This window comes from Arachis ipaensis, chromosome B3 (assembly GCF_059453495.1).
Source record: "Arachis ipaensis isolate K30076 ecotype BB chromosome B3, ASM5945349v1, whole genome shotgun sequence".
Classification (NCBI taxonomy): domain Eukaryota; kingdom Viridiplantae; phylum Streptophyta; class Magnoliopsida; order Fabales; family Fabaceae; genus Arachis; species Arachis ipaensis.
Window position 1 is genome coordinate 135,967,155 of NC_142438.1, and position 58,794 is coordinate 136,025,948.

Here is a 58,794-nt window from a genome sequence, read left to right on the forward strand (position 1 = left end):
TAAATTAAACCATACATGTATTTATATCTAAATACATTAATGGCTGATTTTAGTGGCTGATTTTAATGTACAAATAGTATTTTTCATTTTTTTATTTATCAACTTTGTGGAGGTGGAAGTGGAACAACAATAATTGTACAGTTAGTAAAATTATAAGTATTTTTTATTTTAATTAAAAACTTTTTTATTAAAGTTTTAGTAATAATATACGATGAAAAACATTTTTTTTTAATTTAGATTAAACCCATATATCCCAATTCTTTTGTATATAATAGATGTCAAAATTAATAAAACATATATTTTTTTGACAAAATTAATATAACATAAACTTCTTTGAAAAGAATGGTATAGTTATACAATATATTTAGGATTAATAGCCAAATCTATTATATATCTCTAATTTTACAATTAAAATGTGTCACATGTCATTTTTTTAATGCAATTAGAATTAAATATTTCTCTCAAAAATTAAGAAATTTTCCTCTCTTCCTTACTAATTTTACAATCAAAATATACCACATGTCATCCTTTCATTATAATTGAAATTAAATTTTTCCTTCCAAAACTAAAGAATTCTTTCTTCCTCCTTACTAATTTTACAACCAAAATGTATCATATGTCACTCCCTAATTGTAATTGAAATCAAATCTTTCCCTATAAAATTAAAGAGTTTTCCCTTCCTCCATCTTCCTTTCTCTATTTCTCTCATTTCTTCAAATATTCTATCTATTTTATATATCATTATCAATATCAATGATTAATTACTAGTTTGACAATCAAAATGTGCAACATGACATTTTTTAATTGCATTAAAATTAAAATTGAAATATCAAAGTTGAAATTGAAATATATCTATATTAGTATCATATATTACTATCTAATTAATAATCAAATGTGTCGCATGACACTCTCTTATTAAAATTGAGAGAAAATATTTTTTTCTTAAATTAATAAACTCAATTCCTAAATCCTCTCATCTACCTCTCTCTATTTTTTTATTTCTCTCTACTATTTTTACTTTATATATAATTTATATTTTATATTAGTAATTTGACAAATCAAAATATATCATCCAATATTTTTTACAATTAAAATAAAAATTTTCTTCCAAAATTAATAAATTCTCACTCTCACTCTCATTCTTCATCTTCATCTTTTTCTCTTTTTTTCATTCTCTATTTTTTCTATCTTTTTGTTCTACAGAAACAAAATTAACAAAATAATATAATTCAAATAAAAATTATTATTATTATTATTATTATATAGTTTTTTAGTTTTTTATTTAGTTTTAAATTTTTACCACTTATTTTTTTAATCTATATTTTTATTTCTCTTCTTTCAAATATTTATTACATATAATTTGGAGAGAATACTAATATTATAATTAAAAGTTAGAATCAAGATTCAATTGTTTTAAAAAAATTAATTTTGCGTTAATTTTATAACTATCAGTATAATTTTTTATACTAATATCTAATTATATTTTTATATACATAGAGAGAAAAAATATTATTTTTAAATAGTAAGTATAAAAATTAATTATTTCTATTTGTGCAACAGACTTAACACCTAATTAAATATAAAATTATACACGTTAAATTATTTTAAATTTTAGATACCAAATGTTAAAATTAATTATTAATAAAAAATTAGACTTTTTCATATAAAAATAATACCTAAAAGTTTTATTATTTAATTTTTTATCTATAGATACTTTGATATTTTTAGTCAAAGACTTTTGTCAATCTACGACTTTTGTTGTAAAAGTAATTTGATTTTATAAAATCTTTTGTGCCATGAATAAAGTGGACTGTAATTTTAAAAAATTTATATTCGCATAATGTTATTACGGGTAAAAATACTAGTTAGTCTTTAAAAGATGGTTCGTTATTCAAATTTATCATTGAAAAATTTTATCAATCAAGTTAATCATTCAAAAATTATAAACTAATCATTTTTGTTTTTTAGTCACTCAATTAGTAATTTTCATTAACAATTGATGATATAAAACATTAACTCACATCATATATGACACCTAACATATTCAATTAAACGTTGAATAAATATATTTATAAAAATTTTGCCAATTTAGTGTGATTGGATTATATTAAGATTATGATTTATATAATTGTGAATTTATGTTGATAGTTAATATTTTATATTATTAATTATTAACGAAAATTATTAATTGAGTGATAGAAGAATAAATATGATTAACTTATAATTTTTAATGAACTAATTTATTTGATAAAATCTTTTAATGACGAATTTAGAAAATAATCTATTTTTTAGAGATTAATTTTTTTTATTAACTCGTTTATTTAAGAAAATATCTATATCTGGAAATAAATTACCTTAGTTGACAAACATATTGAGAATAATAAGAACAATGGACAAAAGTCACAATACAAAACATTGATGATGACAAACGTTTTTTTTTTCAGTAAATGCTTTCAAACACGGGAAAATGTAATTAACTAATTATAGTGTAAGCATGATATTTAATTTGACCACCACTTGTAGTCTGCAAATTAGATTAGACAGTGGGCACTGCAATTTTGATATTTATTAGCGAGATAAGGCCTACTGAAACGCTGTTTGCCTCTGTTGAAAATTATATGTAACAACCATCCAAAGGGAGTAATCCTTATTTTTCAACCTTTTCTTCCTCTCATCAAATGAGAGAAATGATAACTTGGTCATTGCTTTTATCTTAATTACTCTTAAAAATGATAACGTGGACCTAAAAATACTTTTGAACAACTATGCACATGTTAATTTGATGGTGAAACTCAGGTGCAGTCAACTTCACGTGAAGTTAATAGTTGATAGCTGTTAGATGAAAATTTAGTCAAATTAGTCAAATCATTTAACGACTCTCAGTTATCAACTTCACGTAAAATCGACTGCACCTGAGTTTCCACCTAATTTAAATCACATAAAATTAACTGATATACGATGAATTTTGACCCCTTCTCTTTAAACAAATTGTAATATAGTATTCTCTAATTCTATAGATCAAATACTAATCCATTTACAAATCTAAATTTTATTTAAAAAATTGCTGCTGATAAATAAATTATTGCATAAATAAAACAGAATTTAAATTCTCCGTATTTATTTAAATAGACAAAAAAAATAGACCACTCAACTAATTTAGATTGGTTAAATTATAGGTTCTTAACTGGTAATTATCTTTAAAATTTAAGTGATTATTCTTTAAGGAAAACTTCCAAACATTTGGGGCAAGAAAGTGGGGGCTTTGGGGGCCTATCGACCAGCTTGGACAACAGTGCCTCCTCCATGGCAAAAAAATTATTGTTGCTTGAGCCCACCCTCACTTGTACTATTTGGGGGAAAAGTATTTTAATTAATGATGATCATAGATCACCATCACTATCTATTTCTTTTCTCTTTCATTATCTTTTGGCAAAATAAATCTGTTACAAAGGCGATTCTTATGGATTTTCTTACTATTATATTGTTTTTTGCTCTAAAGAACTTTCCTTCTTTAATCAGCTGCAAGGGAAGGGTGGGATATATCTTATCTTAGTTATTGTATTAATAATGATGTTGTGTCGTTATTAGAATCTTAATCATACATCTGTTGATCACGTTCTCATTTGTGTAACAACTAACAACATATAAAATTTGATGTTAACATTTAATATTGATTATTGGGAGATCAATCCCTTTTTATATTGCACTTTAATTTGTGATTATGCAACGTGGTAAATTTCTTTGAAAAGTAAATTCGGGCCGGCATTCTAGACCTCTGTAACTTTGGTAGCATTTGGTATAGAGATAGAGATAAAAAGACCGAGACTGAGAGATAAAAATTAAAGGACAAAAATTGAAATAAATTTTAATATTCTGTTTGATGCAAAATGAGAGATAGAAATTGAAACAAGAATAAAATTCTAATTTAATTTGCACAAAGGATAAAATTTGAAATTAATTAATTGAAATGAGAGTATTTTAGGTATAAAATGTTACTAAAATTATCTCTAAAAATTTTAGTCCCTTGTGTCCCTACTTTTTGAAAGTACTAAAATACTAAAATTTTAAAGATAGAGACAAAAATTTTAGTACCAATTTTTGAACCAACAAATATGATAGTAAATCTCGATCTCTCAGTGTCAGTATCTCGAAACAAACTATACCTTTGTGCTTATTCTCGCTCGGTCCAATTATTTGTTAAGCAAATTAGAAGGTCGAATAATGAAAACACTATAAATAAAATAAAAAACCAAATTAAACATGCAGATTCTTAGCACTTTTTTTTCCCTCTTAACGTGCACACACTGTTCCATTGCTATCTTCGGATTTTAAAAAAAAATAATTAGTCAGACTAATTAAATGCAAATTTGACTTATAAAAATTGAACTCAATTCAAGGATCAACTCAATAATATAATCGAAATCATTTATAAAAAACTGAAATTCGATTCACAAAAAATTCCAAACTAATTCAAATGCACAAAAGCATAAACATAATTATAATTCCATATAAATAAATTACAATTTATATATATAAAAAACTATTAATTATATATTATCTATCTATTAATTATAATTCGTATCTTCAATCAAAATCATACTATAACACCAGTGGTAGAACTTGAAAAAAAATGGAAAGCAAAAAATTGTAATATAAAAATTATATAATAATATTTATATTAAAATAAAACTTATAAATATAATTATTTTTAAGTTTATTACTAATATAGTAATAAATAAATAACTATATAGACAGATATTATAAAATATTTAAAAAAATTCAGAATTAAAATTGTAAAATAAATAATTATATAGATAAAAAAATTAATCTTACTACAACTAATTCTAATATTAAAATTGTAAAACCTAGTTAATAATGAGAATAATAAATAATAATAAGAATAAAATTTTGATTTGTATTAATAAGCCAATAAAACTTTTGATTTGTAAAAGTGTATTGAAACCAAAGTTCAAGATGTTATTGTAAAATAAATAACTACATAAATAAAAAAAATTCATTTTACTATAACTAATTCTAACATTAAAATTATAAAATTTTATTGATAATGAACATAATAAATAATAATAAAAATGAGATTTTAATTTGTATATATAAATAAACTAATAAGATATTTTATTTGTAAAAGTCTATTAAAATCTAAATTTAAAATATTAATGTTTAAAATTAAAAATAATTGAATAATTAAATACAGAAAATGAGAATTAATCTTACAAATTTATTATAAAAAAATGAAACTTAAACCAATTAAACTATATGTATTCTTTTATATTAATATTACTAATTCTTTTATAAAAATTTTGGAGGTCTTGACTAAACTCTGCCGCTGATAACAACCATATACATGCTGTCGTTCATATACATATTTTTCTTATTAAATATACTGACTTTTTTGGCATTCTCCTTTATATATTTCTATATTGGTCCTTTTAAATAAATATCAATAATGGTCTATCTTAATTTTGACTATGTGGATTGTAAATATGTTAAATTAGAAAGACCATAAGTGGTCCTTTTACGAAAATGAAAAAGATCGTTACTAGACCGGCTCATTCAGCCATTCAAGTAAACATAAATTGTTTCGTATTGGTCAAGTAGTGATGTATCATTACATAAAAATCACATGAAAAAACTCTCATGTAGAAATCCTAAAGAAGGTAACTGATATTCAAGAGGCTTTATTTTAAAAGAAGGAAGAGACGAAAAACCTACCTCTCAAGTATTGGGTTACTCTCAACGCAGATGATTCATCAAATGGAAAGTGGGTACGGGGATTTTCTTTCTTTATTGCTGATAAATGGAAAGCTTGTTGAATGTAAGAATTTTAATCCATTTTTATTTAATTTTCCCTAGTTAGTGTTTGTTACATGCCTCTTTGCCACATAATAACGAGCGATCCTAAGAACCAAAAGGGTATTAGCAAAAAATCAGCCAAAATATTTTTAGGTAAGTTCAAAATCTCTACGAGTTAATATATATGGATGTTTCTTCTGCTAAGTATCAGAATGTTTCTTTTTCATACTAAATGGATGTTCTTTTATATATTTTTCAAATTTTTTATTGCAAATGTGAATGTCTCTATTTCTTTAAGAATTTTATTTTTTTTAATTTTATAGATATTTAATTATTTTTGCTAAAATAGAACTGGATATTTCTTTTGTTAAGTATTAGGATATTTTTTTTTCATATCAAATGAATATTTCTTTTATATTTCTGTTGTTCTTGCTGAGTTTGGCCGGTGTATAGCTCGTCCGTCGATGAATATCTTCAAGCTTCTCGTCGGGATGAGTTATACGTCGGCAAGGAAAGAACAAGGGGGTGGGTACCTGCAAAAGACACTCCGACGCTCAAGTCAGTAAGTGTTTAAGAGGTATATGAATAATTCTATGAATATAGAATGTAAGACATGATATGGAACTTATAGAACTTATCATGTTGCCTCTATGAATATAGAAGGTTCCTTTTATAGGCACAAAATTGATGAATAGAATTGATGTTATGACTGTTTGGTCATTAAGATAGAAATGATGGTCATTAAGTCGGTAATGAAGGTGTCAGTTACAAGCAAAAGAATGAATGATAGTTAACGCCGAGTTTATAATTCATAATGCATAATAAAGACTGAGTTATAAGGTGACGGATCATCTGTAATTGTGTAGTTTGTAGTCTCTTTAATCATCAAAACGGCACCTAATATCCCATAACACAGCTTTGCGTTGCTATAACCAACAATCATGGTGCCCCAAGACACAGAATCTCGTTCTGACATTTCGTCGAACAATTCCCGCACGTGCGTAGTCTCACTAATTTTAACGAACCCATGAACCATGGCATTATAAGAGACAACATCCCTGTGAGAACTCTCGTTGAACAGCTTGTGGGCATCGTGGACGCGGCGATGGAGGGAGTAAACGCATATGAGGGAGAAAGGATAGGCAAGAAAGCCGAATTTGAAGGCCTAGGAGTGTAAGAAGGGAGGAGGGAACATGCTTTGAACGCAAAAGGTAAGGTGTGGAAGTCAGGGGCGAGGGAAAGGCGACGGAGGGTGACGAAGTTGTATAGGGCGGAGGATGGGGAGGAGAGGAGGGTGTAGGTCGCGGTGATAGAAGAGGAGTGGGTCGGTGATAGAAGAGGAGTGGGTCGCGGTAAGGAGGCGGAAAGGGCCTGACGGTGAGAGAGAGAGAGAGGTTTGTGTGTGTGATTGTTGGAGGTGAGTAGGTTAATGTGAGAGAGAAGAGGAAGGTTGTTTTTATAAGTTTTAATTAGGTTTACTTAATTAATTTTAAATTTTTTAAATTTTGAATTTAAAAAATTTAAAATTAATTATTAATATAAATTAATGTGGTTTTGTTTAGTTTTTGGCTGATAACCTCTTGGTTTTATATTCTTTTCCACATAATAAAATAGTATGCGCTTTACTTCATAAACTTCGATATCAATATTTTGAAATATTTATTTTCAATATTATAGTGGCTAATGAGATAAAAAACGACGTCATTTAATATAAGTAAAGATTTGGAAGGGTGAACGGAAACAACCAAAAAACCGCAAGTCCAATATGAACAACGGTATGTCTACGGGTGACAATTTTTGGGTAGGGCGAATTTTTATTCTATCTAATCCTGTTTTGTTTTTGTCGCCTTTTTATTCCTTTCATTTAAAATTTATATAACTATTATTACATTAATAACATAAATTAAAATAAAAATTTAAATATAATACAATATTATTAATTATTTTATATATATTACATATATTATGTATTAAAATTATATATATATATATATATATATATATATATAGAGAGAGAGAGAGAGAAAGAGAGAGATAGGTAGGAGTGGGTATTTTTTTTTTTTTTTGAATAGAGAGCTCAACACTCACGTGAAGCGAACAAACAAGAGTAAAATAAGATAACTCCTATGTCATTTTCGATATAGCCATCAATAACATGAGCTATTTACAACACCACTCCTTAGCACATGAAAATGTTTGAGCCACACAATCTACAACTCCTATTGTCTTTCTCTGAAAGATGACATCATTCCGTCGTAACCAAATGTTCCATATAGTTGAGTAGAAACCAATTAGCCAACACTTGCGCAGCTCTTTTCTCAACGGCATGGACCTCCAACTGTCAAAGTGTTCTTTCAAGGTACAAGGTACAGTCCACGTCTGTCCAAACTCTGAAATCCAAGCACACCACACCTGCCAAGAGTACTCATAAGTAACAAATAAGTGTTGAATATTTTCTACTTCTTTGTTACACAACACGCACAAAGTATCATTTTGTTGTAGCAGTCCTAGCCTATTTAGCCTATCCTTTGTATTTACTCGGCCTACCAATACAAACCAAGTGAACAACTCCACTCGAGACGGAGCTAGGCCTTTCCAAATGTCCTTTGTGAATCTGTACCTTAGGAGCTCTTCATCCAAAGAATGTTCCTGCAATACCTGCACAAATGAGTTAGTAGAATAAACGCCTTCCTTGCCAAATTTCCACACCACTCTATCTTGCACTTCTACTATCAATTTAACAGATTGCAATACTTGAAGCATTTGGTCTAGTGTATCAGTTTCCCATTGGCGCAATTCCCTCCTCCATTGGAAGTGCCAAACTCACTCTATCCCATCCCAAAACTCGCATTCCCCAATTACTGATCCTTTTTGGTTTGAAATCAAGAAGAGTCTCGGATAGGCATCTTTTAGCTTTCCCACTTGGAGCCACGTATCCTCCCAAAATCTAGTGGATCTACCATCCCCTACTTCTATAGCAAGGCCATCAATAATCTTCTGCCTTAGATGTTGCTCCTTTATTTGCACTTGACATATGTCTCTCCATGGGGCACCTCTTTCTGGTAATTCCTGAGTCGACAATAAGTGATTTGGGTTCAAGTTATTACAGGAACATATAATCTTCTTCCATAGAGGACATTCCTCCTTTGAGAACCTCCACCACCATTTAAACAGCAGAGCAGCATTTCGGACTACCGCATCACCCACACCCAAACCTCCTAGCTTCTTTGGTGCCTGAATCATCTCCCACTTTACAAGAGCCATACCTGGTCGCCCATCATCCTTCCCCCAGAAGAATCTCCTCTGCAGTGAGATGATTTTACGTGCCACCCCTTTTGGCATCTTATAAAAGCTCAGGTAATAAATCGGCAAGCTATTAATAACCGACTTTATGAGTACCAGCTTCCCAGCCTTACTAAGGACCTTTGCTTTCCACAAGCTGAGCTTCTCTTCCACCTTGTCTATAATTGGCTTCCACATTTTTACCAATCTCGGATTTGCTCCTAGATTAATTCCAAGATACCTCACCGGTAGAGCCGCCTCCTGACAACCCAGTAGCTGACACATCCATCTAACCCACTCCTGACTGCAGTTTACGGGTATCAAGTTGGACTTCTCGAAGCTAATGCTCAACTCGGACATCATTTCAAAACACCTCAGCATCCTCTTATAGTTTCTGACTGTCTCCTCATCCGGCGGGCAGAATAATATAGTGTCATCAGCAAGTTGTAAGTGCCAAATTCTATATTATCCCGACCAACTAGAAGTGGGGAGATTCGACCATTCCTTACCACCTCCCCGATCATCCTGTTAAGCACATCTACCACCAAAACAAACAGAAACGGTGATAATGGATCGCCTTGACGAAGCCCCCTCTCCACTTTGAACGATTTTGACGGAGACCCATTAACCAGAATAGAGATAGAGGCCGTTCTGACACACTCCCTAATCCATGACCTCCATGTTCTCCCGAAGCCCATCTTCTCTAACACTGTATCAATAAAAGACCATTTAAATCTATCATAGGCTTTCTGAAAGTCCAGTTTAATAATTACTGATGCCTTCTTTTTCAATTTTAACCATTGCACAGTTTCACATGCAATTAAGGCTCCGTCGTGTATCTTCCTTCCTTCACAAAGGCACTCTGCGATTCCCCAACTAGGCCAGGCATTACACTCCTCATTCTTCGTGTTAATAGTTTAGAAATGACTTTATAGACACAACCAACCATGATTATAGGTCTGAGATCCTTTATCTCTTTAGCCCCAACGAATTTCGGAGCCAACGCTACCCATGTGACATTAGAATCCTCTGGTAAAGTTGCTGTCTCAAAGAAGGTCATCACAGCTGCAGTAAACTCCGTTCCAATTTCATTCCAACACCTTTTTATAAAGTTCATGTTGTATCCATCACTCTTTGGAGCCTTAGAAGATTCACAATCCCAGACTGCCTCATTCACTTCCTCCACTGATGGTAAAACCTCTAAGGCTTCAGCTTCCTCCCTCTCTAGCCGATTAACTAATCCATCCCTAAAGCTCACACTTGGAGAATCTTCCTGGTGGTACAGACGTTTATAAAAGTCTCGAATGGCAACCTTAATTCTTGCTTGATTCCTCACCAGCCTCCCTTGAATTACTAAAGACTCAATCCTGTTATTTCTTCTTCTTGCTGATGCTATATTATGGAAGTACCTTTTTTTCTATCCATCTCATTAGCGTGTCGGGATCTAGACATTTGCTTCCAGTAGACTTCCTGCCTTTCATACCACTTTTCACAGCACCTCATTAACGCCCTCCTCCTTGCTTCCGTTGTACCATCATAGCTTCCACTACTAACCATATCATCTACCTTCTTTATTTCTTTCTCCAACCTCTTTATCTTCTCAGTCATATCCTCAAAATGCTGCTTATGCCATCTACACAGTGGTGTTGTCAGTGATTTCATCTTCTCTAAAAAATGTACATCACCTAATTCCCCCCACTCCTCCTTCACCATTCTCAGAAAATCTTCATGCGTGAACCAAAAGTCTAAGCTGCGGACGGGTCTTGGGCCATTAAATTTTCTGCTGTCTTCCATAATCAAGAGACAGTGATCTGATAAACCTCTAGGGCCTCCCCTTAAACGCAATTTTGGGTACACATCAAGCCACTCCACAGAAACTAGACACCTGTCAATACGAATGCATAACTGTCCTCTAAACCATGTATACTTTCGATCATTTAGCACCAAATCAATCAATTCCATATCATTTATCCACGCTCTAAAATCTTCCACAGACGCTGATAATTTTGTTGCTCCTTTTCTTTCTTCCATATGTACAATTTCATTAAAGTCTCCCAAACAACATAACGGTACCTGACACAACCCTGCATTATAACTCAACTCTTCCCAGACGGATGCTTTCTCAGCTCTTTCATGCGGTCCGTATACCAAACAAACAGCACAATAAAAATTATCTTTTACCACTACCCCTTCTACACACAGCCATCTATCCCCTTTATAACAATTAGTCAATTTAAAAGCCGCCTCATCCCATATTAAAAATAATCCTCCAGAAGCCCCAATTGAGCTTACAAACTCCCAACAAGCTCTATCTCTACCCCAGAGGCGAGCTACATCAAAATTAGTCACAAGTTCCTTCTTTGTTTCTACCAAACTCAGCATATCCAGCCTAAATTTACTTTTAAAATTCTTCAGCATACCAACCTTTGCAGTACCTCCCAATCCCCTAATATTCCATGAAGTTATAATCATTTCAGAAAATTATTACACACCTGTTTTCGAGTTTTTGGCCTGCTTCTTCGAACTTTTTCTTTTTGCTTTGCTTGTCGTCGCTTCAAAGCCATCGCTTCATTCTGCTCCTGCAAAATAGCTATAATATCCTCCTCATCGCTGCACTGAGCACCTGATTTTACAGCTAGCTTCTAAACCTCTTTATTGTTAGCCATTTCCTCTTCCCAGCTCGGCCTTTGTTCTTCACTGTGATTGTCAGTATCACCCTCTAATTCAGTCCCCAGCTCCATACCTGGTTGTGTACAGTGATCATGCTCTTTTTCTTGTGCGCTGCTGTTTACCTGAGCCAAGGCTGCCATCACGATTTCCCCCTCCTCCAATCCCACGCCAGTATTGCCACCTATTTGCTGCTCATCCTCTGATGCATATTGGCTTGTAACCCTGCCGTTGATATTGCCATGGCTCTCATCTCCAAGAAGCCGCAGTCTTCCTTCCAAGTTACAGATCCCTGGTTGTTCTTGGCTCGGTTCTGTGTTTATTCCCCTTCTCTTCCTGCATCGCCGTTGTTCTCCCACGTCGTTCCTGACTTCCCCATCACTAGTCTTCCTTCCCGCAAGCATCTCCGCCGCCTCCTCTCGTGCGGCCTCCATCGGCGCGAGCTTCTACCCACAGCCCTCCTCCATATCGAGTATTGATCCTACCCCTGAGTCCCTCACCCGATCATGACCTAGCTGCTGTCTCTCATTCCGGGTCGTGATGGATGCCAGGTCAGCGCCTACCCGGTTTGGCCCGATTCTTCCTTTTCACTCCGTTTCCTTTACTCTCCATAATGGGCTTGGCAGCTGCCAGCCCAAATCCATATCTTGTGCCATCACAATCTTGATTTCCATTACATCCGTAATAATTATGAGATATTGTTTCTTCAGAATCCATCTCATCATTAATATGAGATGATCCCTGAGAATCTTCCCCCTCCTTTAAAGTCGCGTAACTGCCGTTTCCAGAGTAAAGATTTGAATTCTGATGATTCCATTCATTCAAATTTACACATGAATTTACCAATCTATCCTTTTCTTGTTCAGCCATTCTATTGTTTATCGTCACCAGAACTGCCGCCTGGTCCCAAGCAACCTCCGGCCGTTCGTCGCACTATTCAATATGCCACCATGTTCTTCGCACTGCAACTCGCCTCCATCTACTCTATTCCTATCCACTGTCCCTTGCTTTCTCTCTCGAAAGCATTCTTCTTGATATACCTCTCCCCCCACTTCGCGTACAAGGACGTCAAATCCGCTTGCACCTATTGTAACGTGTATCCGTTCGTTAATCATATCGAAGACACACGTATCAATCAGTACCCGACCCACACTAAACGAATTGCATGATTCAGTTAGCTTATCACATACCACGACCTCTTCCCATTGCTCTCCAATTTTAAGAAAAGTGTCGCTAGACCATGCGTGTAATAGAACTCCATAACAATCCAACCAAACTCTTCTAGACTCACTCCTCTCCGTCTCGTCCCATCTCCATACCATATAAAACGTCTTTAATAAGTCGTTTATTCTAAAGGTGTAAGCTTCCTCAACACTAAACACAGATTCGAACGTTATCAAAGCTTTATATGCTCTCAGCTCCCTTACGTGCGTTACACCTGGCCATTTGTTATGAACCTTTTGCTTCAAGGCAGTAAAATCGATCGCCTGCTTCGTCCCCCCGACGATACTTCTCTGTAGCCAGGAAACATTCTCATTGACTATCGGTACTTCTACCTTCTTTGTCCATCCATTATTATTCGGATCTTTGGTGGGAGTACAAGACGGCTGTCTCACCCTTATCTCTTCTGTTCCTTTCACACTCCTTGGCTGTGAGTTGTTTCCTCTGGCATTCTCTCTGGTGATGACCTTCACTTCTTTGTCCGTTGTATTCCGAATCACCGCTCTCCTTCTATACTTCGCTTCTTCTGACAAACAGTCTTTTTCCTCTCAACATCATATTATTCATATTTGCAACAGCTTTCAGAGCTCCTCCTTTTGTAGTGTATCGCACAAATGCAAACAGATAGATATGTCCATTTTTGTTCTTTCTCGACAGATATATGTCGATGATTCTACCTGTCCATTTGAACATATGAAACAATTCTCTTTTCGATATATCCTCTGGCAAATTGTCGATGAAGATGGAAAAATAATCACGCTCCAATCGTTGATACGCTTCTTTATTCCAAACCCTAGAATCTTTATCATGTTTATTGGAATTGGTATTTCTCCCCATGTGTTTTCCCACCTCACTCGCTCTCGGTTTCTCTCTCGATCTCTCATATCTCTAGGTAGGAGTGGGTATTACTTAAACTTGATTTTATTCTGTCTCGTAAAAAATCCATTTTGATTGAGTAGAGACAGAATAGGTACTTATGAGTTCGAGTAGTATTGCCACTTTTAGATATGTCTATGTCAGCATTTTTTTAATGGTATAATGACAAATGAATTTTGTTAGAAACTAACTTGAGGTATAACCAATTATACTCAATTAGTTAAAAAATATACTAGTTACATAAAAAAAATACACATAAATATTATTTAAATATTATCTTTTATTCAATTTTAAAAAAATAAAAATAAAAAATAAATAACTTTTTTATTTTTTTGAACATTTGATATATGAAAGTGAATATTCAAATTAATTAAATAATAATAAATTCTTAAAAAAATTGACTAAAAATTAAATTTTAAAAAATAAGTAACATTTTTTTATAAAAAAATAAAATAACTTTCTGCTATTTTGATTTTTTAAATTTTAAAATTAAAAATAAAAAAGAATTAACTGAATTGACTATGTTACAGTTGATTTACTAAAATTTCTAAATTACGGAAATACACTAAAGACTAATTTAATAAACAATATTGGTGACCAAATTAAATTAATTGGAAAATTGGGAGAACAAAATATATTTATTTTATGAGTCCCGCTAGGGAGACAATGCAGTATCTATACAATATATACAATGGAATTTTAATTTGGCCTATTTTAAAATAAAAATGAAAATGAATCATTATTTACCCTAATTGAAACCCTCAATTTCAAATTATCCCTCATTTACCTATTTTGACCGTCAGTAACCCTCTCCCCTCCATCCCCCAAAATCCCACACTGTCGCTGCTCAACCTCCCCCCAACCCTCTCGCTGCCGCCTGCACCCGCAACCTGCCGCAGCTCGGACGAGAATTGCATCACCCACCCCCTTCTGCAGCGCCCAGCTTCCGCACCCGTACCCGGTCGCTGGAAGCAACCGTGGCGCACTGTTCTGGCTGAACATCCCAGCCTTGCGTCCCCTCGTGCCGTGGACCACTCATCGGCGCGACCCGAACAGCAGCTCCCGGACCTGCTTTCCGCGCGTCATCTCTGAGTCAGCCTGCTGCCACGATCCTGCCTCCTGCGTCGGAGAGTTGATGCCGTGACCATTCAACAGTCCAGGGTCTCGTTAGTGTTAAGGCCCCATCTCCGACCGTCGTCAATCATCTACGGTTAGTGGGTTAATTTCCTTTTTTCAGGATTCATCTTTCTGTTGCTTCGTGTTCTAGACACAGTTTAGCCTGCTGAGATGTTTGATTGTACATGGTGGAAAACTGAATACATGCAATTTTAGTAAGTAGGAACATGATGAATAAGATGTTTGCTGAGATTGTTGAAATTAATTTAAGCATAGCCCGGGAAAGTTCGCAAAATTTAGGTAATCTGGTTCAAATAGCAGAATATTTTTCCCTCGCCTGGTTGTCCTTTGCATACAATGTGACGTAAGCAAGCTGACCATTGTCTATTTGTAATTGACCCCTAATTGGATGGTTACTTTAGCAGGATATCGGATGGTTAGTTTTGATGATAGATCTTTTTCTTTTTCTGCATATATGCTGTCTGTTTGTGCTGTTGGTGGTTGTATTGAATTTTAATTAAGAATGTAATAATTGAATAAAAGTTCTTAATTTATTAGATGTTTATTATCAATTAAAATGGATGTTCATTTTACTATGTATACAGATGGTTCGTTTATTCGAAAAGTGGATGTTATTTTACTTATAATATTGATCTTTTGCATTGATTTGCTGAATTCTGCATGTACATGCTCCACTATTTTCTTTTGTTAAGTGGTTTGGGAGTAATGAAGAAGATTTGTATTAGACTTAGTTTATGTTTTCTTGAATTGAAGTTGGGTTTGAGTTAGGCTATTTAAACATGGTGCATGGATGAAATTTTGGTTAATTTGTTAGATGTTTAGTATCAACTAAAACGGATGTTCATTTTCTTTAGAATAAGTTAGTCGGCTGTAAAAGTGATTTGACTATCTCTTTAAGATTAAGGTACTATGTTCACTCTTAAAGTAAACAACAATTAAGTTACATAAACAGAACAAGAAATGATGTTTTTTCTCTCTCTTACAACTACAGGAAATCACAAGAGACAACAAGGTATGATGCAGCAGTAAGGTTGCTGTTGTATGACTTTGGTGGTCACAATCCAGAGTTTGTAGTCCTCTGAACAGTCTTAGCACAAGAGAAAAGGTTGCATGACACTCACCAAACCACACAATTGCACAGATGCATGCATTGAGTTGCATGCTCAGTCTTGTCAATGAATGCATGAAATTTCATGATCGATCTATTGGTTTATAATGTCTAATCATGCATTCAAATGATATAGTGATCCATTAGAAGGTTAAATGTCTTCAATAGAAAATACCATGACATATAAGATGTCTCATAATATGATATTTTGAATTAAGATAAGAACAAATTTAATTTACATATGTTTACAAGTGATACTAAGAATTTAAGATAAATCTGCCAGCATTAAAGAAGTCCTTGAGTTCTTGATGAAATATCTTGAATTGCTCCACAAATGCTTGATTATATTCTCCTGGGTTCTTTGTGATTTCAGCAAGCATAGCTTCTGTTGCAACCAAATCTTCAGGACTACCATTTCGGTGAAGCTTGTTTTGTATAGTGTGCTTAATTTGTAACTGCCAAAAAAGAGCATGAAACAGGCAATCTATCATACATTAAACTGAAATGGGATTACATACTTGAGGTACTGTGGGAAAACAACCTTGAGGTCATATGGGATGTCATTCCGGTGAGCAATATCTCTAGTTCGAGTCAGAGGAGCAGATTCTTGAAGAGCTTAGCCTTGAAGAGCTTAATACTTGTCATCATGATGCAGCATTTCTTGAAGATTCTTTTTATGTTAACACACTTTTAAATCTTGATGACTAATTGTTGACCTTTTAGTATTTCTCTAAACTATAAATTATATATCTCATGTAAATGTTATGTAATAAAAAAATTTTCTTTTAATTTCAAATTAAGATTTTATTTATTTTTCAGTTTAATATCAATGTTTACAAAAATTCTATTTTAATCTATACTTTCTAAACCATAAAACAAAAGAAACACGTGGAGCATGGGGATGCAAAAACCAGAAAATTAAGTAAAGGACAAATGGTATATCTAAAATAAACATCCACTTTAAAAAGAAAGGAACAATTCGCATAGACAGTAAAATGAACATCCACATTAGTTGATAAAAATAACTAAGAAATTGACCAACAATACCACTCGTGCATCATGTTTAAATGGCATAACTAAAACTCAGCTTAAATTCAATCAAATTAAACTAATTCTAATTCAATCCATATAATAAAAAAACTTGCAGGCCATATGCAAACAAAATAAAACGCAGGAAATCAAGTAAAAGATAAATAATATGCCCAAAATAACCTTCTACTTTTGAATGGAAAGAACCATCTGTAATTATAATAAAATGAACATCTGACTTAGTTTAAATAGCTAAAGAAAAATACAATTTAGTACTTGTTTTACAAATCTAAATGTCACATAACTCTGTTATAAGTTAATCACTTATATATATCTAACTACAACAACTCCAAGCATACTTGAATTCAGTGAATGGTACACTAAATCCAATTCTACAATATGACCAAGTTCCGTCTCATCAGTTTTTAGCTCATTCACACCCGTCACTTCCACGACCTGCAATCAAACACAAACAAAAAAAAAACAACCAAAGGAATTAAGTGACATATGGTACTATGACATAAATATTAGCAATATAAACCACCAAGAAAATGACTAATTTAAACAAGATTAAGTGTGTAAAATTTTAGTTTATAATAGGCACTATGCTCACTATTTTTTAACAAATACTTCTAATCAGGCAAAATTATATTAAATTCACTCCAAATCACGTAAACATCTAAATTAGAATGAAAATAACTATTGACCTACCTAGTAAAATGAACATCCGGCCTATATTAAAATTATTTTACACTGAGAGTACATCAAAATTAAATTCTATAATGTATATCTATGCTTCCCTTCATGAAAAGAACCATTGGAGCTCCAAGCCATAGAAAAAAAAATAATGGATATATACAAAATACTATTCTCTCTAGAATATACATTCTTTGCCGCCTATAACTTACATTTTCTGCATTTATTTATGTCAATTTAGTTAGACCATATTATAAGATCTTATCTATGAGTTAAGACTTATTTAAAGACTATAACTCAAAGAAACCATCATAAAATAAAATTCTAAATAGAAGAAACTAGAAAAGAAGCACTTGTACTACCTTTCCAAGAGTGAAAGCAAAGATTGCACAAGCAACACCAGTACCTAAAATAATGATGTCATCGTATCCTTCTGAGACTTTTGGTGGAGTTCATGTACCATTTACTGATGTCTTTATACTTTGTGCATGTGTTGTTGCACTTGGAACACTGGATTTTCTCTTGTTTGATGCAAAACCGTACAAATAAGCACAAACACCAAACCAAAAGCTATGACACTTCTAAAAATGAACATATAATCCACTGCCAAGAATAAGAACAAGGGATTGGTGAAACTGCGAGACATAGTTTGGGAAATAATGAAGAAAGATTAATGAGAACTAAGAATGGTGATACACCTTTTTTGTTCTATTGTTCCTATGACTCTTAACGTGTTACACTCTTCTTTTTTTTAATATCTAAAAAATTTGCTTCAACAATAAATGTATACCAATGCCACATAATTAAATAACAAATAGCAATAACAACAATAAATTAACCACATTAATATAAACACTCACACCGTTATGATTTAGTCCATTAATATCACAACTATGAATAGCTACAAAAAAATGTTATATATAATGATGATTGTAAAGCACAACCAGCATTATAGTAGTTGAAAACCAATTTTAATTTCTCAAAAACTTCAAAGAATGAGTAATGATGCATATGATCATTTATGTTCAAAACCAACATGAATAAACCATTTCATTCAAATCACTCAATAAAATATGGTACGCACTTCTTAAAAATATACCAAATAATTGATAACATCTGAATTTTTAACCAAATTGGTGTTTTGATAAAAAAATCACAAACAAGTGCATAACAAAATTCAAGCTCAAACATAATTAGAAATCACATAAAACTGCACAATTGTAAATTATAATGCCTCATGAGAATAGAATTTAAGTCAAATGCTGGCCATACATAATAATTAAACAAAAAGATTTCATTTAGGCATTTCATCGAACATATGGTGTGCATCATGTGTAAATAGAGCATTCAGTTCAATATAAGCAGCAATCAACCCATAAAATTCAGCCAGCAAACACATTCAATCTAGCAACAGATATTAACTAGTCCTAAGCCTAATCTATATGCAGAAACAAGAATTAAAAGCAATGAAATAAATAAAATAGAAAGAACCGGGGACAAGGAAAGGGATGGAACCTGCGTTGATGAAGGAGAGAAAGAAGAACGGGGGCAATGATGGTGTCGCAGCGGCATAGAACTTAGCCGCTGCTGGGTTGCACTGGGGTGTTGCTCGCCGGAGCTGGCAGGCGCGAACAGGGGCATGGGGGTAGCGAACACGGCAGGGAGAAATGGGGAACGAGGAAAGAAAGAGAAGAGAGAGAGGGTGGGCGCCGGTGGTGGACGGTGGACTGTGTTATTGGGCGGTGGACTGTGCGATCCGAGAGGACGGTGGAAACAGAACAACGGGATACAATGCTTGCCGGTGACCTGTGCTATGTGGTTGAAACAGATGCAGACGGCAGTTCGTTGTTAATGGAGGTCACGCCGTCTTGAAAGAGGGATTGGTAGGTTTGATTCTATAAATCGGGGTAATCCTAATTTAATTCAAATTTTAAATTAAAAAGAATTTAAAATTAAATAATGACCCATAATTTAATTTTAATTATAATTAAACCCCATTGTATGTATTGTACAATAAGACTATTGTCTCCTCATACTTTTCCTTATTTTATTGTTAATTAGGATAATTGCATGAGATTTGAGTAGTGAATAGTGATTGACAACAACTGAAATAAAACTAGTTTAAGCTTATTTAGCGGTAATCGAAATCTTGGATTTGAATTATTCCTTGTAGTTGTAGCCACGCTAAACCCAGAAGTTTGTGCATGAATGGACACCATCTTTCTACCACAAACCAAACAACATCGTAATAAGCATGGATACCACATCATCAACAGCGCCACCTTCACCCCCTCGTGTTCGTGGCATGTTAGATTCGTTGATCGAATACTGCCATATTCTAGAAGGTTCTCAAGCCTTCGCAAACGTTGGTCTCAGTGCTAACCATTTCATACACCGGCTTCTCACATTGCAATCATGCCTCCGCGACAATGATCGTGATCCGCAACAACATTGTTGTTCCAAGGTTATGGACCTGTCCTATGATCTGGAAACCTTGTTCGAGGACATTGAGCTTCAACAGCACGTGGGATCTTCTTATTCGTCTGACCCCCCTTTTTGGTCTCAATTGTTAGCTACACAACACAAACTTGTTCATCAAGGTTCTTCTTCCACTCTCTATGGTACTTCACAAAGGCTTGCTTCCATGCTCAAACTCTTAGACCAACTTGTTAATGAAATCAAACCCTTTGCTTGTTCGCTTCCACTTCCTAAAACTCAAATTCATGTTATAGTGCAAAAACCCCAAATTGGAAATAACTACCATGGTCTTAAACAACTCATTCATGAAAATCAAAGTCCTAGTAGTAGTGTTGGTTTTGATGATAATCATGGTTGTGTTTTGAGGTGTAATTATTGTACTTCCTTAAGTTTTTCTTCTTTGAGAAGGGGTTTTGGTTTTCTTCAGTGTTCTGCTCCATTCAAGGACCTAAAGCTCCCACCTTGTTGGAAGGATTTAGGGTTTCCATGGTATCTTAAACAGTGTGTTGAATTTTACAACTTTGCTTCTACAAATTTTCCTTCGAGACCCAATAAGGAAACAATTTTGTTGTTGTGGATAGCAGAGGGATTTGTTCAGCAGACACATGGAACAAGCTTGGAGGATGAAGCATCTCACTATTTTGATGGTCTTTTGCAAAGGGGTGATATAGAAAACCAGTTCAATCATCAATTCCCAATTGTACCAAAAGGGTTTTTCTGCTTTGACAATTCAAATGGTGGCACTGATAATGATAATCTCCCACAACATGAGCATCATGTGTGCATGCCATGTTTTTCTGAATCACAAATGGAAACAGTTTCTAACCTCCCAAATTCTAATGTTTTTCGATCTTTCTTTGTGTTTAGCCAAAACTATAACTATTCTTCCAACACACTTCTTGAGGATCACCACTACTGTGACAAGGTCATGTTACCCTCAATGGTTTTTCTCAAATTAACTAATTTGAGGGTGTTGATTCTGTATGGAATTGGTTTTTGTATTGTCCCTGAGTACATTTGTGGATTGTTACATCTAAGATACCTTGATCTCTCTAACAATCCTCTTAAAGAGTTGCCTGATTCGCTCACTAATCTGCTTCGCCTTCAGACATTGAAGATTCTTCAAACTTACATCACAAGCCTTCCCAAGAATTTGTACAAAATGGTAAATTTGCGCCACTTTTGTACAGACTCTGGCATGTGTTTTGAATTTGTTCCTCCATACATTGGAAGATTGGTTTCTCTCCAAACTTTCGAGGACTTCGTTGTCAATAGGCAGAACGGATGCAAGATCATTGAGTTGAAGGATCTGAACAACCTTCGTGGAAAGCTATGCATTCGACAGCTTGAAAATGTGACATCTTGTGATGAGGCTCAACAAGCAAGATTGTATCTCAAGAAACATTTAACTTGGTTGAGGCTATGTTGGTCTGAGTCAGATATCCTTGATGTTGATGTTAACTTTGATGTCATTGAGTTCCTTCAGCCTCATCACAATTTGCAACTTTTGGAGATTTATGGATACCTTAACTCCACATTCCCAAGATGGATTTCAGATCCTTCATTCAATAATCTTAGCTCAATTACTTTGGAGGAATGTGTCTGTGAACAGCTTCCAGAGTTTGGCGTATTACCTTCTCTAAGGAGCCTTAGAATCTCTGTAGTTACTGGGGTGAATGATATTTATGAAAGTTTCTATGGACATGGAAAGGTCAAAGTTGGTTTTCCATCACTTTGCACATTGTATGTTTCCTTTATGCTTGATTTGGAAACTTGGTTTGGATTTGCTAATGGTGATTTACCAAAGTTGGAGAAGCTTCACATTATTTCTTGCCCAGAGCTAAAGCACCTTCCAGAGATGAAAAACTTGAGTATGCTAAATGAGTTGGTGATTGAAGAATGCACAAAACTAAACTCATTGCCCAAAAATGGATTGCCAGGAAATGTTAAACTTTTGAGGATACATCACTGTCCTGACTTAGCAAAAAAGTGTAGAAGAGAAGTAGGTACTGACTGGAAGAAAATATCTCATATTCCATCAATAGATGTGTAAGTATTGGAAAAAAAATAGAAAAAATATTATAGCTTTTTTGGCTGTGTTAAATTTGCTGTATTGTCTTTAGCATTAATCAAACGCCTAAACTTTGATTTTAGCAGCTAGGGTGAATGTTAGAGGCTATTTTCATGTTGGGTCACATGGTCTTGAAACTCTGATGTACTTCTTTCTGAATATAATTGTAATCGCTATTTCGATAGTGATGACCAAGAGAAAATTGTCTATGTAAATTGTAATTAATTGTAGAAAATCTGATAAATTCTCTTCACAGTAGTATTCTGGAATTAGCCTATCTAACAAAGTTACACTTAAAATTTCCATGACAATATAATATTAGTGAGTTATAAGATATTTTATGTATGTAAAATCACAATTTTATATATATATATATATATATATATATATATATGATATTTGATTCCGCGCTATAGCTATTTTGGAATTTTGTATAAACATGGTTTAACTTACCGAAAAAAACCAATTTATTCACACATAACAAATTTTTAATTAATATTTTAATAATGTTTGATCATCATAATAATTTAAATTTTTCAAACTCAACAATTTTCTCTTTGATGGCAAACATTATTAAAAATAAATTGAAAAGAATTAGGAATAGGATTAGAAAACTCCCTTGATGATTTGGCCGAATTTTCCCCTTTCAATTGATCAAATTGCTCCCTCTTAAATATGTGCCTAATTATCCATCAATATTTATGGATGCATGCTCAAACAGTTCCAGAAAATTTCATATTTTCAAAACATGGAACCTAAGAAAAATAGAGCCATTCTATCAAAAAATATTTGTACTTGAGCAAGCACTTTAATCAAAATGAATCAAGGCTCAAGTTTATAAATCCACTTAACAAGCTACTCAAAATAGTAGATTCAAAACAAGAAAAATAGATCAATGCAACCAGCCACTATAATAGAGCATAGACTAATGCATCCAACAGACAAAACAGAGCATGAAATAATAATCAAACAGAGCATAAAATTTGATTAGATCAGAAACAAAGGGTTCAAAAACAGAACAAAAGAATTAGAGCAACTGGCTGTCCCAATTCTATTTTCAATTCAACCCCTTTTTAATCTTTTCCTCCCTCTTTTGTCATCAAGGAGGGAACCTGCAAACAAAATAGATGAAAAGAAAAGCAATGCAGTTCATAACATAAATATTAAAACATAAACAAAGTATCAAAGTGATTAAGTACAGTCATCCTAAAATGAAACAGTTCAAATGAAACTAAATCAAAATAAATTATGTCTAGTGGCATAAGTAGTAGAGATCAAATCTTTAGGCATCAGATAGATTGATATTAGAGTCAAGAAGATCTTTGTCTCCTTCAGAATGAGTTGTGTCCTTATCAGTAGTCTCCAAACTCTTAATAAGCAATTTTACCCTTTCACTGCATTTTGTTCAGGCTTTTTTATTCTCATAGGCTTGCTTTCGAGCCTCTTTATAGGACTTGACCATCATGTTGGACACTTGGACATATTGGAGAACTCCACGAGGACATCTTTTATGGTTTCTGAAAATCGAGACTTGTTAGAAGAATTAGGAGGAAGACTTTCATCTTCACTTTCAGAGAATACGGATGCCTTTGAACTCTTAGTCTTTTTTTCTTTTGCAGATTTGGAAACTCCTCCACCTTTAATTGTAGAGACCCTATTCTCAACTGGCTCATTACTGAGATCCACATTAAAATGCTCAAAAATACATGTCAGGAACATACCATATGGCAGATTAGATTTCTTGTCACTACGAACACAGTCCCGCATATGACGAATCATAAAGTAAGCTAAAGATATGGGAATGGAGTTCAAAATAGTATAAAGAACAAGGGTATCACAAACATCTACCCTTTGATATGATTCGCCTTTTAGGAGTAAAAGAACTGTCATTAATGTTAGGAACAAACCTTCTCTTTTAAAGCAAAATCATTAATGAAAACGGTTTTCAAAAATTAATTTGAATTTTTTAAAAACTTGAAAACTGAAAATAGAAGTCATGAGGAATGACAAAAGATTAAAACTGACATGACTTAAAATGGAGTAAAGTGATGGCATGTTAAAAAATTAATTTCAAAAATTAAAAGAGTTTTATGATTTAAAGATAATGAGCCTATATCATGTGGACAAACTTTATCTTACATAGGCCCAAAAGGTGGTTACAACATGCTAGGCAATAGGGCACCGTTCTTCATTTTTAATCCACAAATTTCCTGGGCTTTATACAAGTCTTCCTTTAAAGAGTTTATCATTTGCCCAGATTTGTCTCCCTGGTGCCTATGAGACAAAAACACACAGAGGCATAAAAATCACATTTTTTCAACAGAACTTAAATCCATCATCCCTAAACTGTTTCTTAATGAACAAAATCTGTCTTCACATAGAGGTTTAGTGAAAATATCAGCAAGTTGCTCTTCAGATTTTACAAATTGGATATCAATAGTACCATTTTGCACATGTTCCCTAATAAAGTGATATCGAACCTCAATGTGCTTGGTTTTAGAGTGCAGTACAGAATTTTTTGAAATGTTTATTACACTCATATTATCACAAAATAAAGGTATACTATTGATTTTTAATTTGTAATCTTCCAATTGAGTTTTAAACCATAAAAGTTGAGAGCAACAAGCAGCTGCAGAGATATATTCGACTTCAGCTGTGGATAAAGCAACAGTGGCTTGCTTCTTGCTAGACCACATGTTAAGTGAACTTCCAAGAAAGCAACACATTCCGGACGTGCTTCTTCTATCCACTCGGTCTCCCGCGTAATCTGCATCACAAAATCCTATTGCACCAAACTCATTATATTTAGGATACCACAAGCCAAAATCACATGTGCCCTTAATGTATCTAATGATTCTTTTGACGGCTGAAAGATGGGATTCTTTTGGGTGAGATTGAAATCTAGAACATACACCCTATACTTTGTTTCATCCGCATCTTTGACTTTTTCATCTTTGTCAATTTTAGTGTTTGGATGCATAGGAGTTCCCATTGGTTTGGAGTTTTCTAGGCTAAATTTCTTGATTAACTCTTTGGCATATTTTTTTTGGTGAATAAAAATATCACTAGGAGTTTGTTTGATTTAAAGACCAAGAAAAAAAGTTAATTCTCCCATCAAACTCATTTCAAACTCACTAGTCATTAGTTTTCCAAACTCTTCACACAAGGATTCATTGGCCGATCCAAACACAATATCATCCACATAAACTTGAACAAGCAAAATATCATCATTAGATTCTTTTATAAACAAATTAGTATCGGTGGTACCCCTTTGAAAATTATTTTCCAACAAGAAGACACTAAGCCTTTCATACCAAGCTCTTGGAGCATGCCTAATGCCATAAAGATCCTTTGAGAGTTTAAAAACATGATTTGAAAACTCTTTGCTTTCAAAACTGGGGGGTTGAGCCACAAATACTTCTCTATCTATAAAACCATTAAGAAAAGCACATTTGACATCCATTTGAAACATTTTAAAACCCTTGTGAGCAGCATAGGCAAGAAGCAACCTAATTGCTTCCATTCTTGTAACTGGAGTAAATGACTCATCAAAATCTATACCTTCCTCTTGATCGTAACCTTGGGCCACTAGTTTAACCTTGTTACGAACAACACTACCATCCTTACCCAATTTATTTTTGAAAATCCATTTTGTACCGGTTACCTTTTTACCATTTGGATTTGGTACACTGGTCCAAATCTTATTCTTTTCAAATTGTGCTAGCTCTTCTTCCATCATTTTAACCCATGAGGGGTCTTCAAGAGCTTGCTTCATATTGAGAGGTTCCATTTAGGACAGGAAGGCAACATTGCTTAGTTCTATTTGCTTCTTGCTTGAGGATCTAGTGGTTATGCCTTGTGAAAGATGACCAATGATAAATTCATGAGGGTAACCCTTCAAAAATTTTTCATTCATGTGGCCTTTGAGGAAAGGTTCTATCTTGATGAGTTTCAGTAGGCAACTCTGTTCTGGATTCTCTGACTTGTTCAGGAGACAAAACAGAAATGTCTCCTTCATTCTGAAGAGACGATTCTGGACAGACAGATTCAATAGCTGGGACAGACTTTGAATTTTCTTGACTGACTTGTTGATTCACATCAGTTTCACTACCTGCATCATCATCTAACACAACACTTGGAATAGAGTTAGAATCACAAAAAGACACATGTATGGATTTTTCTATTATTCTATGTTCTTTGAGGTAAACTCTAAAAGCTTTGTTAGTGGTGGAGCATCCGACAAACATTTCTTCATAAGATTTTGGATCAAATTTTCTAAGATTTTCTTTATTGTTAAGTACAAAATATTTGCATCCAAAAATATGAAAATACTTAAGATTAAGTAGTGGGTTCCTTTCCAAAACTCATATGGAGTTTTCTTTAAACCTTTTCTAATGATGATTCTATTTAAAATATAACAAGTTGTGTTTGCAGCTTCAACCCACAAAAACTTTGGAATATTATTTTCACAAAGCATAGCCCTAGTCATTTTTTGAAGGCTTCTATTCCTTCTTTCAACAACCCCATTTTGTTGAGGTGTTCTTGAGCATAAAAAGTTATATGCTATTCCAAATTCATCACAACGTTTTCAAAATCTTGATTTCAAACTCATTTTCATGATCACTTCTCAAGCAGGCAATTTTTAAATCTCTTTCATTTTAGATCTTTTTACAAAGAGAAGAAAAATCATAGAACGCATCATATTTGTGAGCTAAGAAAAGAACCCAACCAAATCTAGAGTAATCATCCACCATTACCAAACCATAATGTTTTCCTCCCAAACTTTGTATTCTAGTAGGACCAAATAGATTAATATGTAACATTTCCAATAGCCTTTTAGTGAAAATTCTATCTTTGGGTTTAAAAGATGATCTTACTTGTTTGCCTAGTTGACAAGCATCACAAGTAATATCTTTATCAAATTTAATGTTTGGAATTCTTCTAAATAAATTTTTTTTAACAAGCTTAGAAATTACACATAGTTGCATGTCCTAATTTCTTATGCCAAAGCCATTTTTCAGATTCAAGAGAGGTAAAACAAGTTACATTTTGATCCTTTAAATCCTCTAGAGTTAATCCATACACATTATTGCATCTTTTTGCTTCAAACAAAATATCACCAGATTTTTCACAAATAACCAAGCAATCCAATTTTATAAAAATAACCAAATATCCAAGATTACACAATTGGCTAATGCTTAGTAGATTGTGCTTTAATCCGTCAACAAGCAAAACATCATTAATGAAAAAAGAGAAGTTCTTACCCACTTTACCTATGGCCACTATCTTTTCCTTTTCATTGTCACCGAAAGTAACAAAACCTCCATCATACTCATCAAGCTTGATGAAGAATGTTGACTTTCTAGTCATATGCCTAGAGCACCCACTATCCATGTACCGCATGTTGTCTTTTCTCTTGGATGCTAGGCAAACCTACAAAAACACTTAAGTGACCTTAGGTATCCAAATCTTTTTGGATCCTTTAATGTCAAACCATCTCTTTTGTCCCAAACCATTATAATCATAAACAATCTTGTAAACTTTATCTCCAATCATCCATTCACTTATGAAGTACTGAATAGGAAAATGTCCATTTCGATTGCATAATCTACAAAATTTTTGAGTTGCTATTTTTTTAAAACTTGTTTGGTTTTGAAACCTTATGTCATCCGAAGAGGATGCCATATTGGTAAAAGAAAATTTTTTAATAAATTTTTTAGATTTGTAAAAACCCAAACCAACTTTATCATAAAGAGATTTTTGACTAGTCAAGAGTTTATTTAAATTTTTAGAACTTTGAGCAAAGCTGGCTAAATCCTCTTTAAGTATTTTTACCTCTTTATGTAGCCACTCATTTTCCTCAAAATAGTTTAGATTTGCAATCACAGAATGATGAAATTCACAGCTCTTAAGTTCAGCTTTCAACCGCTTATTTTCTTCAACAAGATCAACAGCAGTTTCGGCTTCCCTTAATTTATCTTTGAGAAAACTATTTTCTACTTTTAAAATGGTAACTTGAGATTCAAGATCATAGTTTTCATCTAAGAAGCATCTGATTTTTCCATTGAGATGATCTATCATAAGATGAAGGTCTTCAGTTGAAGATTCAGGAAATATTACCTCGTTTACTATGTCAACCATGAGACAGGTTTGGGACTTGGTTTCAGTTTTCTCTTCTTCATCCGAATCATTCTCCAAGTCTTCCCATGATGCCATGAGTCCTTTCCTCTTTTCTCTTTTCGATTTTTCCTCCTTCTTTAGTTTTGGACAATCAAACTTGAAGTGTCCAGTTTCTTTACAGTTGTAGTAGATCACCTTGCTCAGATCCCTCTTTAGTTTCCTTGAACCGCCTCCTTTGTTCCGTTCCTTCAGTTTCATCATTTTCCTGAATTTCTTAGTAAATAAAATAAAATCATCGTCAGATAAATTATCACTGGATTCATCATCCAGAGATTCAGTGATTGATTTGAGAGCAACACCTTTCTTTTTTGTATCTCTCTTTAAATAAATGTTTTCAAAAGCAAGTAAGTTTCCTCTCAGATCATCATATGTCATTTCATCAATACCACTACTCTCAGCTATTATTTTAGCCTTGGTTTCTCACTCTTTAGTGAGACATCTCAATATTCTCCTCACAAGCACAGATTCTGGATGTCTGATTCCCATAGCATCCAAGCCAGTGATGATAATGTTGAATCTTTCAAATATTTCATCGATTGTTTCTCCTTTCTTCATTGAGAATATTTCATAGTCTCTGTTCAGCATGTCTATTCTGGATCTTTTGACTTGGTTTGTGCCTTCATGAGTGACTTGAAGTTTGTCCCAGATTTTCTTTGTTGTTGTGCATCTTGATACTCGTCGGTATTCATCGAAGCTGACCGCACAGTTGAGCAAGTTGACAACTTTAGCATTGAACTCTATTTTCTTTCTGTCATCTTCATTCCAATCGGCCTCAACCTTGGGAGCAACCACTTCATTAGCTCCAGTGGTGGTTGAAAATTGTAGACCTTCCAGGATTATCTTCCAAAGCCTGTAATCTACAGACTGAATAAAGATTTCCATTCTTTCTTTCCAGTAGCTGTAGTTTTTCCCATTGAAGAATGGAGGTTTGTTACTTGACTGCCATTCTGTCAGAGTATAGGCCACCAGATTTGAGCCACTGTTAACCTCCATCAGGATCTTTTCTCCAAGCTGCAAAGCTTGATCTCTTTGAGACCAAACTCTGATACCAATTGATGGTAATCAGTGGCTAAGAGAAGGGGGGTTGAATCTTAGCCTCCCTTTTTGCTGAATATTACTTTCTGACTTTTAAAGGAACTTTAGGAGATATTTTCACTTTTTGTCTCATAACAAGTTAAGAGACATTTTTGTTTTGTCTCGTAACAAGTTGAGAGACATTTTTCATTCTGTCTCCTGCGAACCAGAAATAGAGAAGAAGTAGAGAAGAGAGAATCACACCAAGAAGTATCCTGGTTCAGCTGCTAAGTGCAATGCATCCTACATCCAGTCTCCATCACAATGATGATGGAATTTCACTATCTTTTACAAGATTACAAACACCAATTCTTTTCCTAGGATCTACCCAATCCTATTAGGGACAAACCCAGATTTTACACCAATCTGAATTTGACTAGGACTCAAAACCTAACTTTCAATCGCAAAGTACTAACCCAACTTGCAAGAGAATCCCCACATAATCATGAAACACAACAGAAAGATGTACAAAGAAACTCTGAGACATCTATGGCTTCTTCTCTAATTTTGATCACTGCATTTTTTCTCTCGCTGACTTTTTCTTACAAACCTCACCATGTTTGCCTTTTTTCACCATGAGACTCAGACAGACAAAACTAAGAAAAATAAAACAAAATGAACATCTTTGAAGGAGAAGAACTCAGGAAGCTTAGGTAGCTATGAGAACTCTGTGCTTTCACTTTTTCTCTTTGTCTCAACCCTTGGCCATTCATCCTTATTATAGAAGGAGAAGTTTCCAAGGTTGAAACCGGTTCAACCAAGCACCTTCTTCTCCAACTCAGAGTAGCAACGGCTCGGACAAAGAGAAGAGAGAGGGAAAAACAAAACAAAACTAACATGCATGTACCTCTCTTAACCCTTCTCATCAAGTTCCTTCACTCTGATCCCTTGATCTTGACTTTGGCTCCAAGAAAAAACTCTGACCCTTGATGAATCTGTGACCCAGGACAGCTTCTTGTTTTCCATTTTTGCATCTTCCTCTCAGTAGCTCCAGAGGCTATCTACCTTCTTTGATAAACAAAAATGAAAATGAACTTTTGCAATTGAGATCTTCTTCTCTAACCGAGACAGATCCTTTCTTTTCTTGGTATCAAGATCTTGAAGCCATCTTCAAAAATCTTTCCTTCAATGGCAAAGATCTTCCATGCCTTGATTCAGATCTTCCTTTTTTCATAGCTTTTCTTTATCCTAGGCTTTTCTTCTTTCATAACTTTTGATGACTTCTTCTGATAAGTTTTACTTGCTTCTTTTCAAGATTGAAGTGACCGAATGGATAAAAGATAGGAGAGAGAAGAGAGAAAGCTTTCAATGCACTATTAACTCAATTTAATTTTGAGTTTCGCTTACCTATGCATGCATTCAATTGAATTAAGATTTGAATTTCATTAACTAATGGAGTGGGTAACCGAACCATTCCTCTTCCATTCTTTCCTTCTTCAATTTCAAATCTATGATGATGTTAGGCCAGGACAATATTGACTTGGGCTTTGTATTAGTTTCTCCAGTCCAATTAGCTTTGTTGTCCTATTAAACAATTCAGCCAATTAGAATGAAATTTTCTTTATTCAAGGCTGATAGTTTTTTGGGTTTGAAATGCTTTTGGCCCAATAATCAAAATCTGCACACTAACAAATACATTAACCAAATAATTGGAAGCTAATATTGAAATAATAATTTTTTAATTAATATTTTAATAATGTTTGATCATCATAATAATTTAAGTTTTTCAAACTCAACATATACGTATTAATATAGTAATATATAATTTTATATATATTATTGCTTTTAATTTTTTAAAATTTTATGTTATTTTTTATATATAATTTTGATATAGGATATTAATAAAAAATTTATAATTGATAGATAGATAATATATAAAATTTATCTTTCTTTGAATATTTTTTAATATATATAAAATATAATTTATTGATATAGAATTATAGATTATATTTCTATTATTCGAGTTAACTCGTGAGCTCGAGTCAGCTTGTGAGTTTTTATTGAACCGAACTTGAGTTTACGAAATAGGCTCGAATGTTAATGAGTCGAATCGTGAGTCAAGTCTAAATTTTATGAGTTGAGTTCGAGTTTGGTCTAGTTCGACTCATTTCTAGCACTATAGAAGACCAATGTTTATGCTTGGTAGCAGAAAATAGCAAGCAGGCCAGCTTGGAAAATTTTGAAGAATTTGATTCATTAATTACGAAATGTTTAAACTTATTAATAATAAATATCCTATGTTTTTATAAAATGTAAGCTTTTGTGTGTGCCAAATCAATTGTGTTTGTTAAAAACAGATGAGCATAGCGGCCAAGAATATAATGATCCACAAAATTGATTTGTCTTGCAATAAATAAAACAGAGAAATTTCATATTTGGATGCCAAATGTGCTTGATACTTGATGATGTGTTCCGATGTATTTGGCTCATAGAATAAAAATGTTGGCAGAATTTCTTGTGAAAGTGAATTTTTTCTTCATTTATATTATTAACTTGCATTGATATATAACTTTTAATTAAACTTGTTTCATTGTGGTATAACTTCAAACTTTACCGTTTAGGTACATTTAGATTTTAAGGACTGAGGGATGTTCAATGTACAATGGAATCAAAGTCTGAAAATGATAAAAATAAATAAATAACAATAACAAAAAATCCTAATTCTGGATATGATATTTGTATTTGTAACAGAAGAGCCAAACTTGAATTCCACTATTTTGATAGTGATGACCAAGAGAAAATTGTTTATGTAAACTGCAATTAATTATAGGATAATATGATAAGCCCTCTTCATAGTAGTATTATGGAATTGGCCTATTTAACAAAGTTACACGTGAAATTTTTAAGATAATATAATAACTATGGTAATATATAAGTTTATTGGTAGTTATAAAGTATTCTTTAAGGAGTCGAAAATTAAAAAAGAAGAAAAAGTTGAAGACTTTGTTGGACTGAAAACTCAAACGAAAACTATAATTTTGTTTATACAAATTATAGTGAAGCACAAATAAAGGTAACACTAATTTATACAAAAACATTTAAATTGGCCCATGCAGGTCTCGAACCTGCGACCTTCGCGTTATTAGCACGACGCTCTAACCAACTGAGCTAATAGGCCAGTTGATTTACAATACTTTATAATAAGTTATTTACAGTTTAATTTAAATAAAGTTTTGAATATTGTTTTTAAATTTATTTTTAAGAAATTCCACGTAAAAGGGATCTGTTTAATTACTTGTGTGATCCAATAGCTAATTAAAAGTACGGGAAAACAGAATCACCACAAACCACGACAATAAAATGGCAAGTGGGGTTTAACTGAAAGTAATAAACAGAAATTCTTAAGAGTTTCAAGAATAAGCATTATTGTTCTAATTATCTTTTACATCAGTATGTTAATTTATTAGTATTATTATTCAATTTAAATTAAAAATTATAAAATAAAGCTAATTTTAAATTGTTCCACATTACAAAAATAAAACAAAATAAATATCACAAAACAAGAGTATTCAGAGAAAAAAAAGTAAATCATGCAAATCACATAGAGAACAATGCATCATATCCCCAACCACCGGTAAGCAGTACATAATTATTGTAAGACAAGGAACGGTGGATCAAAATGTACATGCATATATAATATAATAATATCCCTTCAAGCTTTTTTTCTTCAAAGAAAAATAGTTTGATGACATAAATTTGTACCCACACACACTATTGACTCGTCATTCTATTACCTTAGAATGAAATATAAATTCACAACAATTTCACTATACGTACATTATTTTCCCCCATCTCAAACACCATGTTGATCTAATATCTTTTTAACAATTAATAGGAATTTTTTATTTTATTAATTGGAAACAATTTAAATACCAAAGTAATGAATAAGAACTGTATTTTTAGACGTGCGTGTGCTTCAGTAACAAAACTAAAATTGATTTGTGTGAGAATAATTGTCATGAATGCGTGACATGTAGATGTAATTGTGGGCAAATATTTTTATTGGTGAAAAATTATTTATCGGAAAACCAATTCTTTTAATCAAGCTTAAGCCGTTGAATAAAAATAACTTACATCTAATCACCGTTTGCTATACGTTCCGGTTAAAAGCATTACAATTCATTAAAAGACAAAAGTAAACTATTTGGTATGTGATTATTTACGAGTTAAGAGTAATGAATTATAACAGTACTGAATTAAGATGACATAAATTATGAACATCTCAATCCTTTAAATTGATATACACAATTCATAAAAATGGGGACGAATGTGGACGTCATCACGTGTTAACCCCCAGGTTGGTTGGAGAATGTAACTCGTAGAAGCAGTAATAGGGCCATCCATTATATATTCAGCACTGGCATCCAAGATTTTGAAGACATATTAGCTTAATATACAATTTAATTTGCCTACAAAAACAGAGAAAATGGTGGTGAAGGTATATGGTCCAAGAACAGCAGCCTGCCCTCAGAGAGTGTTGGCTTGCCTCTTAGAGAAAGGGGTTGACTTTGAAATTGTCCATGTTGACCTTGATCACGGAGAGCAAAAGCAACCTCATTTTCTTCTGAAACAGGTGATAAGTCGACATATAATTGAGAGATCGTGTTACATTATACTCACATAAACATGTCATGGGAGATTGAGACATTTAATTATATATACATGATACATTTTAGAAGATAAATAGCCATAATTTTGGAGAATTTTTAGAAAAGAAATTACTCGTGCTATTGTGTTGTTATTGATTCTTCTGTATATACTAAATAAATAGTGTGGTTCTTTTTTATTTTGCAGCCTTTTGGTCAAGTGCCAGTTGTGGAAGACGGGGATTTCAGACTCTTTGGTATGTTCCTTCATTCTTTGATCTTATTTTCTCAAATCATTTCTATAGTTGGACCTTTATTTTAAGTTGACAAAGCCTTTTTACTGATTTAGGTTATTATATGAAACAAACACATCATTAATTTCCCATGTCTTAAATTAAATTCTAATTTTGGATTCAGAGTCAAGGGCAATAGTAAAGTACTACGCAGCAAAACATGCAGAGAGTGGTCCTAATCTATTAGGTACAACCTTAGAGGAGAGAGCACTGGTGGACCAGTGGCTTGAAGTAGAAGCACACAACTTCAATGATTTGTGTTTCACTCTCATGCTTCAACTTGTGATCCTACCAAAGATGGGTCAGCCAGGGGACTTGGCTTTGGCTCATAGCTCTGAGCAGAAGCTAGAGAAGGTGCTTGATGTCTACGACAAGAGGCTCTCAGAGAGCGCTTATCTCGCCGGAGACACCTTCACTTTGGCCGATCTTAGTCACCTTCCGGGGATCGATCATCTCATTGAGGATGCCAAGTTGGGCCACTTGATCACTCAGAGGACCAATGTTAATGCTTGGTGGCAGAAAATAGCAAGCAGGCCAGCTTGGAAAAAATTGAAGAATTTGATTCATTAATTACGAAATGTTTAAACTTATTAATAATAAATATCTTATGTTTTTATATAATGTAAGCTTTCGTGTGTGCCAAATCATTGTGTTTGTCCAGCAATATATAAAACAGAAATTTCATGTTTGAATGTCAAATGTGCTTGATCCTTGATGATGTGTTCCTATGTATTTGGCGCACAGAATAAAAATGTTGGCAGAATTTCTTATGAAATTAATTTATTTTTTCATTTATAATATTTTCTTACATAATTAACTTGTTAGGTACTTTTAGATTTTTCGAAGGACAGAAGATGTTCAATGAAATCAAAGACTGAAAATGATAAAAATAAATAAATAACAATAACAAAAAATCCTAATTCTGGATATGATATTGATATTACAGAAGAGCCAAACTTGAATTCTACTGATTTTAAAATCCAAGCATTAAACTTATGTTTTTATAGTATCTGGAGTATAAATTCTATGGGTATTAAGATATACCAAAATATAAAAGATTTTAGTGTCAAATACCCTTGTTTGATTCCTCCACTACATAAAATAATTAGCAATATACTGAAATCTAATATCAACAATTAAAGTGTGTAAATAATTGTTTATTTAAAAAGATGGATCAGATTAATTGGCTTGGTTTCTCTAACGAGAAAAAATCGCACAGTAATATCAGCGTCGATCATCTGGGGAAATAATCATCACTTCCATCATTTAAAAAATAGTTCCTAGCATAGAAAACAAAAATAAAAAATATAACCTAATCAAACAAAAAAAATTGAGTTGGTATGAAGATCAGAATTTTGGCTTGGAAATTCAGAAGACTGAATTTATGTATATAGCAAAGTTAGAATCAACTTCGATCATATGGGGAAAGTGTCATCATTTCAATTCCAACTCTCTCAATATTCAATACCTAGATTCAAAATCAAATTTGCAAACATAAAATTTGACAAAAGAAGAGAATTTCCCATTCTGCAATAGGAACTAAAATCAATGGGTTGACAATGCACATTAAATTGCAGGAAGGAATTGATGTGGCGTCAGCTCATACTCAGTGCCCAACTCGATTAGGGCAATGGTAATCAGTAATTGACGCGTAATTCGGCACAAACATGCCAACCCAGAACCCTAAAAGGAACACTAATAGAAAGATTGATACTTTGAGAGAGAACTGAGAAGAGTAAAGAAAAGTGAAGGATAGAAGCTTGAGCAGTGTTTTATTTTATAGAGGGAAGAGTGCGGCGGACGAAAACCCTAATTTTAAATTTCAATAAACCCTGGTTTTGAAAGGTGGATGCGGGTCGTTTAAGGGAGAATGATCTATTGGGCCATTTTTCGGCCTGCTATTGGATTTAGCCCATAACTAACAGGCCGGAGCCTGATTAATATTTGAAACAATATTCTAACCAATTCTTTTTTTATAAAAATACAAAAATTTATAAAAATTAATACTAGATGTGATCAACGGAAATCTCGAAAGAGACTCAACTACAAAAATACAAAAATATTATTTGTATATTAAAATTAACCATCAAAATTAGTTATCATATATTTATATATAAATATATATGTAATTTAATTTATTTTTAATATTTATTATATATTTTAATGTATATTAATTTTAATGGTTGATTTTAGTGTATAATTAATATGATTGATATGAAATATGGTATCCATTTGTTTGCATAAGATCAAGAAGAAAGTAAATGGCTTGGACATGAGAGTTTACTAGATTCTTTTTCTCTCATGCATGCTTACACACCCCCACAAACAAAAACATGTTTTGGCTATAGCACAACAACACAAAGAGACATAAAGAAGAAAAGAATGATACCAAATAATCCTAGAAAATATATTCACGTTTGTGTTGGAAAAATGTTCTTTCTCCAACTATTGCACCAATCAACACCTCCTCTAGTGGGGCCAATTTCACCCAAAAAAGTTATCCCTACACAAGCAAATAGCAATGTATATATAAAGTGCGACACATCTCATTAGAGCAGCAACCAAAGACATAGATACCAATTTCTAAGCCTTAGTTTACATCGTTTTATTTGTTGAAATGGCTGCTGCTTCTTCTTCAGCACCGAAGTTGAAGCGCACGAATTCCATAACGGAGAACATGCCGGATGCATTGAGGCAGAGTAGGTACCATATGAAGAGGTGCTTTGCCAATTACTTAGAGAAGGGAAGAAGGATAATGAAACTCCATCACCTGATGGAGGAAATGGAGCAAGTCATAGATGACAAGACTGAAAGGGATCATGTCTTGGAGGGCAATCTTGGCTTTATATTGAGCCATACACAGGTTAGCTTATTCCTTTTTCTTCTTGTAACTTGCTTTACAAGTCACCTTTCATTGCTTTCTGGAACTTTGAAACATGCATGCAGGAAGCTGTTGTTCATCCACCATATGTCGCGTTTGCTGTGAGGCAAAGTCCTGGAGTTTGGGAACATGTCAGAGTCAACTCTGAGGACCTTAAAGTTGAGGCTATAACCTCCACTGACTACCTCAAATTCAAGGAACGGGTCTATGATGAAAATTGGTATCAATTTTTTTTTCTTTTTTATCAATAATGTGACCAACTCTGTTGTTTCGATGGTTAACTGGGGTCTATGTCACAGGGCAAACGATGAAAACTCATTCGAAGCGGATTTTGGAGCTTATGATTTCCCCATTCCCCGTTTAATCTTACCATCTTCGATCGGAAATGGACTCCATTTTGTCTCAAAGTTCTTAACATCAAAGTTTAGTGGCAATTTGTCAAAAACACAGCCTATAGTGGACTACTTGTTATCACTGAATCATCAAGGAGAAGTAGGTGCCAGAACAACAACATAAACTTTTAAAATCCATAAAACATATACTTTTTCTTTTTTTTTGACATTTATGTATCTTCCAATTTTTCATTTACAATTGTCAGAAACTGATGCTGAATGAGAGACTGAACACTGCTGCAAAGATTCAGCTTGCACTTATTGTGGCTAATGCATATCTCTCAGCAACTCCCATGGATGCTCCCTACCAAGATTTTGAGCTAAGGTAAACAGAACAGAATAGAACAACCCCTTTATATTCTTAGATATATTATATAGGAGGAACATGATTTTTGACTCAATAATCAATACCAATGTTGAATGCAGGCTTAAGGAATGGGGATTTGAGAAAGGATGGGGAGACACTGCAGGAAGAGTGAAGGAGACAATGGGATTTTTGTCAGAAGTGCTCCAAGCTCCAGATCCAGTGAATCTTGAGAAGTTCTTCAGCAGAGTTCCCACAATATTCAATGTTGTCATCCTTTCCATCCATGGTTATTTTGGCCAAGCTGATGTTCTTGGATTGCCAGACACTGGTGGACAGGTAGCAGTTCTTGACTCTAGTTACTTAAAAGCCTTTGTTTGTAAATTTTATGATAATTTGACAAGTTCTTGAAAGGAAAAAATTTAAGCAAGTTTTGATGACTTTATCATATGTTAAAAAATACTAATTATTGACAAAAGAAGCTAAAAAAAAAAAAAAAAGTTAACAAAGTGAAAATTTTGGGATTGCTTTTATGGATAACAACTTTTGTAAACTATAACCTTTGCTCTATTGCTATTTGGAACAGGTAGTTTACATATTGGATCAAGTGAGAGCTCTGGAGGCAGAGTTGCTTATGAGAATTAAGCAACAAGGGCTAAATGTGAAGCCTCAGATTCTTGTGGTAAGGTTCTTACAAAAAAGTGATCCGTTTCTAACTTAATCTTTAAAAACACACATCCAAATATACTATTGAACTTGACAGGTCACAAGGCTCATACCAAATGCTCAAGGAACCAAATGCAACCAAGAGTTGGAACCAATCATTGATACCAAGCACTCCAACATTCTGCGCGTGCCTTTCCAAACTGATAATGGAGTCTTGCGTCAATGGGTTTCTCGCTTTGATATTTATCCTTATCTTGAGAGGTTTTCTCAGGCATGTGTAACAACATCTTTTATGAATCTTAACCTGGGAGGTTCTGTTATGATGAAATTTCCACCTAACCAGTTCTTTGGTTCATGATGATAGGATGCCACAGCCAAGGTGCTAGACTTCATGGAAGGGAAACCGGATCTTATTATTGGAAATTACACTGATGGAAATTTGGTAGCTTCTCTTATGGCTAACAAACTTGGGATAACCCAGGTCACTATCCCTTATTCTAAGTTGTCCTTGACAACTTCTCTTTAATTTCAATGATGTCCTTTATTACATTATGTAATAATTTCCTTAAGTCGTTGCTTGAATTCCAGGGAACTATAGCGCATGCTTTAGAGAAAACTAAGTATGAAGATTCAGATGTCAAGTGGAAAGAACTAGACCCCAAGTATCATTTCTCAAGTCAATTCATGGCCGATACAGTAGCAATGAATGCGGCTGATTTCATCATAACCAGCACCTATCAGGAAATTGCAGGAAGGTTAGCATCCATATTAAAAATTAAAAGAAAATTCACTTATACAGCTTAGAACTCAAAGATCAAGAAGAATATATACACATAAGTTTGTGACAAAAAGTTTTTGTTTTTTGCAGCAAAGATAGACCTGGACAATATGAAAGTCATGCAGCATTTACACTCCCAGGGCTCTGCAGGGTTGTTTCAGGTATAAATGTATTTGATCCCAAGTTCAACATAGCTGCACCTGGAGCAGACCAATCTGTCTATTTTCCTAACACAGAGAAAGACAAAAGACTCACTAAATTTAATGCTGCCATTGAGGAACTATTATATAGCAAAGTTGATAACAAAGAGCATATGTAAGTGACTACTTGCCACTTGTTATAGTTAGTGCTCAGATAATAATCACTATATTCTTCCTTAATTACAAATTTTTTATGCTGAAATTATTATGGAAACAGTGGGTATCTAGAAAACAGAAGAAAACCAATCATATTCTCAATGGCAAGGTTTGATGTTGTCAAGAACTTAACCGGCTTAGCCGAATGGTATGGGAAGAACCAGAGATTGAGAAACCTGGTGAACCTTGTCATAGTAGGAGGCTTCTTTGACCCTTCAAAATCCAAAGATAGGGAGGAAATGGCAGAAATAAGAAAGATGCATGATTTGATTGAAAAGTACCAACTCAAGGGTCAATTTAGATGGATAGCTGCACAGACGGATAGATATCGAAATGGTGAGCTCTATCGCTTCATTGCTGATACGAAAGGAGCTTTCGTGCAGCCTGCTTTGTATGAAGCATTTGGCCTTACTGTCATTGAAGCAATGAACTGTGGCTTGCCTACTTTTGCAACCAACCAAGGAGGTCCAGCTGAAATCATTGTAGATGGGATCTCTGGCTTCCATATTGATCCCCTTAATGGAGAAGAATCAAGCAACAAAATTGCTGATTTCTTTGAAAAATGCCAAGTAGATTCAACATATTGGGACAAGGTTTCTGCGGCCGGATTGCAGCGCATAGACGAATGGTAAACAAGACTCACACCAATTTAACATTTATAATACACCTACATGTAAAATAATAATCTAAAAAATTTGATGAATTTGTTTTGTAGCTATACCTGGAAGATCTATGCAAACAAGTTGCTAGATATGGGAAACATTTATGCATTTTGGAGGAGAGTGAATAATGAGCAAAAAGAGGCCAAGAAGAGATACATTCAGATGTTCTACAATCTTATGTTAAAAAATTTGGTAAGTCAATCTGCTTAGTCCTTTGAAACACATCCATAATAATTACTAATAGTTAATATAATGTTATGATCAAGAATGACTATCAATTCTGATGTCCCAAATTAAATGTCACAGGTGAAGACTATACCGGTTCCAAGTGATATACCTCCACCACCTCCTCCACCACCTCAACCAGTGCCAAAGCAGCAGAGTATGAAGAAACAAGGAACTAGGTATAACAATCAGCACCTCACACAAAGCTTCACACTGAAGTAACTGAAAAAAATTTTCCTTCACTTGAATTATTTCTGCTTTCAAGATGTGTATAATGTCTTTATGAGAAATTGATTTTTCATTTAATCCAAGCTAACATATAGTTTATTTGTTTTTGCTATAGCAGACGTTCACAGTCCAAATTGCAAAGGTAAGTTACTTAATAATAGCTATATAGTCCTTGAAAAGTTCATGATTTTCTTTTATTTATCAACTCAATAATTTATTTCTTCGTTTTAGCTTATTTGGAGCATAACAGCAAGTGGAGCAATTGCTAGGGTGCTTCATAATGCTTCTTCTTGTCACGGTGCTGGATGTTGGTGTCTGTCTTTCTTTCTAATGCTTAATTGTTGAATTAAGCTCGAAAGTTGATAAAATAAAAAAGAGACTTTAATTATTATTAAATAAGATAATAAATTTACACATTATATAAATTACAAAATTATTAATAATTAAATAATATTCTGTAATTGTTTCAATAAAAGTTGCTTCTCTGTGACAAGTAATTTGCTTTGGCCTTTGTGTGAGAAAACTCAATAGAAGAATTATTTAACTTTCGAGCCTTTGTTCTTTGTTGTTGGAAGAGAATGACATGAATGGATGGAGCAACAGAAAAACTTATCAAACTCTATTTCTATATACATCAGAAAAATTAAATTACCCTAATAATACAGTTTTTTAGTTATGTTATAGTTTTAAAACAATTAATATGCAATAATAATTAACTTAAAATTAATCAAGATGGTAAGTTCTTTAATTTCATAACCAATAGTCTTAAGTTCAATTTTTTTTTAAGAAAAAAATATCTCTTAATATATATATCATAATTTTACATCGTTAACTTCTATTCTAATTATGTACCGAAAAAAATTTATATTCTAATTATCCCATCGTTATATCAATTAAGGCTAAGCCCTATAATCTTGGTTTAACTCAATGCTATGTAATATTTTTTAGTGTTTTTTTGTCTCAGCATGTAGATAGACGATAAATTTTAGTTAAAATGGTACCAAACAAAAAAGTGGCATTATTACATTCTGTGTATAGAACTATCGATACTCATTGCTGAGTGCAAATAATAATAACTAAAAAATGTATAGATCCTATATTTTTTTTTAAAAGAAAAAAGTAATTTGAGATTTAAGATATAATCATCCACATGCTACTACTGTAGGGTCCATTGTAGTGGAAGTATTCCTATCACACATTTCAGGACCAATGTTTATAGGTGCTTCTCCCTGCAAGAAGACAGGAAATACCTTGAGAGTTAGGGAAGGAATACCAAACACCATCTTGCAAATTCTCTTTTTATTCTCAAGAATTTAATGAAATCATACCTTTGCAAGGTTCCTAAAGTAGGTCATATTGTAATTTCCGGTAGGAAATAAAACTTCAATTAGATCTGCTAATACCAATTGAGGTTGGGCCAATGCTCCATTATACCAATCTACATATACATGCACCATGGAAAGTTAGTTAGTTAGTTATCAAGTAGCTTAAATTAGTGAGGTAAATGCAACAAGTTATAACTTATAACTTCGTAGTTACCTAGTGTATAATTTTGAATCCTTTTGTCATATCTCCATAGGCTTGTGTTTGTAAGAAAGGAAAAACAAGAACGATCTTCAATGTTTAAATTTTGGATAAATGTTGATAGCATGTAGTTGGCTGGATCAGAAGTTAATGTTTCGTCGATGACTACTTCCACGGTCTACATGGGAAAAAAAAATCATAGATAAAGATAAAGAATTATGACAAACAATTATCACATAATCATAATAAACTTACACATAAGATGGCATGGAGTTCCTCTACATCATCAGGATTAGAGACATTGTAAGTGTTCTTGTTTATAGAAGCATCCAAATTCTCTCCTCCCGCATCTTCTACATACTGCTTGAATAGTTTGTGTATCAAAATTAACAAAGATCAAGTGTTAAAGGCTTGTTTATCTAACAGCAATGCTTTCATACCTTCAATTGATATGCTTCCTTTGTAAAAGACCAAACACCCTGAAAAGATAAAACACTCAATAGCTCCTTATATATAGTTTGAAGATGACAGATAAAAGGGTGTGTCCTGGAGTTTGGTGATACTGATACATACATTATCATACTTCATCCAAGCTACTGTTGGCTTGAATGATGTTCGATTCGTTGTGAGTTTAGCCATGCACAAATAGTTCTCCTTAACCTACACAAATGATAAACCATTTTGTCAGAGCAATATATCTCATAAAATTATGAAAACATTGTGCATTATCCAACTGTAGCTTTCATTTTAAATATACTAGTCTACAGGTTACTGATGATAGCAAAAATTTACAGAGAAAAAATACTCTTCATAATGATATATAAACAATTACTGATGGTGGAACAGAGGAGTGTTCTTACTGCAGCATAAACTTGATTGGCCCTGGCTTCAACATTTGCAAAAGCTCCAATATACTTGATCCACTCTGCTCTCTATCAAAGTAAACACAGTTAGTTTTCAAACATTCTAGGCAAAGAAAATCTTCATTATCATAAGTACATACATCTCTCTTCAATAGCCAGGTGTACAAGCTAACCTGGTACCCTATGTCCACTGTTCCAAGTAAAAAAAAAATATTGTTCTGTCCTTTTGGATATTGAAAATCTAGCCAGTGCATGATCTTCAGGTGCTTACCTGCAAAGGCGTATCCTCGACAAAGGGAACAAAAGTTGCAAAGTTGCAAGCTGGTTGTTGATCAGTGTCACTATAGAAGTGTGCTGAGAACTGTGCAATCTGTTGATAATCACTTTTGTTTAATATTTGAATCTGCCCTTCTTGACGCAATTTCAAGACACATGGAGAAGCCACCGAGTCTGCTGTTATGCCTTTCAAGCTCTCCAGCAAACCTAAAATCTGCTCTAAACAAGGGAAAGATTAGATGAAAATCCTTCTATCATGATCGTTTGAAGTTTAACATGTAAACTTGGAGTAGTGAAAGACTCTCACCTCTAAGAAGGAAACTTGAGTTCCAATCCCAGCAGAAAGAAAAGAATGACAAACAAGTTAGGGGCAACAAAGGTAAAAGAAAGCATTATTGTATTAAGACATCCTTTAAGTATATGATTCAATAAGAATTGGCTAAAAATGAATTGCAAAATCTTTTTAATATTGACAAATACAATGAAAGGGTTACTGCATTAGTTTCTTGGTAGATCAAAGGATGTGTTACCTTTTTATGCTTAACATTTTGGTTCCCAGTTAAGAAGAGAAATCATAAGGTGAATGAGATAAGCAGGGTATATACCTGGAAAATAATCTGTATCAACAGAATAGTTTGACAATGGAATGACAAATGATTTGATTCTTGAGGTGCAGTATTTAGTCCTTGATGCAATCCTTGAATTATTCTGCCAATGACACAGCAAAATGATGGAAGAAAATGAGTAGCTGAGAAATACAGCTTAATTAGCAGGGAAAATACAGTACACATGGTAAACTTATAAAAGGAAGAAAAAAAAGAAAGTAAAAGAGTGCAATTCCTAACTCATATGTTTCCCAAAAGATGAGAAGCTATTCCTTCATCAGCATCTATTTTGAGTATTTTCAGATCAATGTTATCTATTTCTTTTGTTATGCCAATGTCATTTTTTATTTTAAAATCCCTTATCTTTATCTACAAATGACTTTGCTGGTAAAGATTAAAAAAACACAATCACTCATGTTAAGGACCTCACCTCCCTCTCATTTCCATGTCATTGTTTACCCTTGTAAACTGAAAAATAAACAAATCTTAAGGATACAGTGCAATCCTAATACAAGAGTTCAAAGACAATGAAAAGAAAAATGTTCACAAAGATGAATTACCTGGAGAAGAAGGTAGCTCTGGCCATCAATAGCATTTTTAATGACTTTGAAGGTCTGGCCATAATAAATATGGAAGTTCACAGCATCCTCCACCTTTGAGAAGCTGCTCACTTTTGTTGGGGTGGTCCCTCCACGAACACCTCCACAACAGCTCAAGACCCAAACCAATGCCAAGAGAGAGAACAAGGCTTGCAGCCAAGAACTACAAGGAGCTGAGTCCATGAAGGTGAATGAGTGATAAAGTAATTAAACCTGTTGCTATACACAAATAATGTGAACAGTTGAGCTAATTATATATTTGCCACACTTTGCTCATAGTCATTATTTTAAGCTACCTTTTAGAAGGTAATAATAGAAAGCTAATAAACTTTTTTGCTATAGCAATTATGTTTTGCAGCCAAGCTAAACTGATAAATAATGCTTTAGTTTCTGTGATGAGAATAATGAAATATAGATGGAGATTCAGACTTGAGAGTGCAGAAATAATATTAAATGGATTGCAATAAAGAAATAATATTGTTGAAATATATAGTATGAAATGAATTGTTGGCATGTAGCTAGTGGGATTCGCACTCTTTTATTTTACTAGAAAGAGGTTAATAGTGTAGTGACCCGTGAACCTATCTTTGGGCTATTTTGTCATGTTCTTTTCAACTTGTATATTTATGTTGGTTCCTAAATTGATGGTACTTATTGTTCCCTATTATTCACTTTGATACTCTCTGCATTCTGCAATGTATGAGTGATCAATTCATCAAGCATGTGCTGTGCACTCACCTTACCTCATCTTCACAACTCTACACTCCAAATCAAAATCAAAATCAAAATCATTCATTCCCTGCTTGCAGCTTCTTGTAACTAACAAAAATTATTACTACATCCAGATTAGTTGATAAATTTATTATCTAATATTTGCTCAACGCCTCAACCAATGACTCACAAGAGCTTAGTTGAAGTTGTCATATGAGCCGTTCAGGAAAAGAAAAAGGTTATCTTGTGACTTGTATAATAAATTTTGATATCAGCTATGTTAAAAATAATAAATAAATAAACCGGCTGTGAAGTGTGAACACTTTGGTAAAACAAAGGGACCTAAACTCCGCTTTTTTATAGGGCTCCATTATAGTATGTAGTTGATAATTGTCGGAAATCAAGATACATAACACATAAGTACATAATATAAAATGAAAAAATGAAATGTAATTAACCTTATATTTTTTTACTAATTGGAGTCTAAGATACCATAGGGTAAGACAATTATGGTGTAAATCTCAAAGCGTGTTGAAGCGAGTGACGCATCTGAGAAAATGTAAAATGATGAATGGTACGGTGTATGGTCCCGTGATAGACAGCTTCACGAATCATGTGTAAATTGACTCCTTCGTGTTTGCTGACAAAGTCCAGATTCACAATAAGTCAATGACATTGGATTATTGTTTCAAAATCAGATATTTATGGAATATCATATGTCATGATATAAATGTGAATAAATATCAAAATATTCGTAAATAGTTTCTGATGTTTCACTTTTTTATTTTATTTTATTTTTTCATGATGTTTTTGCTTCAGCTCAAGTGTTAACAAAATCTATTCCTATAAAGGACTGTGGAAGATGAATTCACTAAGTCAAACATGTACAAATCCAATCTGCCAAATTCTAATTCTTTCATTAACTGCGTCTTTGCTGGCGGCTCAATGCATACTTTTATACACTGTCCATCAAAACATTTTTGAAGATGCATTTTTCCTGAAATTCATTACCAACATTAAACATCAAATTACCTTTTCACTACACATGGAAAGGTTTGATTGCCTTGCCTCTATCTCCTTCAATAACTCCTCTTGTTGGGTGCAACTCCTTCTGTGTATCCTCTCGTTCACCTTCATGCCACTTATCTGATTGAATAAATTATTTAAGGTGCTTAGGAAATGAATAACTAAATGCTGAAAAAGAATTCTCAAGCTAATAAACTCCTCCTATTCGAGAAAATTTTTATTTATGTAATTATCCAAATTTAGTCAGAGTTTAATTATAATTTGGTCACGTCAATTACTTGTTGGAACATTCTAGTATAACAAAAAAGAACAACATCAGCATTTCAATAACTAAGTTAGCAATGGTATTTGAAGTTTGATCTAAAAGATCATCATTATGATAAAATACTAAAATTAGAACAATGATTAAATTAAGTAATTGCGTGAATTTCAAAAATCACAATAAGAATTTATTTTCTACTCAATAGAGAATATTGTAATACTAATCATGGAACGTGTAATCTTTTCAATTTTTTTTAACAATTAAAAAAGTAAAGTATGATTTCTAATTTTTTAATATTTTTTGTTTCATATTTTTTTTATCACACTTATAAAATTCATAATAAAAAATTATATTTTATTTTTTCAAATATTAAAAAAAATTAAAAGAATTTATTTTTTTTAAATATAAAATAAAAAACACCAATTAATTACCTACCTAAGAATGTTTTCACTATTTTTTTTTTTTTGGCTGAGTTTTATCATAATGGCAAATACATTTGCCTTCTAAAAATGCCACATGAATTCGAATCTCTCTTAATAAGTAGAATATGTAAAGAGAGTATTTAATGTGTGCGTGAATAGGCTGTGTGTTGAAACCAATTCTTTTTTTTATAAAACTATGGGATTAAAAATATTAGTCTAATAATACAGGAATCTTTTGTCAAAATTATTTTAACAAAAAAAAATTAATGACATGCAAAGAGTGGGAACTGAAAATGTTATATATATGAAAAAAAAATCATCTTATAGTTGTTACCTTATATTTGAAAAAAATGTACGATGGAGTGTCAAGAAAAGTCTTATTGTATATATCTATGTAATTATAAACATATATGATAGAATTATAACTAGTGTGAAGGTGGTGTGACAGAAAAAATTTTTATTAGTATAGAATTACACAAAAAATTATTTTTAAGTCTATACATTTTTACATTAATTTTGAAAGTATTCATAGAGTATATCCAAGAACCTGTATCATGGTGTATATTTTTTGTCTAGGAGTGGCAAGCGAGAAAGCTGGCCCCGCCTGCCCCGCCAAAAGCTCACCCTTTGGCGGGCTGACTCGCCCCGCCTCGCCTAATGAAACCGTCTTAAAATCTCACCCCACTCCGCTTAACAGCGGGTAAGGGTGGCAACACTACCCGAACCCGCGGGTACCCACCCCACCCCTACCCGCTCGAGGCGGGTAATTACCCGCCCCCGCACCGGGACGGGTTCTTAGGCGGGGTGGGGCGGGGTCGGGTTTAGGTTAAACCCGCCCCAGTATATATAATATATATGTAAATATATATATTTTTAATATATAATATGTGTAACATATATAAAATAATTAGTAAAATAATTAATAATATTATATCATATATAAATTTTTACTTTAATTTATATTATATATATAAATGGTGGTTATATAATTTTTAAATTTTAATTTTATTTGTTAGATTTAATAATTATAGGGGCGGGTAGAGGCGGGGCGGGCACCCGCAAGGACGGGTTAGGGTTTAACATTTTACAACCCACGGGTAGGGTGGGGCGGGTTTGATGCGGGTTTTTTGTAGGGCGGGACGGGATCGGGTAGAGCAAAAATCCGCCCCATTGCCACCCCTAACAGCGGGCTGGTGGGCCAAGCTCACCAAATCTCCTTTTTTATTTTTTTTTTTACTATTAAGTATTAAATAATATAAATTACAAAAAAATTATTAAATAATATATATAATTTCACAACTATTTTAATAAATTTATAATTTCTAAAAATATAAAAAAATTATAATATGTAAATTCACAAACATTAAAGTCTTTATAATTATAAATATCTAATAAATATAATCATAAACCAAATTTTTTGAAACAAAATAATAAAACCAACATTGTCCAAAGTAAAATAAATATTGTCCAAAATATATAATTAAATATCTACAAGTTTAGAACATAATCAATCAAACGTAAAACATAATCCAAAACACTAAATTAGAACATCTTCAAAAAAATCCTAAGCCCGGCGGTGAAGCCCGCCCCACCCCGCCAAAACCCACAGTTTAAGCGGTGCGGATTAAGCAGGCTTTTGATGTGTGACAGTCTCAATTTTTCAGCCCGGCCCATCTTTTTTGGCGGGTTATGCGAGCCGGCCCGACAGATTTAGGTCCGTTTGTCACCTCTAATTTTACCGATGATATCGTCCTTATGAGAGAGTTAAAGGAAGATCTAAATAAAAAGTTGGATTTATGGAGAGAAGCTTTTGAAATATATGATATGTGCATAAGCAGTAGCAAGACGGAATATATGAAATGTAAGTTCGGCTGTCGAAGGGCAAACCCTAATACAGAGGTGAAGATTGGAGAAAACATCTTACGAAAAGTTAAAAGTTTTTAATTATTTTGGGTGCATCATACAGAATAACGGAAAGATTGAGCATGATATAAATCATAGGATCCAAGTAGATTAGTCAAAATGAAGGAGTGTGTCTGGTTTTATATGTGACAAAAAAGTGCCTTTAAAACTTAAAGATAAATTCTATCACACTGCTATCAAACCAGCTATACTTTATGGTACAGAATGTTGGGCGGTCAAAAGGGAGATGAAGATATTCAAATGAATGAGTGGTCATATGCGATTGGATAGAATAAGGAACGAAGATATAAGAGAGAAAGTTGGAGTAGCATTTATTATAGAAAAGATACTAGAATCATGTTTTAGGTAGTTTGGATATGTGAGAAGAAGATCGATAGAGCATTTAGTTAGGAGGATGAATGAGATAGAAGATGAACAATGAGTAAAAGGTAGAGAAAAAATTAAAAAGATCATCTATAAAGTAGTTAAACATGATCTCTATATAAACCGTCTTTTTATAAATACGATACATAATAGAGTTTAATGACATCGTTTGATCCATATGACCGGCTTCATTAAGTGAGGCAAGGTTTCGTTATTGTTGTTGTAGTTGTCCGCACTGATTCTTTTCTATGCTTGAATAACAAAATAAATGGATTAAATGAAAATGAATTATATATCAATTTCTATTGGTACAATTGAGTACAATACTAATTCTTAATTAAATAACATATTGACCAAGTAAAATACAAGAATTGTTGTGAGAAGAAAATACAAGTATCCTTCTAAATAATGAAATCCTTAATTAAGTTAGAAGCTAAAAGAAAATAAAATTACTAGGTCAATTAAGGACTAATTGTAACATGGTTAACCCACATGGTACAAAGAGCCAAAGATATGGAGAGGAAAATACCAATTTTCTTCAACACCACACTAAATCCTCTCCCACTTTTAATTCCAACACACCAAGATTTTTCTTGCTGATTCCATATGATCTTGTGAGCTACTTGTTTCATTCTCTTCATGCTGCTATTAGCATCATAACAACATTTCTTCTTCACATTAATTGTGTCATCATCACTTCTTGATGCCCAATAATTTTCAACTTGCCCCTTCAAATTAACACAAAGCGTCAACAATAGTGCAAAGATAAATACAATAGCACTTGCTAATGTATTTGGTGACTTCATCATCATCAGCTTCTTGAACAAAGACTCTTGATTATTCTTGAGCATCTCCATGGAAGAATTGTTGCCCATTATTGTTACTGGATTCAGTTGAACTTTGATGGTTTGTGAAGGAACAATCTGATGAAAGAATGTGTCGGCTACTCGGCGAGTCGCCACAAACATTCCATGGCTAACCTTGGTTTCTTCAAGGACCTCAAAGCTTGTGGAATTTGAATAATCAATGTTGTCATCATCATCGATGAAGTTCTCATTTGGGTCACCATCGTTGATGAACCCCATTGAGAAATTGTCAATGTCAGCTTCACTGAATTCTTTGTTGCTATTGTGTAGCTCAGATTCTGCTGCAAATAAAGTTTTATTTATGTTTTTTTTCAAGAAAAATAAAAGGTAAACAAGAGAAAGATATACATGGCAAAGGGAAACAGCAATCATGCATGTGCATTGTGTATAGTTATGCATGCTTAATGATAGAAAAGTGTTACATAACTAGAAAAAAAAATTTATTAAACTCTTTGATGAAATAAAGTAATAAAACTCATTTATCTATTTAGAGAAAAATCCAAAATAACTCCTGACAATTACTTCGAAAGACAACGAGACCCTTAACAAAAAAAAAAACACAATCCGGCCTTTGACAATGACCTCGAAAGGACAAAGAGGCCCTTGTGCAAAAAAAAAAATTAATGTTATTTTTTTGGCATAGGGGCTAATCAATCTAAAAAAAATATCAGGAACCGGATTGAGTATTTTTTTTTGAGGCCTCCTTATCCTTTTGAAATAATTGTCGAGACCGGATAGGTACTCACTCATTTATTTATTAAGAGTAATAGGAGCAAATATATAAAGTTTTCTAATTATCTAGCTTTGTTGGCTAATTAATATACCTTGAACCTCATTTTCTTGTATGTTTGTTTGGAAGCTTGATATATCCTCAATCGGAACCGTCTTTTGCTCTTCCATAAAGCTCTGCAAAATTATGGGTATAAGGTACTCACTCATTTATATAAGTTCCAACATTAGTTTTATTGTAGCAAGTAATGGGTATAAGGTCATGTACAACATACCTTGAACTCGCTTTCAAGATCTCCAATCTCTATTGTTCTTAGGTTTTGATCTTGGATTTCATATCTCATGGGGTTCATATCATTTACGGCGTGATTAGTGTAACTTGTGCCAGCATTAAAAGCAAAATCATGTTCGTGATGATGAGGAGCAGCATAATTTGCATTGTTGCCACCCAATAATGTGTGTGAATGGTTTGAATGATTTGTGAATTCATGGGAAGAAACATTAGCATTAGCAAGTGAAAGAATCTGTTGCAAGATATCCGATTCATTGTTATTGTTCATGCTTCCTCCACACATTGAAGTGGTGCCACGTGTCATGATGTTGAGCTCTGAAATTCCCACATTAGGGAATTCCTCCACTACCTCCAATGGAGGCATGGAAAAACTGTGCTGCATCCTTGCACACTCTAGTGCTACATCCACCTGAAAAACATAAAAACATACATAAATATATAATAATTAATTTGATTTTAGAAAAAATTTATGTGCAATTGTTTTTACGTGAAGTTGCTAGTTAAATATAATTAAATGATTCGATATATTTAACTAAATTATTATCTAACAACTTTTAACTTTTAGAAAAAAACAATTACACGTGAGTGTTCACTTTATTTTAGTTTAATACTTTTAATTTAAATAAAAGAAAGGTATTAGGCACCTTAGATGGAGAGTAAGTTAGGGCTCCATAATGAGGAAATGAGGAGGATGACGAAGATGGAAGGTTATTGAGGAATGGATCTTGAGATAAGTGTGGGCATTTACCATTATGCCCAATATGATGATCCCAAGGCATGGTGTCAAAGACTTGGGGTGTTCCTTGAGAATCAGTTGTCATCATCATGATATTATCAGCAGCATAGTGATCTGCCACTTTGGGGATAATGACCGCCGCCTTCTTGAAGACACGGCAAAGAGCATAGGCATCCTGCAAGCCAGAAGCAGCATTGGTTTCGCATTCCCTCTCATGAAGACGGTACTCGTGCATGACCCAACCAGTGCGAGACCCGTGAGGCGCCCTGCCTCGGTAGTACACAAGGGTTTTCTTCATCCCTACGGCGCGGCTCTGCGAATTTACCTTCCTGTCCTTTCCAGTGGCCTTCCAGTACCCACATTTCGTTGCTCTGTTAGTTCTTGACCCATTTGGATACTTCCTGTCCCGAGGGCTAAAGAAGTACCACTCCAAATCCTTACCCGGCAACAACGACCTCCCTGTATAATATTAATAATAAATATTCCTTGAGTCAATATAAAGGATAATACAAAATAGTTAGGTAGTGTTTGTTTTCAGTGATAAAAAAGGTCATATATTCCAATTAAAATTTTAGTCTTAAAATATAAAATAAAAATATAAGAAATTAAAATTTTGGAGTCATATTAAAATTTTAATAATATTCTTTTAAATAAATTTTAATTTTTTAAATTTTAAAACTTAATGTGATAAAATTTTTATTTTTTAAAAATAGTTTATAAAAATTAATTTTTAAAAATAATTTTTTAAAAGTTGTAATATTTATATTTAATAAATTAAATTAAAAATAATTTTTAATAAATATAAGTAATAACAAGTATTTTAATAATATAATTTTTAAAATTTAAAAATATTATAATAGATAATAATATAATAAAAATTAAATTTAAATATTAATAAATATACGAGATTATATTAAATTTTTTAATTTTAAAAAACTTTTTCTTATGTACTTTTAAAAGAACTTTAATTTTAAAAAACTACAAACATAAATATATAAATTTTTTAATTTATCAAACATAAAACAAAATATTTATATTTTAAAAAAATACAAACAAAACTTAATTTATTTAAAACTTTACTAAATCAAATTTAAATCTACATTCAATCTTTATATTTATTTTAAATTAAATATAATATTAAAATATAATTTAATCTAATATATTTTACACACAAAAAAATACAAAAACTTAATTTAACTTCAACCTCCCAATTTTTATTTTCCAATCTCAATTTCTCAATTTCAACCTCTTGTCCAAGCGCATCATACAAGTAATCAAGTATGGGGTGAATCTTTCTTTTTTACTGTTTTTATTTGTTTAATTACTTGCATTGGGAATCCCACTATTTTTCTCATTACTCTATGTGTTGACGTTCAGAATAGCTAGCTAGCTAACCCTAAATTAATATATGTGTATCTCTTTCCCTTAACCAAATTAAGAAAAATATATGATATAGACATGCATGTATATAATATATGTACCTGGCAAGTCCCACGGTTCGCACTTGTATAGATCAACTTCAGGAATGATCTCCAGATCAATTTTACGGCCATTAATCTTCCTTTTAAGGTAATAAGCAACCAGTTCTTCGTCTGTAGGGTGGAACCTAAAACCAGGAGGCAATGAAACTGGTGCCATTATAATATCTAAATATTATATGATCTCTAATACCCCACTTAACAAACTATCAGAAACCTCAATAATCCAAGCGATGATCTCCAATGATGCAATAATAATGCTCTCCCCTCCCTGTCACCAACGAACAAAAAAGAACAGTTTGTTAGCAAAATTAATATAATACGACATATAGTAGTATTTGTATGTACATAATATTAAAAGAGTAGAGACCTTAATGTGGAACGTTGGGAGCTAGAAAAATGAGAGAGAGCGAGAGAATAGGTGAGGGAAGAGGAGGGTGGAATGTTGGGGTTGCTTGGGCTTTTAACAAAGAGGACAAAAAGAGAATATAATGAAGAAGCAAATTGGGGTTGTCCCACTAGCTATCTCTTTTTCGATCAAATGGAATGGAAGATTCTTTTTATCTTTGTATTCAAGCTTGTGTTCTTGTGTGGTAATGATCCTATGCTTCCTGGTAGTTCTTTCTTGGATTCTGGTATGCTCCACATGACAATGCATGGAATATATTAATTGGATGCATTTCAAAACCTTTTTCATCAGACCAAGAATCTGCATTAACGTGACCAACAGTAGGAAAACCAACTTTGGCGGCTCTTCCTCATAACCCAAGAAAACTACATACCGTTCACACTTGACTACTACTCGCATGGAGTTTCATCATCATCCACCCCTTTTCTCTACTATTCCTTATCCACTTATTCAACTTGTATGCTCCTCCATTTTTTTGTTTTCAAAGTTATATCTTAGTCCATATAAATTATGAATTAAATAAGAACTTTGATTACTTAAATTTTGTGCATGCAAAGAAAATGATTATATATATCAACAATGGTAAGGAACAAGAGGATACCAACTAAAAATCAGCAAATTATCTTTGGTGAATTCAAAATTTGTATGTGAATGATATTTATGTTAGGCATTAAGATATTTTTTTACTAAGTATTATAATGTTTCTTTTTTATACTAAATGGATATTTTTTTATATATTTTATAAATTTTTTTATATACTGAAAATCAAAATTGTTAAAAATTTTGTGATCTCCGTTCCTATTTCTCCAACCGAAAATGTTATAAATATTATAAATTAAAAATAAATAAAATTAATTAAATATAATTATAAATTAATTAAATTATTATTTTTTGAGTAATCACTTGTTGTTGTATATACTTTTCTTATATATTATAGTTGGATCGGCCAAGGTAATTTGGAAGTGGGACCCATGTGGGGCCAGATTTTGCCACGTGAAATGAATAAAGAACCAACGTGGCATGGCAGGATGACTTGTGAGTGATCTGATGCTTTTCCCATATAGCTGATAGATGGATGCAAATTAAATGTTCCCTAACTAAATAGGTAGTATATTAGTATAACTTAGTCTTATGTCATCTCATGCTTTCCCTTTCCCTTTCACCAATCCATCTTTTGGTGCTTTTCTCCTTTCTCAGTTTATGCTGCCATGGGATTGTTTAATTTAATTTCGGAAATAATTCATTATATTTGCTTACGATTTTTCTCCTCATTATCCTAACATGAAATGCGATTTTATTTTATTCAAATATAAATTTTTTAGAGAAAATACAAATTAATTAACAATAATTTTGAACATCATCTAAAAATCAATCACTAATTCATCGTTACATATTTTTGTATATTTTTTACATGTTTTTCAAATAAATTAAAATAATCAGATACTAGAATAATTAAATGTTTTATATTAAAATAATTAAATTTAGAATTTAATTTTTTTGTGTCTTTAAGATCATATTTTAAAAATATAATAATTAAAATTTTTAAGCTTTTTATGTATTTAATGTATTAAAAATATAAAAAAAATTATCTTTCAATAACTTTTCAACCATGCTAATATAGACAAATAATCAGACATCAAATAGTCATTTACTCGAACAAAATATATGTTGAAATTTTAAATATATTAAAAATAAATTAAATAATATATATATATATATATATAATAATGAATAATTTAATAACTGATTTTTAATATGTATATATTATTTTAATAATTTTTAATATAAATATATTTTTTAATTTGATAGTATTCTTAAAATGTACATTTTCTTAGGACACATGTCAATAAAAAAAAAATTTTCTTTGTGGCTTAGAATTTAGTTAGGATATAGATATAGAATATAAATGTTCGACTTTATTCTTTTCTATATATATTTGGTAAAAGTTATGGAGGATAGAAGTTCTATCCAATGGATACTGTTTTTGTGTGAAAGTGAGCTCTGAGGTATAGCTTATTCTACTAGCGCTTGAACTTGCTTTTCTTAGAGTGGAGGGAGTGGAACATCGTCTTCTCCTGAGGAGGCGGCGTTGGGTACCTAAAAAGGGACTCCAACGCTCAAATAAGTATGAGTAAATAGATTAGAGTAATTGGAGTGAGTTCAGAATAAGATTGGAGTGAATAGCGTACCTGTGACTGAGTAAATCACTCGTATATAATGGAGTAATTGGAGAACCGTTATCCACATTGTTTGTTACTGGTTTGGTTGTGTTCTGATATTTCGGAACTTAGGTAGCTCTGGAAAGAGATCTGCGGAGGAGTTGTGTGTTGATCCTGGTTCCGAGATTCCCGTTATGACTCGGTTCCGACCTAACGGATCATAGCCCCCAAGGTTGGCCTGTTTTGGGGGTGATGAATGGACTCTTGATGGTTTAGAATTCACAAATGAATTCTCGTGGCAAGTATAGTTTCTAAACCAATTAATAACCCTTTCATACAAAAGATTGTTTGTCACAAGTAACAAACCCCTAAATTTATAAACCGAAGTATTGAACCTCGGATCGTTCTCCCTAAGAATTACAACAAAGTGTCTTGTTATTGGTTATGAGGTATGTTTTGGGATTTTTGGGATAAGAGACATGAATTGTAAATGGTAATAAAAATAAACTAACAACTACAAAGGTCTTGGCAAGGTTTGGTGGTCAAGGATCTCTATCCCTATCACTAACCACAACATGAGAATTGGCAAGGATCAATCCCATTAAGTCAACTCCTAACTAATAGTAGAGGAAAGTCAAGTGAGCTATATCAATCCAAGTCCATAAGTCCTAGTTCTCCGCCAAATCAATTAGTGAGATCTAGAGTTAATAGCTCCCAATCGTCAATCACTTGGACATTAGTAACTCAAGAGTTCCTAAGTTACCTTCCCAAGCTAAGAGCGTAAAATTCTACTCTAAAATCCAACCAAGAATTTTATCAAACACTTGGAAGGCATAAAAGGAAAGCATAGTAAAATTGCAAGGAAAGTAAATCTACACTACTCAATTGCAAGGAATTAAACAATAACAAATCAAATGAACAATAAAGGAACATGAAAACATAAAGTGCATTAAAATGAAAATAGAAGAAACAAAAGTGCATCAACAAAAAAGTAGAGAATTACAAGAATTAAATGCTAAACTAGAGAGAAGAGATGTAGAAGAAGAAGAATTACAAAAGAAAAAGTAAATCAAAGCATAAAATTAACCTAGATCTAAGAATTCCTAATCTAGATCTAACCTACTCCTAATTCTAGAGAGAAGAGAGAGCTTCTCTCTCTAGAAACTAACTAAAGCATCATAAAACTAAAATAAAACTCACTAACTAACTAGATGCCTCATCCCTCTTCAATCCTTGGGTTAAATAGCATCAGAAATGAGTTGAATTGGGTCCAAAATACACCAGAAATCGCTGGCCACGAGTTGTACTTAAGTGAGCACGTGCAACATCAGCGCGTACATGTACCGTGCGCATGCGCGCCCCTATGCGCGGTGCAACTATGGCAAATTTTATATAATTTTGAAGTCTCAGATGTTAGCTTTCCAATGCAACTAAAACCGCATTATTTGGACCTCTATAGCTTAAGTTATGGTTGATTAAGTGCGAAGAGGTCGGCTTGACAGCTTTTGCGATTCCTTCATTTCTTCATGAATTCTCCATTTCTACATGCTTTTTCTTCATCTCCTCAATCCAATCCTTGCCTCCTAAATCTGAAATTGCTTAACAAACATATCAAGGCATCTAATGGAATCAAGGTGAATTAAATTTAGATATTTTAAGACCTCAAAAGCATGTTTTCACTCTTAAGCACAATTAAAGGAGAATTTACAAAATCATGCTATTTCATTGAATAAATATGGGAAAAGATGATAAAACCCTCTCAATTCAACACAAGATAAACTCTATAAATGGGGTTTATCAAAGGATCAAGATATAAACATGTTAACATTTTTCAAGTATTATAACTCGGAACCAGGATTTGGAGTGGGTTGATTGTGGTAGCTTTAGGTGTGCCGAGTTATAGCTCGGAGCCCCCAAGGTTAACATGCTTATTCTCGGTGTAAGAAGTGGAAGCAGGTTATCCTTTTGAATTTTCGCGCTTAATATTTTGTGTTCGTCTCTTGGGGAGGAAAGAGAAATATTGGAAAACGCATTCGCTTTTAATGCGTGTTGGGTAATGTAGCGCTAGTGAGATCTAGCCGCTGATTTTCTTTTTGTGTTTAATAATCGACGGTTAGGGATTGTTCTTGAATTTTTACTGCTTGCAGAAGGTGTGGATAGTGGGCTGGTGGGTGATTTTTTGTTTGGATTTGTTTGATTATCTGGTTTCGGGGCTTGCTTTTTCTTTTTTCGCCTGTGTTTCCGAAAGATGAATAAGAAAGGTTAGTTATTCCTTTCTTCCTCATGTGCTCTTGTTTTCTGTGGGAATGTTTGTTTTCGGGATGGATAAGGGAAAAAAGGTTGAGATAGGGACAACTGTGGGTGGTAAGGTAGAAGTTAAGCTAGTTGAAGATGTGTGGGTTTGGGATCCTGTGAATCCTTTTTCATGGGTTGTGGATTCAATGAGGGAGTATGCTTCTGTGTTTGACGATTATCAAAGTGTGTCACAATTAGGGTTAGTGTCTTCGTGGGTCAGGGGGGAAGTGATATTAAGCTTAAGTTCATACCGTG

General features: G+C 33.1%; 5 protein-coding genes and 3 non-coding genes across 10 annotated transcripts; 2 read left to right on the forward strand and 6 right to left on the reverse strand.

The window, feature by feature from the left end:
- Positions 1-9,913: 9,913 nt before the first annotated feature.
- Positions 9,914-11,565, reverse strand: LOC148572551 (uncharacterized). The gene is made up of 2 exons (XM_088507583.1): positions 10,648-11,565; positions 9,914-10,366 (listed from the first exon to the last, which is right to left on the reverse strand). Exons 1-2 carry the CDS (start codon positions 11,563-11,565, stop codon positions 9,914-9,916), a joined length of 1,371 nt encoding a protein of 456 aa, XP_088363709.1.
- Positions 11,566-32,674: 21,109 nt separating this feature from the next.
- Positions 32,675-32,748, reverse strand: TRNAI-AAU (transfer RNA isoleucine (anticodon AAU)). Its single transcript has one exon. It is a non-coding gene; the product is annotated as a tRNA-Ile (tRNA).
- Positions 32,749-34,004: 1,256 nt separating this feature from the next.
- LOC107631416 (glutathione S-transferase F11-like) lies at positions 34,005-35,287 on the forward strand. Its single transcript, XM_016334851.3, has 3 exons — positions 34,005-34,203; positions 34,425-34,473; positions 34,634-35,287. Exons 1-3 carry the CDS (start codon positions 34,057-34,059, stop codon positions 35,077-35,079), a joined length of 642 nt encoding a protein of 213 aa, XP_016190337.1. The 5' UTR covers positions 34,005-34,056; the 3' UTR covers positions 35,080-35,287.
- A 391-nt stretch (positions 35,288-35,678) lies between these two features.
- Positions 35,679-35,772, reverse strand: LOC148572553 (small nucleolar RNA Z103). Its single transcript, XR_015880461.1, has one exon. It is a non-coding gene; the product is annotated as a small nucleolar RNA Z103 (small nucleolar RNA).
- A 79-nt stretch (positions 35,773-35,851) lies between these two features.
- Positions 35,852-35,953, reverse strand: LOC148572554 (small nucleolar RNA Z103). Its single transcript, XR_015880472.1, has one exon. It is a non-coding gene; the product is annotated as a small nucleolar RNA Z103 (small nucleolar RNA).
- A 1,092-nt stretch (positions 35,954-37,045) lies between these two features.
- On the forward strand, positions 37,046-41,452 carry LOC107631415 (sucrose synthase 5). 2 transcript variants are annotated; one of them, XM_016334849.3, is made up of 15 exons: positions 37,046-37,372; positions 37,456-37,610; positions 37,690-37,882; positions 37,989-38,107; positions 38,209-38,425; positions 38,673-38,768; positions 38,850-39,023; positions 39,117-39,233; positions 39,341-39,507; positions 39,621-39,845; positions 39,948-40,514; positions 40,602-40,740; positions 40,855-40,952; positions 41,117-41,143; positions 41,233-41,452. In XM_016334849.3, the coding sequence occupies exons 1-15, from the start codon at positions 37,127-37,129 to the stop codon at positions 41,246-41,248; spliced, it is 2,556 nt and encodes an 851-aa protein (XP_016190335.1). In that variant the 5' UTR covers positions 37,046-37,126; the 3' UTR covers positions 41,249-41,452. The 2 variants fall into 2 exon arrangements, with proteins under 2 accessions (XP_016190335.1, XP_016190336.1); XM_016334850.3 differs by having other exon boundaries at positions 41,120-41,143.
- Positions 41,453-41,996: 544 nt separating this feature from the next.
- Positions 41,997-45,313, reverse strand: LOC107631413 (plant/protein). Its single transcript, XM_016334848.3, has 11 exons — positions 44,830-45,313; positions 44,270-44,372; positions 43,972-43,985; positions 43,660-43,878; positions 43,386-43,457; positions 43,099-43,185; positions 42,966-43,004; positions 42,781-42,885; positions 42,541-42,703; positions 42,330-42,439; positions 41,997-42,230 (listed from the first exon to the last, which is right to left on the reverse strand). The coding sequence occupies exons 1-11, from the start codon at positions 45,049-45,051 to the stop codon at positions 42,144-42,146; spliced, it is 1,221 nt and encodes a 406-aa protein (XP_016190334.1). The 5' UTR covers positions 45,052-45,313; the 3' UTR covers positions 41,997-42,143.
- A 4,621-nt stretch (positions 45,314-49,934) lies between these two features.
- Positions 49,935-54,119, reverse strand: LOC107634706 (NAC domain-containing protein 86-like). 2 transcript variants are annotated; one of them, XM_021119587.2, is made up of 6 exons: positions 54,047-54,119; positions 53,680-53,947; positions 52,107-52,657; positions 51,446-51,871; positions 51,266-51,347; positions 49,935-50,719 (listed from the first exon to the last, which is right to left on the reverse strand). In XM_021119587.2, exons 2-6 carry the CDS (start codon positions 53,834-53,836, stop codon positions 50,037-50,039), a joined length of 1,899 nt encoding a protein of 632 aa, XP_020975246.1. In that variant the 5' UTR covers positions 53,837-53,947; positions 54,047-54,119; the 3' UTR covers positions 49,935-50,036. The 2 variants fall into 2 exon arrangements, with proteins under 2 accessions (XP_020975246.1, XP_016193619.1); XM_016338133.3 differs by having other exon boundaries at positions 49,935-50,722.
- Positions 54,120-58,794: the final 4,675 nt, after the last annotated feature.

What these genes read in the sequence shown, in the direction of transcription:
- LOC148572551 (XM_088507583.1), bottom strand. Translation starts at nt 11,565, where the DNA reads ATGATTATAACTTCATGGAATATTAGGGGATTGGGAGGTACTGCAAAG. An exon ending in TAAAGAAGGTAGATGATATG is followed by an intron (nt 10,367 to 10,647) that starts GTTAGTAGTGGA and finishes CTGTACCACCAG; the next exon opens with GAAGATTCTCCAAGTGTGAG.
- LOC107631416 (XM_016334851.3), top strand. Translation starts at nt 34,057, where the DNA reads ATGGTGGTGAAGGTATATGGTCCAAGAACAGCAGCCTGCCCTCAGAGA. An exon ending in CTCATTTTCTTCTGAAACAG is followed by an intron (nt 34,204 to 34,424) that starts GTGATAAGTCGA and finishes TTTATTTTGCAG; the next exon opens with CCTTTTGGTCAAGTGCCAGT. An exon ending in CGGGGATTTCAGACTCTTTG is followed by an intron (nt 34,474 to 34,633) that starts GTATGTTCCTTC and finishes TTTTGGATTCAG; the next exon opens with AGTCAAGGGCAATAGTAAAG.
- LOC107631415 (XM_016334849.3), top strand. Translation starts at nt 37,127, where the DNA reads ATGGCTGCTGCTTCTTCTTCAGCACCGAAGTTGAAGCGCACGAATTCC. An exon ending in CGGGTCTATGATGAAAATTG is followed by an intron (nt 37,611 to 37,689) that starts GTATCAATTTTT and finishes TCTATGTCACAG; the next exon opens with GGCAAACGATGAAAACTCAT. An exon ending in TACCAAGATTTTGAGCTAAG is followed by an intron (nt 38,108 to 38,208) that starts GTAAACAGAACA and finishes TGTTGAATGCAG; the next exon opens with GCTTAAGGAATGGGGATTTG.
- LOC107631413 (XM_016334848.3), bottom strand. Translation starts at nt 45,051, where the DNA reads ATGGACTCAGCTCCTTGTAGTTCTTGGCTGCAAGCCTTGTTCTCTCTC. An exon ending in AGGAAGCATATCAATTGAAG is followed by an intron (nt 42,886 to 42,965) that starts GTATGAAAGCAT and finishes CTATTCAAGCAG; the next exon opens with TATGTAGAAGATGCGGGAGG. An exon ending in GATTCAAAATTATACACTAG is followed by an intron (nt 42,440 to 42,540) that starts GTAACTACGAAG and finishes ATGTATATGTAG; the next exon opens with ATTGGTATAATGGAGCATTG.
- LOC107634706 (XM_016338133.3), bottom strand. Translation starts at nt 53,836, where the DNA reads ATGGCACCAGTTTCATTGCCTCCTGGTTTTAGGTTCCACCCTACAGAC. An exon ending in TAACTTACTCTCCATCTAAG is followed by an intron (nt 51,872 to 52,106) that starts GTGCCTAATACC and finishes TATGTTTTTCAG; the next exon opens with GTGGATGTAGCACTAGAGTG. An exon ending in ATCTTGAAAGCGAGTTCAAG is followed by an intron (nt 51,348 to 51,445) that starts GTATGTTGTACA and finishes ATAATTTTGCAG; the next exon opens with AGCTTTATGGAAGAGCAAAA.